This window comes from Lycorma delicatula, chromosome 1, assembly GCF_047948215.1.
Source record: "Lycorma delicatula isolate Av1 chromosome 1, ASM4794821v1, whole genome shotgun sequence".
Lineage (NCBI taxonomy): Eukaryota > Metazoa > Arthropoda > Insecta > Hemiptera > Fulgoridae > Lycorma > Lycorma delicatula.
In genome coordinates, this window is record NC_134455.1 from 310,251,310 (window position 1) to 310,323,398 (window position 72,089).

The 72,089-nt window shown below is 31.8% G+C and overlaps 2 protein-coding genes across 5 annotated transcripts in view; both read left to right on the top strand.

Annotated features, from left to right (window-relative positions):
- Positions 1 to 9,510: 9,510 nt before the first annotated feature.
- On the top strand, positions 9,511 to 48,646 carry LOC142333871 (putative elongation factor 1-delta). 4 transcript variants are annotated; one of them, XM_075381451.1, is made up of 10 exons: positions 9,511 to 9,634; positions 10,676 to 10,787; positions 12,772 to 13,074; positions 20,445 to 20,531; positions 32,525 to 32,618; positions 39,494 to 39,693; positions 41,101 to 41,170; positions 42,962 to 43,087; positions 46,699 to 46,814; positions 48,339 to 48,646. In XM_075381451.1, exons 2-10 carry the CDS (start codon positions 10,698 to 10,700, stop codon positions 48,375 to 48,377), a joined length of 1,125 nt encoding a protein of 374 aa, XP_075237566.1. In that variant the 5' UTR covers positions 9,511 to 9,634; positions 10,676 to 10,697; the 3' UTR covers positions 48,378 to 48,646. The 4 variants fall into 4 exon arrangements, with proteins under 4 accessions (XP_075237566.1, XP_075237582.1, XP_075237575.1 ...); XM_075381460.1 differs by having other exon boundaries at positions 9,606 to 9,675; XM_075381467.1 differs by lacking the exon at positions 12,772 to 13,074.
- A 9,745-nt stretch (positions 48,647 to 58,391) lies between these two features.
- Sf3b6 (splicing factor 3b subunit 6) overlaps positions 58,392 to 72,089 on the top strand; it is an 18,831-nt gene continuing 5,133 nt past the window's right edge. The window contains exons 1-3 of the mRNA XM_075381487.1: positions 58,392 to 58,545; positions 64,018 to 64,136; positions 69,239 to 69,368. Of these exons, the coding sequence (XP_075237602.1) occupies positions 58,519 to 58,545; positions 64,018 to 64,136; positions 69,239 to 69,368 (276 nt within the window). The 5' untranslated portion in view covers positions 58,392 to 58,518. The remainder of the gene's footprint in view (positions 58,546 to 64,017; positions 64,137 to 69,238; positions 69,369 to 72,089) is intronic.

Sequence of the window (72,089 nt, forward strand, 5' to 3'; positions counted from 1 at the left end):
ACACACCAGTAATGATTCTCCCAAGAAATCGGAGGGTCCGATTTCTTGGGACAGCTCCCAAGATCCGGTCCGATTTCTTGGGATGCTTAAAACTGACTATGTCAGTTTTAAGCGTCTCTGGAAGGATCATAAGAACTCTTGTGAACAGCAAAGATTGTGGTTGTTATCAGAGATCTGTTGTCATGTTTACTAATTCAATCTCGTTAGATGGTTAAAATTGGTAATTTAAATGTATAGGATGCTTACATTGTTCAGATTGAGCTAGGTGAGATTGTCGTGCATAGAAGATTAGATGTTTTTCTGTTTAGCATCCATACATTATTTCTGGCGAACTGCCAGGTTTTCCTTGTTGTATTACTGCTCTTGTATTTTTACTAAGTTTGGATACTTTGAAAAGTGACCACAAAGGTGAAAATTTAATCAAGTTCTGTACTGAAGTAGCTCTTAAAGCGTGAAGTACAACAGGTAACAATTGTTGAAAATTTCCTACTAAAATGATAATCTTTCCATCAAATGGCACTAAGTACCCATTTTATCTTTCAATAGGCGATTTATGCACATCAAAGAATTCTTATTTGCCATGGGTGCTTCATCCCTGGTGATCAAACTTAGCGGAATGAATAACATCATATTCTTTACTGATTACCTTTAAACTTCACACAGAATGTTCATGTAAATTTCATGTATTTTGAAGCAACTACGAACTATACAACCATGAGGAAACAAGATTGCAGCTATTCCAGTACACGCTAAAGAAACACTGTTTTAACTGAATCTAGTTGTGGATTAAATACTGATAAACAAATGTTTTTCTGTATCACCAGGACCATCTGTAAAGTACTCATTGCTAACACTTGTATCATTTTGTGAATAAAGTTGAGAATTTCATGATTATGGCTTCTTGTTCTGGAATTGCATTAGTCATCATCTGCATTAGATCCACAGTTTGAATTTCTTCTCTATTCTCAATATTCATAATTTGAGGTAATGATCCACATGTATAGGTAAATCAAAAAATCTGATGTGGACACTACATGACTTCCTTGTACAACTATTAAATTACATACACACATTTTTGCTGCAGTGAAATACGATCCTCCAATTCTTTAATAAAAGTGGACAGTTTTTTTTTTGCTAAGATATTAGTTTTTATTAACATCAAATATTTATATAATTATTAATATATCGGTTCAAATCTGACTGATGTATTTATACTTTTTTTAGCTATTATCTTAATTTAAATATATTGATTTATTAATAATTATTAACCTATAATTGTAAACATTTTTAATTAAAATGAAAAGTACATAAAATTTTATTTCACTAATAGTTTTTGATTTTTGTTTTAATATTTTCTTTAATTCCTTGTTTTTGTATTTTTTTTTTGAGGTTTTTAGGGGCATCGACTAGTTTGGTCATTAGCCCCGTCCCATTTAAATAAAAAAAAGGTTCATAATTTCAGATTTCCATTTCACTTTCGAATCCTAATTTTTAACGCCTAGGCGTTCCTTTCGGCCATCCTTTCTTGCACCGTTTTTCCATTTTTCTTACGGCCTCAACTTCTGATAGTGTGTCTGAGGCCTCGGACTTGGCATCTTCTTCTCTTTCTGTTGCCAATGACGTTCTCCGACTTCCATCAGGTGATGAAACCTTCGTTGGTGCAGTTAGCATCGTTGCTATTGATCTAAACTAGCAAGCGATGCATTTTTGGCGGCTGATGAAAACAACTCCTCTAGATGTGTTAAGAATGCTATGCGGTTGCACAGAAACCGCAAGTTCACTGATCTTCTTCAATGCCTGGACTTTTTGGCTTTGACTGTTTTTGATAGTTTCGACGTGCAATCCATTAAAAGTCTTCCGGATTTCCTGGACAGGACCACCAGCACAATTAGCTATCTCTCTAGCGATTAAGAATGGACTAACCTTTTGGAAGTTACCATTCTTCTTCGTAATAATTAAAAATCTTTGGGAACATTATTTCTACACAAAGTTTTTCAAATCTCTACTGATTCTATCAGCATCTTTTCTAATCCTATCCGTCTACTTACCCTTTTTCCTCTTCGCTTGTGGCGAATCGGCGGTTTCTAAACGAGGGTGTTTACGTGCACCCTCTGCCACGTTTGATTGTTCAAGAACATTCATGTGCGTTGATCCCTTCTGTAGCAAGGCTAGCCGCCGGGGTACACTCCCACTCCAGAGCTACTAACCTTAGAGGTTCGAGCCGGTACTCCGGTGGAACCGGCATATGTCCTGGCAGAGAGCGGATGCTCAATCTCTGCACTAACTCCAGGCTCCTACTCACCGAAGCTTTCAGAGCTCCGATGCACCGACATACATGGACACCATTGCTACATGCTTGCCATCGCAGGGGGCATGTGGACAAAGGAAGGGTCTCCGTTACACCTGCAATAACATTGACCCTGGCCGCCACATCACCAGCTCTAAATACGGTATGAGTCCATTTCCAAATCGTTTAGTTGTGCATGACCTGCAGGTGCAAATAAATCCAGTCCGTCTGGTGACCTGAAGGTGGAAACAGGTCAAAAAGAGTAACATATCCGAGGAATTTACTCGGAGCCCCGTTAGCCAGCTATATGTATTGTACATAAGTACACCTGTTTCCTCCCTAGACGTGGAATGTAGATGTTATGTTCCGGACGTGGAAATTATCTACCTCAGGGCATTATTATTATTCTCTTGGGCAAGCCCAGTAAGAAGCATCCTGGCCGGCCCAAAGGCAAGACGCAGGAGCTGTAACTATTGTTCTGACATGCTTTGTGTATGGGAACGTGAACTATTGAATACTATCGGTGAGATATATGAATGAAAGACAAAATACCAGACATGAAAATTTATGTACTGCCAGATGTTAACGGCCATTGTCTCCCGTCTGCAGCTTTACCTGATCGTCCCCCCAATAACAGGCGTTATCTTATCGCTCGAGCTTGTGACGTACCGACGAACGAAGCGGCATGTATCCAGCAACACAGCATTCTGCATTGGTCAGAATAGATTTGCTGGTACTCCAATGGTTCTTAATGAATCATGCAGAGAACGTGGAATCTCTCCCATCGCGCCCAAAACCACCGGAACTACCATTACGCTCTCCTGGTCCCAAATCTCCTTGACTTGATCTGCAAGATCCCTATACTTCACTATTTTTTCCGTGTACTTCCTCACTATGTTGGTGAACAATGGGATTGTGACATCAATCAGGAAGGTGATCTTCTCCTGCTTCTTGGTCAGAACGATGTCTGGCCTATTATGCTCCACTGTCCTGTCCGTCAGAACAGTACGATTGTAGTACAGTCTAAACTGATCGTCTTCTAATACAGACTGAGGAGTATACTTAAAATACGGGACTGAAACGGCAAGGAGACCTAGGTCAAAAGCGAGCCTCTGGTGAAGCATCTTTGCCACGTTGTTATGTCGGACTGTATATTCCCTTGGAGCTAAAAACTGACACCCGCTAACGATATGTTCGATGGACTCGTTGGTCGATTCTCAATGACGGCACAGGTCAATGGTTACAGCAGGATCCTTAACGACATGCTTTCTGTAGCTGAGTGTGCTGACGACCCTGTCCTGAATAACAAATACAAGGCCCTCCGTCTCAGCAAACAACTCGGCATACTCCAGCCAGGCTACAAACGCATCCCGATCAACTGCTTCATCCATAAGCGCCGCATAGTACCTCCCATGCATCTCCCTCGAACGCCACCTATCCATCACACTGATCTCGGAGAAGGTATCTTGAAGGAGATGGAATTTCTCATCACTAAGGCGTAGTGGGATTAGTTAGATTATTGTTACTTTTTACTATAATCCCGTGGAGCAAGCTGGACTGGCTTTTCTCTAGAAAGTATTTCCAGAGATTCAGCAGCGTTTTGCATGAACCTCCCGCAAATCCACAACGCCTCTTCCTCCTCTATTCTTGGACAGGTGAAACCGCTCGACGGAGCTGCGCGGGTGATGGGAGCGGTGTCACGTGAACGATACACGCATCATTCTATTAAGCCCTTCAAGGTCTGTTAGCGTCCAATTTATCACGCCAAAGCTAAAGGAAATCAACGGAACGGCAAATATGTTAATAGCCTTTACCTTATTAGAACCACTCAACTGGGAACGGCTCATGACGGCTCTTACTCTACTCTTGAAGCCAGATATAAGGGCCTCTTTCGCTCGACTATGGCTAATTCCAATATTCTGCAGGAAACCAAGGTATATGTCTCACCACACTGCATTGCGTTCATGAGTGCAGGAGCATCCATCTGCGGCACATCACACGCCTCAATTTGCGACCATTTTCCTCTCTTCATGGCATTGACCCTACACTTGTCAAGACCAAAACTAATGCATATGTCGACACTGAATCTCTCGACTAATTTGACAAGTTGCCGGACCCCTTTTTCAGTGTCAGAAATAAGCTTAATATCATCCATATACATGAGGTGGCTAAAACTGTACTGCACAAGAGAAAAACCCTTCTTGGACTCTTAAGATGGAAAGACAGAGGGTTCAACGCTAAGCAAAACCATAGAGCGATCAAGGAATCGCCCTGAAAAATGCCTTGGTTGATCTGTGTTACTCCGATCTTAATGGGGTTCTTATCTGGAATAGTCAACAAAAGATTTGTACACCACTTACCCATAACGACACTTAGGCACTCAACGACAACGGGATCGACTTTGTACAGACGGAAGACCTCTATCATCCAGGAGTGCTGAACCGAGTCAAAGGCCTTCCTGTAGTCTATATAACCAGTATATAGGCTGCTCCGACTCTTCTTTGCCGTTACAGAGATAACGCTATCAATCACTAGCTGCTCTTTGCAGCCCTTACTACCTTGACGACACCCTTTCTGCTCCTCAGCTAAGATCTGATGTCTCTCAAGATGCTTATTGATTTTTGCAGTGAGGACAGAAGTAAAAATCTTATATATTGTAGGGAAACAGGTAATAGGTCTGCCGTCGCAGGAGAAGATTTCGGGATCAGATAGGTCATCCCCTGGGTGAAAAAGGTTAGACTTGCATCTTGCAAGATGGCGTAGTAAAATTCTGCAAGATACTTGTGAACAGAAGAAAAGCGCTTGTACCAAAACTCATGCACTCAATCAATACCAGGCGCCTTCCAATTATGGGGTTTCTTAACCGCCTCCTGTACATCTTCTCTAGTGATTAAATGATTGTCTGGACTCTATCAACTCTTTTTCGTTCTTCACGGATCCACGTTGCCCCACTGTTATGCTGTGAGGAATATGACCAAAGCGGGCCCCAATAACCCAAGACCTCAACACTACTAGGGACGCATTCGCCTGAGGTTGTTGCTGAGGTGAAACTTGCTACTGCTTATACAGCTCCTTTTGATTGGTACGGAATAAGTGAGCTTGTTCCCGGTGCATGTTACTCTGCCGATATTGCCGTAGCCGACATGACAGTACCATCAATCGTGTCTTTAACAAATCCAGGACTTCATAGCCGGTGGTGTTTTCCGGGTTCTCATACGTTCGGATTATCGACTCCGCCGCCGATTGGATCCTTCCACTGGGGTTAGCAGATGTTAAAAAACTGGACAAACGACCAATCTCTTTCCTCAGCTTATTATCGACTTTCCTACACAGTCTCTCCTCCCAAGGTGGACTCTTACGCATTGCAGGAGCGACGATTCGCTGGCTATTCGCTTTGACTGCCATGATCGCACCGATGTACACTAACTCATGGAGCTCAATTATGGAACGTACTAATCTTACTTTTTCTTCAAGAATCTCATTAATAAGGCCCACTATATTTCTCGTGCCGCCATTAACTCTCAGCCTTGGTATACGCTGTCTGGCCGAGGATCCATACCACCATACAGCATCTCGCTCTCCGCAAATTGATCGGAGAGGGGATTGTTGGCTCTTATCGCTTCTTCTACAGCACTTTCATCTGAAGATGAGCTGGACAACAACCCTAAGTCCATAGAAACATCAGCTCGGATTAACGCCACTACATCCGCAGGAACCCTATTAGACTTAAAAAGGGATCTGCGCTGATCCAAGATGTTTTGGACAGACTTACATCGTAGCTCAAGGAACTTCTCAACCATTGCTTGGTGCAGCGGAACACTATACGGTTTCATGTCCGATTCCATTTTTGTTATAGTTAGGTAGGTATGGTAAAGGAAGGCATTATGTTCATCTATCCATTTAAACCGCTTCCTATCCTGGGATTCTACAGCACTGGGTGACTGAACTTCAGCCACAACAGAAGCCACAGAAGTCGTTACTTGTACCTTTAGGTGAGGCGCCGATATATATTCACATCGTTGTACTCCATTAATTTTCAAAACAAGTGGGTAACAGGATAAGCTCCTGCGGGCAAGGCTCCGACACCTCTAGAAATGTCCGTCCCTGACATGGAAAACAGATGCCGACCAAACGCTGCCCAATCTGGAACAGACGCATTGGATTTAAAGTACCTGTTATGGTCCGCGGGTGGGCCTTTGAAGAACACCACCTACCCTGTATATCTACAGGATAGAGCCTTCCTCATGCCCAGGATCTCCCCCTGGGTTATTATTATTATTTACTGTTACAATTTTTTTACAATCAGAAGTTAATAAATCGATATATTTAAATTAAAAAAAAGTTAAAAAGAAATATGTGTATATGAAATCGATTCGAACCAATCAATCCTTCCCCTTTTAAGATCCAAATATTTCATTAATTAAAATTTTATCTGGCTATAACTCTGGAGCAAATGAAAATAAGTACCACTTATGGAATATTGTTGAAAAGCTCTAAACGAGAACTTGTTACTGCAGTTAAGAAAAAGTCCAAAATATAAATGTTTCAAAATTGAAACCCCACTTATTTAGAGGTCTGGCTATATACACATTTTTGGTCCAGTCAATTGTAAGCAAAATGTGAGGTGCCTAACTAGATGTTACAACAGTTCTAAATACAAAATTTCAAAATTCTACAGCTAATCATTTTTGAGTTATGCGAGATTTGGCATGATGTCTGTACATACATATAAACATCATACCAAAACTAGTCAAAATGGATTCAAGGATGGTCAATATGGATATTTTCGTCAAAATTTGAAAACTGAAATTTTTACGATTACAATACTTCCTTTACTTTGTATAAGGAAGTAAAAATGTAATTAATTTATTTTTGTTCAAGCTTGTGATTTATTATTTCTATAATTTATGTAACTTATTTCTGGATGGAGGTGAAAACCCACTGACATCCTATATGGACATTGTGTAACATACCAAATCAGTGGAAAAGTCATATCAAAGTGTAAACATACAATTGAAAGAAATTATTACAAATATTGATTCCTACAGAAAAGGAATGTAATTTTGATATCCTGCCATACCCTAATTTGCCTTCGTCTGGTAATAAAGAGGATTATTTGATTTTCATTTCCTTCTTCTTGCATTTTTCAACGTTGAATGCTGAAAGGGGTGGAATAGTTGGGCTTACCTTAACTCTGTGCCTCTAATATTTCTTTCTTTCATTCAAAAAGTGAGAGCAATGTCTTTGTTTAACACACATATTCCTACAATCTCTTTCTTTCAGTTTTTGTGTTCAAAAATTAATTTTTATAAATTTTTCATTTTTATTATTAACTATTTTCACAAAGTTATTGTTTTATCAGATTTTCTAAAAGAATTACATAATTTGTTACACTGTTAACAACCTTTATTTTACAACTATTATTTTAACAAATTTAATTAAAAGAAAAAAATATTTCATTCTTCATTATCATCATCATCAAGAAGAATTTCAGTTTCTTTCATTTTATAACTGTTTTAATTTTATATAACACTGTTTCACACAGAAAAGGGTAACATTAACCTTTTGCTTTACACTGCTTATCCTAGGATATAAAGATAGTAAAATCCATCTGAGGTATAAGAGGCACCAATCAGATTTACTAAGAATAATGGCATTCACTATACAACCGTCCCTGTGGTGAAGAAAATGAATGTCACCAGCATTTCAGTGAGCTTAACACACTGATACGCAATCATATGTTTGGCTCAGTTAAATTCCTTAATTCCTCCTCATATTCCTGAGTAACCCTGGCATGGAATGCCTGTCTGTTATTCCTCATTTTTGGATGTGATGAGTGGTCACCTTCAACTATTACAGTTGTGGGACTTAACTCAATTATGTACATCTTCACTACTGAATGTTAAATAATTTTTCAGTTTGTTACTCAGATTACCTTATGTGGCAGTGTAACAGGTTAAGTACCATAAATTTAATGATTGCACATGACAATTGTAACTGACACATTATATGACAGTTACATAGCACTATTATTAACATAAGCTTATAACATCTTTGAAGATGTCATGTCATCTCAAGGTATGTAGAGACCAGCTATATATTTAACAACATTACCCTCAGAAAAAGAAAGAGGCAACCTTTTGTACCACAGATGAAAGGGATTTCACTGAGCCAAATACATAATTGCACACCAGTGAGTCAATTGTCCCTGATGTGCTATGATAATCTCTTGTGACACTCTAAAATATACATTTTTGTGATTTTTAATGCTGTAGCAGTTTGTTTTAACACTTGATTAAATGGAATCACTGGTAAGTGTTTTTTTGAAAATAAAACCACTTCTTTTTCGAAAATATGTATAACTGCTTCAGTTATTTCTCTTGCCAGTGTAAACATGGTTATGACGGGTTATATGTCATGGTTCATGAACTTTCTCTCTTATTATAATACTAACAGATCTTTTGCTTACTCTATTCCCAAATACGAGTATTTTGCACCTCAGTGAGTAGTTGAAATTTCCATGAATTGTTCTGAATGCAAATGTAGATTTCTTGTAATCCAAAACTAGCATCTTGTTTTAGCAAAATCTGTTGTATTTTATGTAATTTAAATTGATGATAAAGAAAAATATTGTACAAAGTTTTGAAAATATTTACTCAAAATGGGACGAGTATACATAACATAAAATTTTATTTTCTCTCATTGCCAATATAATATTTGGTTCAATTAATTCAGGATAATCATAGATAAATTACCTCAACATTCAATGAACGCTCGTTAACTCTCGTTAGTAAAAATACAGCAATCTCAATTATTATACTTAAAAAGATTCAAGATTCACCTTGCCAAAGAGATAAAGATGCTAAAAATTGAAAAAAAAAGAAATATAGAATATTGGAAGTTTACTGTGAAAGATAAAGTTAGAAAAAATGCTATTGTAAAAACAATGAAAACATGACATGACTAGTGTTACGATGTATCTACGTAAGAAATAAATTAAAATAAACAGTTTTTAATAATGTATGGAGGAAAATATCTATTGATCAGGTAATTTCGAAACTGGCTATAATAATCATTAGTATGATGTTTCATCTACTTTGATCGAAAGCCAAGATGAATATCCGTTTTTTTTTTATATTACAGGTTTACGAAACATAGTTTTATTCCAATGATTTTTACCTTGATATAATAGTTTGTTGTCAAGTTCATGTGTCTATTGCAAAAAATTCACAATGTTGCAGTTGGTGGCATTGTAGAATCAATGTATTTGATGACATAAATTTTGAAAGTTCTCCTTTCATCCGGCAGAGGTGTGCTGTTGACGTAAATTTTATTGGTGTTAAATTGGTAATCAATATTTAATTTTATAAATACATTTATATTGTTAAGTAAGAATATTTAATAATTTTTTATTAAATCTATTTTATGATTCTGTTTTTTTATTATGAATTACTACTGTTTTTGTGTATTATATCTGTGATTTGTATTTTAACACGTGTTGTTGACATTATTTAACCTATTGCCGTAAAATTTGTAGGGGTTTTGTTGTCCACCGTATTTATGCGTAATTAATATTCGCATATAAATGGTATTGAGCTTTTGTGTGTTATTAAATTTAATCTGATTGTATACCACCATTAACGAGTGAGGACGTGGTAGTTAAATGACAGGTTTGTGCAGGTTAGCCTGTAAGCACGTTTCTCCTTTAATTCATTCAGAGTTTTTAAACTAGATTCCATTTATGAAAAAGTGTTGCACAAAGTCTGATTTACAGTCGGTACAGTTTATGTTCCATACCTAGTCATGTCCGAGATGATCCTGCCGGTTTTATTCAGTAGTTCTTGGAAAGATTGTTTCTGATTGACTATTTTATCTTCTTTTTTGTTAACTTGTATGAATAGAATAATTATATATATTGAAATCGGTGTATATTCTGAGGGAACAAATATTGATAATGATGTTATAAAATTTATATTGCCATATTAACTCTATTTGAACTCTTTGAGGAGCTTGATCCATAGAAATTCAAAATTTGGTAAAATTTATTTTTTATATATAGCCAATTATAGATTGCCCATTGCTATGAGGTATTTCATGCTTGCCACCTTTTTTTACATTTTTTAACCATATTTCACATAAATTAAATTAGTTTTTAATTTTCTACTATTATTTTAATTATTAATATTTTAGTTAGAGTTGTGTATTTTACAAAATCAATATTTATTAAGTAATGACGAGTGTACATTTGCCAAAATTTTTATTGATTAATTTTGCCCTTTGCCAGTTATGACTGAAAACTATTATTAATTTATACTGTAAGGTTTATTATGTAATATATATTGATTATTGACAAAGGTGAAACTGAATTGTAGTTATTTCATTTTACAGTTCTCTCTTTCATCTTTTGAATATGACATCACCATTAGTCCATGAGAAAGTTTGGTTTAATAAGTACAAGTACGACGAAGCTGAGCGACAGTATTTTGAAAATTTAGCTAAGGTGAGTTCCCTTGTATTTAAAGGAGATATACTCAACCTTTGTTTTAATTAAAAGATTATTGATACTTAGATACAGTAAATAAAGTGAAGGAAGGAAGGGGTTCTGTTAATAAGGAACATTTATTTAGAAGAAATTAGTATTAGCTGAGATGTGAAGTAACAATGTACCTTTTATTTTTACCAGATCCTTTCTGTGAAAAAAATATATTTTAGTTATAATCAGTTTCACTTGTATACTTCAACATTGCATTACATTTTCTGTAAGTTTTCTTACAAGAATGTGCCTAATCTGAGGGTTTGTTTATATTGTATTAAAATTTGTTAATTAAAAAATACTTTAAGCAAACCTGTACACCTAGAAATGGGTACAATTCTGTACTGAATTGTAAATATCATGTCATGGCTTAAGAATTATCTCTGCCACAATTAAATATTCCTATTTAAAGTTATTTACCCAAAAAACTATAGGTGATACCAGGAAAAATAATCAAATATAATTAGTAGGTTCCATGAGCATTTCAGGTTTAATTTCCAAATTTCTTACATGCAGGTGTTCAAAATTTCCTAGTGCTAATTTTTTACAAACTGGATTTATTATAAAAATCTATTTATAATAAAATTAATTTTAATTGTAAAAAATTTATATAAAAATAACTTATCAACATGTAAATATTTTTGATGGTCCAAAAATTTGACGTCTTTATTTCAAATTTTAATATTTCTAGAGTTCAAATTACAGTAAGTTTTGTAAAAATGTTGATGCTTATGATTTTTTATTTATAATGAGGGGAAGGAATAGCATCATGATCTTTTTCTCTAGGTAAATAACTAAAAAATCTTCAGGTTCCTGAGTTACAATACGAAAAAAATAACTTTTAAAAATAATTAATGCATAAATATTTGTTATTAACTAATATTAAATAAAAACGCTATTAAAAATCAATAAATATGAGAATAATAGTAATATAGGAAAATATAATAGTAATATAAAAAAACTCACTACCATAATTTTAAATTTTAACATAGATGCTTAAAATTATTAATTTAACCTGCCGGGTTAGCCTAGTGGTTAAACTCGTCATCACAAAATCAGCTGATTTTCGAAGTCGGGTGTTCTAAGATTTGAATCCTTGTAAAGGCAGTTACTTTTATATGGATTTTAGTAGTAGACTGGATACTGGTGATTGGGTTTCAATTAACCACATTGGGAAGGGAATGGCAAACCACCTGTAAAACCTGCCAGTAAAATTCCAAGGAATTGGAATCGCCGAGGATCAGACATGACTATGTCTAAATTTATTATTATAAACAAAAAATCAAAATGACATCACACAATGGCAAAATTGTCAGCTGTGATGGTTACTTTACGAAAACATCACAAATTAAAAACTTACCCAAAAATGTAAATATTTCATAGTAAAGTTAAAATTAATAATTTTCAGACATTTTAATGTTAAGAAATGTAGTACTTATTTTAAAATGAGATATTTACTCAGTTTTTAAAAATCCAGTGTATTGGTCATGCAGTTAGAGGAATAAGACTGCATTAAACTGATCGTATTAACATAATCCTTTGGTATTAAACTGATGCCAATAAAACCAATGTAGATCTACCATAGTAAGAATATGTTAAGTTAAATAGAAAAAGAGTAAGTTGCTAGAATAACCTTTTGACGCAGAAGATTGAGGAAACTTTATACTGCTTGAATTATATTTGTATATCTTTACCTTGTATACTTATTTTTTTTTTTCATTTTTACTAAATTTAATTTCAGTACTATTCTTTTTATTGTTTCTATTATTATTTACTTTAAAATAAACATTTTTTATATAAAATCATTTGTGGTCTGTATATTACAATTAGTGTTAATTTGGTAGATTGTGGTTTATTATAGATTAAAATGGTGTAAGTAATTATTGTATTTAACTGCCCTTATCCCATTTACTCTTTCTAAAATTTATAATGTAATATTTGTCTTTGCAAGCTGCTTGTTGATAATGGAGTACCTATATCAGTGAAACAGACTGCTCCTGCACCACCTGTTAATGAAATAACATTAATTACACCGCCTCCTTCTCCTCCAGCTGAACCTACACCAGTAGCCTTTCCTTCAGCTCCTCTTCCACTTCCTGAAACAAAAACTATCCTCATAACAACATCTGATGATAAGCAAATTCAAAATAATAATTTGAAAGATAAAGAAAAGGATAAACGCTTTAAAGTTAAAGAATCAAAACGAAACAAACAGAATAAAAAAATGGTGCAGAAAAAGAATGAAGAAAATAAGGTAAGTTCACTTTTTAAGTGTTTAAGAATATTCTGGTATCTTAATTATTTTATTTGTTGTTTTTGTAAGTTTTATTATTATTCTGTTATAAATATGATTGTAGTGCATAGTTATTAATTCACTTTTTCTTCATTTTTTTTTTCGTTATATAAACAGAAATCAGGAAATCAAAGAAAAGAACATTAAGATAAATATGGTTCAAATTTTATCACATATGTACTATACTTTTCAGCATCCAAACAGTAATTATTAATACCATGTAAGTGCATGAACTAGTACTATACATATCGAAAGCAGATTACTATTCATTACCTGTAGCATAAAAAAAAGCATGTCCGTATGATCGAGTTAAAAGGGATTGTAGGAGGTTTTACCCAGTCAAGGCATTTTCTACTGCTACCAGAAATAAGAGTATCTACATAGGTTCTTAAGTTGAGTCAACTGCACGATAACAACCATGAAGAGATTTTTACTGTCTATTTGGTTTATGCTAAAGAATCAGTGGATATCTAGTCAAATTCATGGAACTGATGAAAATAAAAATGGGTTAATCTACCCGCAGAGATGCAACAAGTGAGACATACTCTGAAATCAAGAAAACTGATTCAAATTACCTTCAGATAGTAGAGTCTGCTGATCCTTCCTACAATTTCTTAGAAATTGTGATCTTTTTCTCTGGATAGGAGCAGTATGAGTATTAATAAGCAATTCTTCTTTCAAGCTCAAATATGATTCAACAGATCGATGCTCCTCCAGCTTTTAAAGAACCATGTACAAACAGGCTTAGCTTTCCTTTAAATAAATTCTTACCCATCCAGAATAGCCTTTGGAGTGTATTGATATACAGTCCATTCAATCACATCCTAATTAAAATGGAGGTACTGTTATGAAGTTTAAAAAGATGTGAATTATAAATAAGATTTATTTTCAGACATTTATAAAATTTTCTACTCTTTAAAAGTTGCAAATTAAGAGTTTAGGATTAATGATCTTGAGAAATTCATTACCATTGATTACACTGAAAAACATAATTTTTGTTTCCTAACATACAGTACATGATTTTAATCTGTTTTTTTTTTGTGCTGAAAACTAATATGAAATCAGAATCTTTCTATCGCCCACCATTTTTGAAAAATTTTTTTACTTTAAAATAATTTTTCAACTGTAGTTAGCATTTTAAGCTCCTATATTGTGTTTTGTTAGCTCATTTTTTATTGTTTAACTTTGTTAACATAATTTGTAAGCTATAAATAAACAATAATAGATCAAGAATTAAATCATATCATAGTGTCATATTATGATATCATATCTAATACTGAAAAGTGAGCCTTCATGGACAAGATTAATCGTGTCTGTGCAGGTCAAAACATGTAGCTGGAAACACAGCTGTGTTGTTTGTATTATGCACTGGATATAGGAATGAATTAAGTTTGTTCAGTCTTATTGCTGTCTTAAGTCTGTTAATAGTGCAGTGTCATAATGCCTTGAAGTTGTGAAAATAATGTGGATGCCTTTTGTTATGTATGTGGCGAGTTTACCGTAAAATCAAGTAGAAAAAAACATTACACTCTTAATTAACAAAACATATCATTTGTACTTGCAATGTAAAATTGGTGATCAGGATAAGACGTGGGCTCCTCATATAGTATTCATTAATTGTTCTGTATATTTAAGAGGATTACTGAAAGATACACAGAAGGCTTGCCATTTGGTGTACCTATGGTTTGGCGTGAACCAAAGAATCATGTAACAACTGATTGTTACTTTTGTTTAACAAGTGTGTCTGGAATTTCTAAATCTAAACATACTGTAAAATATCCATTGCAATCTGCAATCAGGCCTGTACCTCGCAGTGAAATTATTCCAGTTCCTGAGCCGTGTGTGAATGTATGTTTTAAAAGCAGCAATGAAGAATCAGGCAGTACTGAAGAAGACAACAATGACTTGATTTTGAATTATCTTCCAGTAAGCCACATCTTATATTACAAGGTCAATTAAATGACTTGGTTAGGGATTTAAATTTATCAAAAAAATAAGTTAAACTGTTAGGATCAAGACTGCAAAGTTGAAATTTACTTTAAAAATATACAAAAATTTCAGGCTTTCAAAGCCGACAGAAAGAACTTTATCAGGTGAAAATAATTTGGTTTATTGCACAAATATTGATGACCTTATGTTGAACTTAGGACAAGTTCATAAATAGAGAGCAGGCACCTTTTCATAGATTCGTCCGAGTATAGTTTAAAAGTGGTTCTACTACACAATGGCAACAAATATCCTTCGATACCAATCTCTTATGGTATTAATTTGGAAGAAACATGCGAAATGATGAAAGACGTTCTTGAAAAAATAAATAATAAAAAACATAGCTGGAACATATGTGGTGATTTGAAAGTTATACCTATTTTGTTAGGTATGCAGTTAGGCTGTACAAAGTACATGTGTTTTCTTTGCAATTGGGACAGCTGAGCTAGAGATAAACATTGTGTTACCAAAGGGTGGAAGAAATGAGACGCCTTAACTCCAAATGGGAAAAATATTGGTCATGAGCCCTTAGTTGTACCCAAAAAAATATTTTTACCCCCTCTCCATATCAAGCTAGGACTGATGAAAAATTTTGTAAAAGCAGTGAAGACGAATAGTCCTGGGTTTTTGTACATCAGGCAGAAATTTCCGAATGTAAGTGAAGGAAAAATTAAAGAAGGATTATTTGTTGGTCCTCAAATAAGAGAATTGGTCAAAAATGATGTATTTAACTCAGTGTTAAATAATGTAGAAAGTGCAACTTGGGCTTCATTTAAAGACATTTGCAAAATTTTTCTCGGCAAACAAAAATCCGACAATTACCACAATATTGTTAATCAACTTTTTACTTCATATAGAGCTATGGTATGTAATATGTCTGAAAATAAATTTCCTCCACTTGCATCTGGACAACCTTTGAGACGTAAGTGAAACATGGTATTTCCACAAAGATATTTTGGTGATGGAAAGCTGCTTTAAAGGGAAATGGAATACTAACATGCTTGCCAATTATTGTTGGACATTAATTTGGGATGTGCCTGAGGCTATTTATAAAAGAAAAGTATCAGCAAAATCATTCTAACAGGTATGCGCCATGAAAAATTACAAATTTTACAGATTTTAACTAACTATATTTTTCCTTAGTTTTTTTTAAAAGTATAATTTATTTAAAACTAAGGGCGATAGAAAAATTGTATTTACAGATCTTTAATGTACGCAAAAAAAGCAATTCAAGAAATGGTATCACACTTGGAGAAACATTAAAAAAGTTTTTTTTTGTCTATCAGTATTATTTATGTTGGAGAATGTTTATTTTGTAATTAATTTTTATAACTGGTATGATTTTGTGATTATATTACTGTTGCAAATGTTTAACTTCAACCATTTTATGTAGTTTGTAGGGCTTGAATAAGTAATATTAATATTCTACATGTGCCTACTTTTAACGTTTAGATTGCAATTACCATTTGTTTTATCTTAAAAAAAAAATCTATAGTAATTTTATAGCTGTTATGTATGAGTGTGGCATGTATTAGAAGTTGATATTATTTTTTCGCTTAAGTTCAGTTTATAGTTGCTTAAAATACATTATAAAATCATAATGAAAACATCTTTTTTCTTTTATACCTAAATTAAGATAGTTAATAAAACATTTGGTGTGTAATGTATAATTAATTAGTTTGACCTAATACATCTTTAGAAAATGTCATAATTAAATCTCTAAATCTGGAGTCATAACTTTTAAAATAAAAGATACTTCATTAATATTGTAATTTTAGATTATTGTCTTCCTTGGATTTTGTTTCTTTCTTTAAAGAATCAAATCTCTATACATAAAACCTTAGTGAATTTAGTATGTCTATAAAAGTTTCTGAACTAAAAATGTTTTGGAAGTGCATAGTTTTTTATTTGGTGGTGGTACATTAGGTATGTTTTGGTTATGGTGGGTTGTATAGTATTTTTGGTGAAGGACTGCTGGTTTGGCATATTACTCATATCATTTTTTCTAAACATTTTCATTTTGAGTAATTAATTTTAATTTCTATTAATTAAATAGTTTCGTTCAGGGTGGTTTTACAGACCATTTTTGATTTCTTTTTTATTAGCGCTACTTCTATAAATTCTAAATTTTATATTTCTGGTATACAATTGATTTACATTCTTGCAAAAAATTGTTTATTAATTTTATCAAATATTATGCAACATAAAATAAAGATTATGTCGATTTAGTTATGTAGGTAACTGATACAGAAGATATCTATTAGTAATAATAATTATATCATTAAATTGTGTTAAATTAGTGGCAGTGAACTACTTGTGAAAATAAAAACTAAAAATATATGAATTTACATATTTGCTGCTACAATGAAACTCTATTTGCAATATAGGTCACATACAATGAGTATATGCTGCATTCATTGGCAGTTTATTGTTTTTTTTTTCTGATGAGTACTAAGAATCAATTTGAAGTTGGAAGTATTTTAATGTAGAACACATTTCTACAGTTAAAGCAGATGCATTTTTTATTGCAGATAGGCTTGATACAACATACCTTTTTTAGTATAATGCAAACAGCGTACTATCATTTTATGTACAAAATAATAGCAATTTATTGAAAAATTAATATGAAACCAAATCAAAAGTAAAACATTAGAAATTATCTGTAAAAAAAAAAAATAAATAAAACTGAAAGATTAATAAATAGGTACCTATTTAGTTAGAAGTTAATGCTTCACATTATTCATTAAAACAAAGAAAAAATCTTTTAAGTGTTTAATTAGTAAACTTGTAAATTTTTGGATATTTTGGATAATTTTCTACTACTTCATAAATAAAAGTTTAGTTTGTATTTTGTCCTTTTCTTGTAATTTTAAAACTTTTTGGATATTCCAATCTAAATGAGATTTCAGCCATTTAAAACAGTTTTATCCAAACTGGTTTTAATGCAAATTACATCAACTTATATTATTGAAAGCAAAGTTGTGTTTAGTTTTAAAATTTCCTCATAAGTCTGCAGACCTTCCTTCCCTTGATAAAAAAATTTAAGAACATCTTATGAAACTAAAACAGATTTTGTAAAGGGCTTTTACGAATATTGGTAGTTCCTTCATTTCTGAAATGGATAAGAGAAAATTCTCTTTGCAAATTATATTTGTTTGTGAAAATGACTTATATTAAAAATAATATAAAAACCAATGTAATTGAAGAAACTTTTGTTTAAAATCATTTTTAAGAATTCAAACAGAGGCCAAAGTTAGATTTTTTTTTATAAGGAGGCTTACTCGTTTCAATGGAAAATTTATATTTTTACATCAAGCATGACAGATGATTGGATTTGAGTTGTGTGATAAATTATGACAGTAAAAGGATTAAATCTTTATATATTCATTTCATGTATTTTGTCACTTTATGAACTTATTCTGTTACTAAATTTTTTTTTATCTTAATGGTGTTTCTTTAGCTTTACAGTGACTTTAAAAGAGTGGTATAAAAACAAACTTAAAACTTATGAGTTCTGGCTAGAAAATGTTTACAAATTTTATTATGGTGGCGAGAAGTGGTTCTTTCTACTTACTACCTTTTTGTTTTAGTTAAAACCTGCAACTTGAGTTAATGGAAATACGAGGCATATTCATAAAGTAAGGGCTGTCGGCTTATATTTTAATATTAGCAGGTCTGAACACAGTTTCACGCATGCAGGCTCATCTATTGGCTATTTATGAAGCTACTGCAATTGTTTTGATTCAGTAGTCGTTCGCATGCTGGTAAATGCAGATTGCAATGTCTGTGACATCGTTTCTCCCGCTAGTTGTGAAGTGCACGCTGTAATTCAATTTTTTTGTGCTGTAGGATCTTCTGCTGAAATTCATCGTTGATTTGTGCCTAGTGTATGGACCTACAATAATGAGTGAAGGAAAGGTTAGCCAATGGTGTTGAGACTTTGAAAATGACTGCACAAATGAGCATGATGAAGAGCAGATTGGCAGGTCCAATATTCAGACCGACAAAGTTGTTGAACAAGTGAACCAAAAATTGCAATGTGATTGACGATTAGTGCTCTGATTAATGAATTTCCACATATCGGACGCACATCTATACACGATTGTCACAAAAAAGCCTGGATATCACAAATTGTGTGCAAGGTGAATACCGAAAGTGCTCACCGATGAACACAAAGAGCAAAAAATGTGCAGTGGGCAAGCGTTTTTGGTCTGCTATCAACAAGATTGAGATGATTTGTTTTTTGACATGCTTACGGGCAACAAGATCTATCCTACACCAACGCAGAATTGAAACAACAGTCAGTGCAGTGGTGCCATTCAAGTTCTCCAAAACTGGAAAAGTTTAAGCAATCTTTGTAGTCTATTCAAAAAATGTCTGTACTGTTTTTTGGGATGAAAAGGGCCTCATTTTGGTTGGTTTCATGGAACATGGATCAACAATTGTAGCTGATATGTATGTACTACAAAGTGCTCACCAAACTGAGACATGCAATCCAAAATCAACAACATGGGAAACTATCATCCAGTGTAATTCTCTTTCATGACAATATGCGTCCTCACACTGCTACCTTAACCAAGAAGAAGATCCAAGATTTTCATTCGGAACATTTTGACCACTCTTCATACAGTCCCAACCTTGCACCTAGTAATTAGTTCCTCTTCTTTCATTTGAAAAAGTGGCTTGGTGGACAACGACTAGGAACTCATGAATGCAGTTGTCAATTGGTTCAATTCCCAGTTGGCGAACTTTTATGCAAAGGGTTTAAAGAAACTGGTGCAGCGTTACAAAAAGTGCTTAGAACTGAATAGTGATTCTGTGGAAAAGTGCAGTAGATATGTAGTAAACTAAAACTAAGTAAAAACCTTTTCTCACAAGTTAATTTTTTTTACTGACCACATGGCCCTTACTTTATGAGTATGACTTATATAATTAATACTGTTAATAAAATGATGTTATTATTTTCATCGAATCATTAATAACTGAAAACTTCAAACAATAATATTTACTATTCTGCTGCAGTGAAAAAGGCACAGATTACACAGCATTTAGCAACAGTTGAAACTGGTTTCAAACGCTAGTAGCAAAAAAATTTCTGTTAATATTTTGAAGTGGTTTAAAATGGAAAAGTGAACATTTCAAAATATTAAAATATACTTGTTGTTTAATATAATATTAGTTTTTTTTTTTTTTTTTTTTTTTAACAAATTATACACATTACATTGAAAGTAAACATTGGTGCATGATTAAATGGTACAGTCGAAGGCTAATTTACTTATTTTAAATGGGTAAAAGAAATCTTAATTTAATTGCATGTTCATAATTTTGTTTTTCTTTGGTGTCAGGTTTCTTCTAACAATCCTATTATGAAAAACACACTGGCTGGAGAAGTGGCCAAGGCACGTCAACATATTCAGAGTTCACTTGAATGTGTGAGTAGTATCAATTATAATTGATTGCTTTATGCAGTGCCCTTGCCTTTATTTCCAATCAAAATTTTGCTTTTTTCTGCTAATCTTGATGTTTTTGGTTAATTTGCTATTATTACTTTATATAGTAAGAATCACAACTATGATTGTGGTATATGGTTATTCAAAATACAAGTCAGTTAACTTTGTACCTATAATGGCACACTTATTATTTAGTACTCGTAGAACTTAAATTGTTATCTAAACATGTTTCCCCTACTGTTTAGTGCTCTGTTTTAAACTGCATTTTTTTTAATTCACGTAAGATTTTTTGTTAATGATTTGTATGTTATCTGAAACGCAACAGAAGCTGAATAAAAATATATGATAAAATGGTTGAGTTGAAATTTTAATTAGGCATTTCTGATACTAGCCAAATCGGTTCATACATAATGATGCCTGCCTTGCCACTGTACTCTTATCTTTTTTTTATGGTGACTTGAGTCTTTGGCTTTAGGTTTTTCAGCTTGTAATTACACTTCTCTTATTTTTTAATGTGTTCAAAAGAATATCTTTAGAATGTGTACGAGGAGTGACAATAAACTAATGAGACTGATGTGAAAAAAATGTTGCTTCCGTTTTAGTCATGTTTAGTGTTGTTTCCTTCAAAGTAGTTTCCCTCTGATTGCACACACTTATTACAGCGCTTCTGCCATTGATGGTAACATTTCTGGAACTCATCATCTGTAATATCCTCCAAGATCCCGTCACAGCTTTTTGGACATCTTGTGTTGTTTAAAAATGATGTCCCTTGACCGCCATTTTGACTAAAAAGTCGCACAGAGCGATATCTGGCGAATAAGGTGGCTGTGGTAGTACTGAAATTTGTTATGAGGTTAAAAATTGCTGTACTGACAGAGCAGTATGGGATGGCGCATTATTGTGATGCAGAATCCAATTATCAGCAATGTTGGCACGGACACGAAGAACTCGTTTACGAAGTCTTTCTAAAATTTCTTTGTAGAAATATTGGTTAAATGTTTGTCCAGGAGGCACCCACTCTTTATGAACAATTCCCTTGGAATCGAAGAAGCACACAAACATGCATTTCACTTTTGACTTTGACATGCAAGCTTTTTTTGGTCTGAGTGTGGATCCCTTTGAGCACCATTGCGAACTTCGGCGTTTTGTCTCTGGATCATATTGAAAAAACCAACCTTCATCACCAGTGATAACACGGCTCAACAAATCTGGATTGATTTCCGTTTGCTCTAACAGATCGGCGGCCACATTTTTCCGTGTTTCTCGCTGTTGTGTGAGATTTTTGGGGACCATTTTTGCACAAATCTCTCATACCAAGATCTTCACTTAATATTAGACGAACCGTTTCTCGATTGATGTTGACTTCTTCTGCAATCATTTTCACGGATAATCTTTGATCAGATCGTACGATTTCACGCACCCTGGTCAAGTTGACAACTGTCCGTGAGGTTGATGGTCGTCCACTGCGGTCTTCATCTTCAACATTCGTTCTGCCTTCACTAAAAATTTTATGCCACCGAAAAACTTGAGCTCTTGACATTAACCTCCTCTCCAAAAACCTTCTGAAGCTTACCATAAGTTGTCGTTGCGTTTTCACCCAATTTAATGCAAAAAGAAATGGCATACTGTTGCGCAATATTTTGCGGTTTCATTTCTTTGGTGAGAGACACAAACACGTGTTCACTTATTACAGCACAACTCATGACTGAGCAGTTGCATCAATGTGCCGCTTGGACTAGAAGTAGCTTATAGACCAAGGTCAAAGATGATGTGCCTACACAAGCTGCAGGGTTGCCACATCTTGCAAATAAAAATCAGTCTCATTACTTTATTGTCGCACCTCGTATATTCTAAAAAAACATATTTTATTCAAAATATTTTTTATCTTTGTGTGTTGTAATATATATAACTTTTTGTATCTACTTTTATTAAATATACCATTGAAGGATAAGTAATAAATAAAATATGCGTTATGAAAACTGCTGAAAATAAAGAAAAATAATTTTTTAAACAACTAGAATTGTAATCTAATTTCATTATTACATCTCAGTTACATTATAGGAGAACTCCGAGCTGCAAACAGATTCTTACCTTGTATTAATCGAATACTTTAGCTACCAGTTTTTTCTTTTTTTCTATTGAAATATAAATATATGAACATTTTTGAGCAATTACAATTAATGATTAAGTAGTATTTTAATTGTACTGTAATTTGTTTCACTTGAATATCCATAAAGATATTAAATTTTTTTTTAGTTTTGCTATGTAAAATCATAACATAATGATATCTTTTCTATTATTTGAGAAAATATTTTGTTTAAAATATGTTTTTACTGTTAAGAAAAAAGATTATGTTCAGTTTATTGTAATTCTAAGAAGGAAAAAATGTATAAAATGGAGTTAGAATAAAGTTAATTTTTTTCTTTACCATGTTTTATATTAAATTATTAATATTAGTTTTAGAGATCAGCTCTTCAAAAATTGTTTTACATTTTTCAATAAAAATCAGTGTGTCAGAAATTTGTGAAATCTGAATCCAGTTATAATTTCACTTTCTTCCTATAGCAATAAGGTTGTGTTAGGAATAATGTTAGTATTATGGTTCATGGATTCTATAATCGTGAACAGTTTGTATTAGCATAAAGCTGCTATTGTAAATTCATGTAGCATGCTGATTATACTACTGGCAAATTTACATTTATTTCTAAACTTAACAGATAGATAGAATCATTTTATTTTAAATAGTTGGTAGACAAGAATTTTATTGATAAATAGTTTATCTATTAAGTTTACAGTGTGAATTTGTGTAGTTTTCTACTGAAACATTAATTTTCCAGCACCAGACAATAAATTTTTGCACTATGCAATGAAGATTTTATGCTATATTATTAACTTAGAATGCCCAAAAAAAAATCAGTATATTATCTTTTTTTATGATTGAAGTTGTGCCTATAGATTTTTATTTTTTTTAGTTTTTTCATAATGTTGGTTTTATATGCATATTTAACAGAAAATATATATGACAAGTTTTGTCCTTAAATTTACATTTTAAACTGAGTGTTTAAAAAGATTTAATTTAAAAAAAATTCTGATCGATTTAATGCGGTAAAGATGTTAGTTTTATATTTAACAAATACAGTGTTTCAAAATCATTATCAGGGTTTAAAAGTTATTAATATTTATTAAGTTTTACTTATATTGATAAATTGTACAAGAAATGAAAGAACAAGTCAAATTGTTTTTCTTATAAGTGTTCAAGCTGATAAGAGAGCTTCCCATACTTCAATCAGCAAGTCTGGAGTAACTTACATGACAGCTAATTTAGTCCTATATCTCAAGTCAGGTATATCAGTGGTAATGGGGTAAATACACATAAGGCTGCGACAAACAAGCCCTGTCATCTGGTCCCCAGTGACCAATCCAGCGATCGAGAATTTCATTCAACTAATAATGTACATCATTATGCCAGTAAGGAGTCATACCATCTTCTTGCCAAATAAAGTACTGTGGTTTGTATAGTATATGAGGAAAGAGCCATAGTTGTAGCATATCAAGATAGTTCATTCCAGACACACTTGCTTCCATAAAAAAGAGCGGCCTTTAAACTTGCCATCAGGATACGGCACAAAAACCGTTCAGTTTTTGGGGGTATCGTTCACACTGCCATACTTCATGAGGATTTTCGGATCTCCAAATATGCTCATTAAGAGTGTTCAGTGATGAATCAACATTTCACGTTAATGAAAAATACAACATGATAAAGTCTTCATCCTCACGGTACTGTTTTGGGGTTCTTTGTTACTTACACTTTCAAGGGGAAGGTACTGGAAACAGTTTGCACACAACCAAAACTGTGTGAGTTGCTCTTTCATTTCATGTGTAATTTATCATTGTATGTGTAACTTTAGAAACATTACATAGCATTAAAACTCTGATATTCGTTTTGAAACATGGTATAATTGTTCGCTGGTATATTATATATGACTTGTAAAACCGAGGGGTTGGCTATTTACTGTTATGTTGAGAATCATGTTCAATTACATTCTAAATTATTAACATGTTATAAAATTATTGCAATTTTTCATAATATTTTAATAATCTGTTAAAAGAACACGTGTACAAATAATTTATTAAATTTGAACTGACGTAGTAACAGAGAATAAATAAATAAGACGTAAAATTAAACAGTGTTTAAAGAGCATAAGGTAATAATAATGAATGAACTAATCAGTAGGACTAAATTAGTGTTACAACAAACTTGCTTCAAGAACACCATTTAAAAAATGTACAAAAAACAACACAATAGAATAGAACAGTAGCAATCTAGGCAGTACATTAATGACAAACTATTTCATTCATGCCATAAGACCACTGTGTGTTTAACAAATTTGTGTTGATTGATAATAAACTGACATTAAAGTAAAAATAATAAAACATTAAATGTTATTGATTTTAATGATCAAAGAATAGCAATGCGATAAATGGACATTAAATCTTAATTATAATATTTCAAAGAAGCCAGTTCTTCATGAGTTGAAGAAAGCATGAAGTTGAGATCTTATTTACAGGTTTTAGTTAGCTTTACCAATCCAACATTAGCTTTAACAGTCCACTATGTACTGGTTTAAAAGTTGTTTTTAATTTTACACTAAATTAATCTCCTTAACAGTAACCTTTTCTTATTCATACTGTTTAAGATGGTTGAACTGATTTTATTAAAAAATTTAAGATATATTTGTGTCAATTTTATTAATGTAAATTTATATCAATTAAAATAAAATTGCTCACCCTACACCCTAAAAGTTGTAACAAAGAAAATAATTACCTTGTTTAACTACATCAATGAAAAAAAGCACTTGCATTACAAAAGTTTGGAGAATGTTATGAGTGGGATCATTTTTTTTTTTTCTTTAAGGTAAACACTAAACACATATAGGGTGTTATAAAAATCATTTCAATAATTCAGGGGATGGTGTCCCCCACAATGAGGTGTAAAAACTCTCAACAGATGTTTGGAAATGTTTAGTTTTACAGGCTATCCATCATTTTGTATTTCTAACAGAAATATTTATTTCATAGGATTGGTTAATCGTATTGAACTGAAATCTCATATTCTGCTAGAGTACCTAGAGGTTTACTCGAATGAAAATAATGAACCTTATCTCTCAATCCATTTCAAAATGGCGGCCATGTAAAGTTTTTAAACCCAACTTTTTAATATCTTTGCAATTGCTGGTTTAAAAATGTTAGGCATTTTATGACAAAGAAAATTATAAAATTATTCCAGTTGAGATTGTGTCAAGTTATTTAATTTTATTTGGGAGGAACTGAAAACAGGTTTTTTTGATTTAGTGACTTGCTTTAAGAATTTTTGTCGTAACTTGGTTATTTATGAATGGATTTGAATAAATAAGGCGTCATTTTCTTTGTCACAAAATGCTGATTTTTTTCTATTAATAACATTTAGATAAACCAGTGGTTGCAAAGATATTAACAATTAAAAAGTTTCATAGCTGCCATTTTGAGTTTGATTAAGAGTTCAGGTTCATTATTTTTATACAAGTAAATCTGTAGGTACCCTAGCAGAATACAGAAGTTCAGTTTGATATGGATTAACTGTTCTGAAAAATAATTTTTTTTTTTAAATTCAAAATGATAAAATAAGCATCTCCAGAAATAAGTTAATTTAAAGTTTTTTATTTATTTTGATTTTTTTACCAGCCCTTGAGTTCTTGAAACAGTTTTTATAAACACTGTATGCATACATACAAATTAATAATCCATATATAGATTTAATAAAAAGTAACTTTATTTAGAAAGAAAATATACTTGGTATAATTTTTTAATATCTATTAATTAACATGTTCTCCTTTATTTTTTAATCACTTCACGTACACAATGTGGCATCGATTCAACAAATGTACTACACATTTTTTGTTTTCTTCATGTAACCATACCGATATTATTGCTTTAATGAGGTCAGTTTTTGTGGAACAATGCACTGAGTCATTTTTTGACTACTGCCCAAAGATTTTAAGGGTCCTGGGAAGTTGCATGATCATGGGAGCACTTAATGTTTCATTTTTCAAAAGATTTTTCCACTTTTTGTCAGTATTGCATGACACCAGATCTTATTGGAACACTCTGTTATCTTGTGGGAATTTGTTTTTAAGTTGTGTCATAACTCTTTCCTTCAGAAACTTGTAATATCCATCACTTTCAAACTAATGTCTACTGGAAGTAATGAACAAGGGCCTTCAAATGTGAATCGACCCCAAAACATCTTTTCTGGGTATGTTTAACTGATTGTTGGATATGAGCCTGTGTTGCATTTTCATCTGATGCTTTTCTAACATATGGAACCCTTTGCCCCTGAATATAAAAATGTGACTCATCAGAAAATATGAAATTTTTGTGGTCTTCTTTGATCCAGTTAACATTTACTTTGGTCCACAAAAGCTTTTTTTTTTTTAACATTTCTGGTGTTAAAAGCTGTTTTTAAGCTTGTAAACAAGGTTTTCATCCAGTTGCAAGAAGTTGGCGTCCAACAGTTGTCATGTATAGATCTCTACACTGGCTGCTATTATTTGATTTACCGCAGATAATTTTGGATCAAGTTTACTTTTTCCTACTAGTAACCAATCCTGTGTTGGAGTAAATTTTCTTTTATGGTCATATTTGCCCTTCCCTTGAATTGAGAAGAACCAGTTTCTTTAAATTGTTTTAAAATAGCATTCTCTGTCCCTAGTCCAACACCACACTCCCCAGAAGCTGTTTTTCTTGTCATATTTGTATCTTCAGATAGAGAAATAATTTTTGAATGCTTTCTTGGGATTATGTCCTTTATTATATATTCAAGACAAAACAAAAAATATGAATTTGTAATAAAAAATGAAATAAACTTTAACAAAACACAATTTATAACATGAAAATAGCTAAATACCCAAAGAACAATAACCTCATATTTCACAAACAACTTAAAGAATGGGTGTAGTCAAGCAGTGTAGACACAACATAGAAATAAGCACAAAATTCCCTGTGTTCGGATTAATTTTCACGCTTCTGTATATACGAGGTGTGTTCAAAAAGTAACAAGAATTTTGAAATTTCATGGGTTGTATTATTCTGATTCTCAGGATTTTTTTCGTTGTTGTATTGGTAAACATGTCTGAAAAGTATCTGTACATTTTTAGCTATACTGGATGTTTAGTATGTTATCAGCTGTCAAAAGGATAACATGTATTTTGATATAATCAGTGATTTTTTATTTGTATAAATAATGGATCAGAGAATTTGTATTAAATTTTGCTGTAAGAATGGAATAAAGTCTAGCAGTGGTTTATAAATGTTAAATATTGCTTTTGGTGAGTCTACTATGAGTAAAGCAAGATTTACAAGTGGTATAAGTGTTTCCAAGAAGGTCGTGAAGACATTGAAGATGACGAGTGCCCAGGATGCTCCAGCACATCACCAACTGATGAAAATGTGGAAAAAGTGAAACAGAGGATTATGAATGATCGCTGAATCACAATCAGAGAAGTCGCTGATGTTGGGTGTCAATTGGCTCATGCCATGAAATTTTTTCAGATATTTTTTGTATGAAACGTGTGACAGTACATCCATTTCTCATATATTTTAAGAAAAGAAGGAAAATGCCAAAGCTACTGTGTGATTAGTGAGTACTTGAAGCAAAATACTACATCATTCTTCTGCTTCCAAAAGCACGCTATAAATAAAGTAAAAACACTGTTACCACAAATTAAACAATTTTTTTATTCTGCTTGCTCCTCAGCCCAGTATAAAACAAAAAAAAAATTCATAAATTTGTCCTACCATCAAGAAGATTTTGAAATCGCAACTGAATGGCATTTTTTTGCCTCATACCATGGAAAAGGACCATGTAATTGTATTGGTGAAACTGTAAAAAGGACTGTGACTAAAGCAAGCCTTCAAAGGACAGTCAACAATCAAATTGTTACACCTTCGGAAATGTACAATTATTACAAAGACAATATTAGAATATAACATTTATTTTCTGCTCTAATAAAGATGTTGAAGAGACTAAAGATGTTCAAGAACCTCAATTCTTGTTATCAAGTAATCAACTGTTATCAAGTAATGCAACTGAATGGCATTTTTTTGCCTCATACCATGGAAAAGGACCATGTAATTGTATTGGTGAAACTGTAAAAAGGACTGTGACTAAAGCAAGCCTTCAAAGGACAGTCAACAATCAAATTGTTACACCTTCGGAAATGTACAATTATTACAAAGACAATATTAGAATATAACATTTATTTTCTGCTCTAATAAAGATGTTGAAGAGACTAAAGATGTTCAAGAACCTCAATTCTTGTTATCAAGTAATCACAACAGTCCCAGGAACAAGAACCTTTCACATTTATGTACCAACAAGTCAGAAATTTATTCTGAAAGTCCGAGCGACCTCTGAATCAGAAATGTTATTTACGTTACTAATGAACTTGTGTACAGATACTAATATTTCTGATCGCTTTATCCGTTTACCTAAGCCAAAATGTAAAAATTATGTTTGTTGCGTATACTATGGCAAGTGTTGGTTAGGCGAAGTCATTGAAGTCAAAATACATGAAAATGAAGAGGAATATAGAATACACTTTTTCCATCCGCAGGGCCCTGGTACTTCATTCAAGAAGTCATTGAGGGATAGTCAAACACGGTGTCAACTGGAAAATATTTTAAAGATTCTCATGCCTTCAGAGCTTTTTCTATAAACTACTGGAAGAGGACACAACATTATACCAAATAAGAATGAGGACTTAACAGTTCTGCTCAATAAAAAAAATGGCAGGAGCACCAAGTTATGTTAGTTAAGTTTGTTATCAAAAAGTGCAAGATTTATTCATAACTTCCATTAGCAGGAGTAAAATAAGGTAAAAGTGAATTGAACAACTTGTTAATGTGTTTGAATTGTTTATCATTTTGTAATTGTTATTTATTATTCTGTAATTGACTATTTATAATTTTGTAACTGATTATTTATTAATTATCAATTTATTCATTCTAATGAGTTTAGTTGTCATTTTTATAATTTGAATAAAATACATAACATCAGTATTTTTGAATACATTTACGATTAGAAGGAAAGGTGTTTTTAGTGGTTTTGTTCGATTCATTACTCATCAGCCCCTTTGATAACAAAAAATAAATTGATAAAATAAATTTTATATGGTTTTAAAGTACTTACTGCTGTAAACATTTTAGATTTTTGCCACCTGTCCCACTTGTGGTTTTTGGGCCCCCAAAATGGGACATTTTCAAAATCATACGATATGGCAGCCATTTTTTTAAGCACACTGTTACAGTCCAATTTTTTTTTATAAGTACTACTAGTACCTAAGAGTTGAAAAGGAAAAGGGTAAAAAAAACAGGCCTGTTACCTTAAGCCCTTCATTATTTATTTTGGGCTCAAAATTTGAAAAAACAATTTGTAAACGTAACTTCAATAAACATTACACGATTTGGTTATGAAACAAAATGAATTTTGAGTACACTAAGATAAAGTTCTATTTCTATTCTTTCCAAAAAGCTCTTTTTGACCCTCTGTACGATGTAAAATAAGAATGCTACAGCTCATGGAAAAAGTGAGGAAAATGGCTGTTTTTATTTGTTGGCAAGTTAGAAAATAGTATTACTCAAGAAAAACATTTTTTTTAAACATAAAAAAAATATTTTTTGGCCACTACAAGGTGTGTAGTTATCATATACCAAGTATCATCAAAATCAAAAATAGTGATGCACTGATCATTTATTGAATTAAAACAGAATACCCAATTAGAGATGTAATTTTTTGATATGATGAGGCGACTTGTTTGTCTACTGGGAGATTCAGGCTGTGGAATTCCAGCTGTTCAATATTCACATCCTGTTGAAATATCACCACAAATGTGAAGAAATAAATTTTAATTTAATGTACTCCAAGGAAAGAGTTATGTGTTAATAGAAAAATCTGTTAGGCAGCTAAAACAATGGTCCCGATCCTTGCCCATTGTGTTAGGTATCATTCATTGTTCAAAAGTCATTCTTCCCTCTGCTGTAATACATGTCCAATATTGCCAAACATCTAAATGATTGTATAGCTGATTGAGAATGCAAAATTCCTGTTGAGAAAGATAGAAAGATGAAAGTGTTATTGTCGTTAAAAATGAAGTGAGAAAAATTTAAGAACAAAATTGGCAGGAGATATAGCTTTTGACAAATTAAAACATACATAAGAAATGTACAGTACGTTTAACAAATGGTGCTGTATATTTCTATGTAAATAAACAGTATTAAATTTAAAAACAAGAAAAAAATTATTATATACTAAATTTCTATAAGGGTAATGCTCTAGAAAAGTGATGCTTTTATGACCCTTGTATTTATTTTGATTAGATCTTTTGATCTCTTCACTCAATGGTAATATTTTAAGGAGCTTATTATACATGATTTTTTTTTTTTTATTCTGTTAGTTGGATATCTTACTACAAATTTTGGTAATTAGCAACATATAATATTAATATATATTAGTTTGTTTTTTTTGTAATCTCTCCCTGGGTTGTGTCTATCATGACACTGTAATTCAATATCTTTAACATTTTTTTTTGGATGTTTTGATGAATTTACACTAATAGACAGTATATGTATTGAAATTTTATACGTTCGACATACTTATATTTATATTAAATAAAGAAGAGTATTATCATGTATAATGTTAAATATTGTTCTGGTTTTTTTCCATAATTGGGAAGGGAAGACATTTATTCAATTAAGAAAAATATACTCATTGGAATTGAGAATTGTTAAGTAAATTTGATTTTGTCAGAATAAATTTTTTTTTACTTCTTTCAGCAGTACCTTTTTCTTTGTCAAACTATATCTATAGTAACAGAATTCTTTGAAGCTGAGGAATAATTATATTTTTAACACTTTCAAAATAAAAAAGTTTTATCAAGACTTCCTTGGCTTGTCAGTGTCAGTCTTTATTACAAGCATATCATCAGTCTTCTTCGTCAGAATAGTTCTGTTCCTCATACTGATGAGTACTAACTAGTGGCCACACTACCAGCGACTTAGCAAAAAACAGGATTATCTTCTTCTTTTAATAGCGCTTGAAAATCATTTTCTCAACATTTCAGCTTTTAAGAAGTTTATTTTCCATTAAATTAGTCAATTTTCTTTTTCATTGTATTTATGTTGCTTAGCATTTTCAACATTTGAGAAGTTCTTACTGCATTCTCAAAGGATGTCAGTATTGCTCAGTAATTTTTCCATTGCTTGCTTTTTACCATTTAAAATACCAACCAGTCTAGTCATCAGTAAAATAAGTTTCTATTTTGACCTCTTCTTCGGTGAACTTTGACATTTTAAGGACTTTTAACTGTTACACAAACTGTTAAAGAGTATCTGCAATGAATATAACTAGAATACACAATTGGTGTGTATCTCGTAAGACCACCTGACATGGAAACATCTAAAATAAGTTTCTACTTAGCCCGAGTTACTTTCACTATTCCGAATAAAGTTCACATGAAATTAATACTTTTGATAAGGAAGATCTTTTTCTTCGACTGGTTTAGAGAAAACACTTTAATAACTATTTGGTACTCTAATGAAGTTATTTGGTATTATTCTCTTATCTCTTTTTTTTTTTTGTTAAAAATATACTTTAGTTAATTTTAAAGCAAATTTTTTTTTATTAATCAACTGATTCTTTAATATTTTTCACTATTATTTTAATAAAATTATTTATTTTATAATAATTTTTTCAGTTGTAAGATTGTAACTTTTTAAGTTGTAAGATTGTTTACTAAAAATTTTATTACTTTTAATAAATATTATTCAACATAATTGTGAATGGTATTTAATATTTAATAAAACAGCTAATTTAAATTTAAAATATCTAATCATTTAAAACTGAATTTTAAATAAAATTGTCTTTACATATTTATTTATAGATGGATGGAATTGCTGCTCTTGCCAGTAATCCAAGCGTAGAAGTAAATAAGAGATTGACAAACTTGGAAAAACAAAATCAAAGTCTTCAAGAAGGTATTATTTTTATAAAATTATTGAATAGTTTAAGGAAGTTATTATGATCGCGAAAAATTTCAGTGTTCAGAAATCAAGAGAAATATCCATTTTTACCTTCCCTGAATCCATTTTCACTAGTTTCGACGTGACGTCTGTACATACGCATGTATGTGTGTGTGTGTGTGTGTGTATATATGTATGTATATATATATGTACATACATATGTATCTTGCATAACTCAAAAACAACTAGCTGTAGGATGTTGAAATTTTGGATTTAGGACTGTGTAACATTTAGTTGTGCACCTGCCTTTTTGATTGCAATCGATTAAACCAAAAGTGTCCAAAAAAGCCCAAAATCCAAAAATATTTGGATTTTGGACTTTTTCTTAACTGCAGTAATAAGCCTTCATTGAGAGATTTTCAATGATATATCATAAGTGATACGTATTTTCATTAGTTCCAGAATTATAGCCAAATGAAATTTTAATTAATGAATTATTTAGTCTTTCAAGGGGAAGGCACATCTGTTCGAATCAAACTTTTCTCCTTTCTTTTAATTTTAATATATTGATTTATTGATAATTATTAACCTCCGATTGTAAAAAAAAAAATATGTTAAATAATAATTCAAAAATAACAATAAAAAAAATAATCAAGTTATTAATGAAATAAAATCTTATGTACTTTTTATTTAAAAAAAAAAGTGTATATGTAATTTAATAGACATACAAGGAAGTCATATGGTGTCCACATCAGATTTTTTTTATGTGAAATATATTTTATAAAAAATAAACTACTACAAATTAATATTCTTGAATATTTATCTGTTCTAAATTTACATATATTAATTTAAAAGTTTTTTTTTAATCTTGTTAGTGAGTAATATCTGTTGTTTTAAACAACTCATTTCATTTCCACTTTTCATTATAGTTTTCAGTAGCACTATGGCTTATAGACAACAAAAAGTGTCATACTACTTGTTCATCAGATAATTCTTTATTATATTAGGTTTTAAGTATTGTAAAAGTAGGGGCTGATTTTTATTACAATGGACAAGTGAAATGATGCAATGATAAACAGGTAAAAAATTTAAGAAAACAGAGAAGATATACGTAGTGGTCATGATGGTCTGTAATTGAAATCCAATTTTTATGTTTGTCAGAAAAAAGAAAAAGAAAATTGCTAAAATAAATAATTTATGGAAAGAATAATAAAATGTTATTCTTATTTAATTCCAATCATGAAATAAATTATCTTCAATACTTATTACATTAATGTAAAGAGTGAAAATAATAAATGATATAGAGTGTAAATGAGTGATAATACAAATGTGAAAATGGTTAGAACTATATTTCCTGTGATTGCTCTTAGACATTGGATTTGTTTTTTAAAATGTGTAAAAAACACTTTGCCCTTAAAAATATTTCATTAGATTTTGTCAACTGTATTATTTAATTAATAATAATTTTTTTTAAATACATTTTGATTTAATAATATAATGATGAACTTGTAAGGAAGAAACTGAATTACAGATAATTATTATTCTTAAAAGAGTATCATCAATACAAATAAAATATGCACTAAAAGGGAGAAAATAATGTTTTTCTTTTTTAATACTAAGTGAATATGAAGTATTGAGTGTTGGTTACTCATTTATTCATATTTATTTTAAGTATGTTATACAACATTCATAAATTGTAATGTAAAGAATCCTAGACAGATGTAAAACATTTTATCAGTATGTTAATTGATAACTCAAATTATAACTTAAATTCCATTAATACCATAAATAATAAAACCGTGTGGGCGCCCTGATAATAAAATCTAATATTTCATGGATGCCTTTCATTTTATTATTTGTAATATAAAATTGTAATTGGAATTGAAATTATAATTTTAGTTACCATTAAATATAGTTGATACATGTTTTATGCATGTGTAGGATTCATTATGTTACAATTTATCAGTGCTGCGTAACTTACTTCAAATAAATGTGAATAAAAGGATAACGAACATTCAGTACTTCAAACTTTGCTTTTATTAATAAAAAAAAAATTTATTGCTTATTTTATTTGTGTCATTTATACTTTTCTAAGTTTAAATATTTTTTTATTTAATTTTATTTTTTCCTTTATAAGTTCATTATTTATATTGTATTTAAAAAAAAAAATTTATTTATTGTGTACATTTTAGTGAGAGATAAATGTAAAGTCGAATGTTTTTAAAAAATTGATTTTTTGACAAAATAATTATTCATGTAGTTATTTTTCATAGTACTTGTTAACAATGTCCTCATGAAAAAATATATGTATTTCCAATTATTGATCTAAAATTAAATAAATAATACACTAACACAATTCATACATTTTTTTTTGTCTTCAGTCATGACTGGTTTGATGCAGCTCTCCAAGATTCCCTATCTAGTGCTAGTCGTTCATTTCAGTATACCCTCTACATCCTACATCCCTAACAATTTGTTTTACATATTCCAAACGTTTTACATATGCCTACACAATTTTTCCCTTCTACCTGTCCTTCCAATATTAAAGCGACTATTCCAGGATGTCTTAGTATGTGGCCTATAAGTCTGTCTCTTCTTTTAACTATATTTTTCCAAATGCTTCTTTCTTCATCTATTTGCCGCTCTTATATACCTCTTCATTTGTCACTTTATCCACCCATCTGATTTTTAACATTCTCCTATAGCACCACATTTCAAAAGCTTCTAATCTTTTCTTCTCAGATACTCCAATTGTCCAAGTTTCACTTCCATATAAAGCGACACTCCAAACATACACTTTCAAAAATTTTTTTTTTCTGACATTTAAATTAATTTTTGATATAAACAAATTATATTTCTTACTGAAGGCTCGTTTAGCTTGTGCTATTCGGCATTTTATATCGCTCCTGCTTCGTCCATCTTTAGTAATTCCACTTCCCAAATAACAAAATTCTTCTACCTCCATAATCTTTTCTCCTCCTATTTTCACATTTAGTGGTCCATCTTTGTTTTATCTACTACATTTCATTACAACCAAGTCTGCCTCCTTCCTCTAATTCAACCTGCAGTCTAGCGGCCAGCATCCTCTCAAACGGCTTAACCAAACTGTTTTAAGAGGCATATCAGTTGATTCACAGAAGGATCCTCCTTCAGCCTTCCCTCCTTTTTAAGCAGCACCATTTTCCCAGCCTTCCACTCCTTAGGAATAATTCTCCGTAAAAGGATGGTGTTAAACGCCTCCAAGACTGCGTGAGGTACCTTCTCAGGCACAATCTTAATAACTTCTTGTGGTACTCTATCTGGACCTGGACTTTTGCTCGATGCAATCTTCTTGATTGCATCAATCAACTCCCTATCCAAGACAGGAGGGATATCTACCGTCGCAATCTCCTTATCAGTAACAGACAGACCCACTGATGACAGAGTGGAGACCTCCCCCCTCTAAACTTCAGGGCTCAACATCAGTAGTCATACAATGTGATGGCTCTATTAGGAGATTAATGTCCTCAGACATCATCTTAAGACGGGGTGATGGAGAAGTTCCTATGTTTTAGAGGGGGTGAATTTTTTTCATATACAGATGTTACCTTTGTGAAACAACAGTGGAAGATTAGGGTCACTGAATGGGAAGTTTTGGAGGATGTAACACTGAGTGATCATAGAGCCATTGCTTTTTATGGTGGATGTTGGACCAGGTCAGGGTATCAATTGGAGATCAAGGCCGATGATGACTGACGGTCATGGGATATTTCTAACAGAAGATCACGAGGCGGTGTACCAAAGAGGATCATGTGACACCTGAAATATTGTCTGACATCGTGAATGAGTTGTACCATGAGGAGGTGAAGGCTACCAAACATAGTCGCCAGGGGCGTCCAGTTTTCTGGTGGATGAGTAACATAGCTCAGGTGAGGAAGCTTTGTTGGAAAGCTAGGAGGGCCTTCCAGAGATGTGGGGATTCCATTATGAGGGCTGTTTTGTACGCAAAGTACTTGGCAGCAAAGAAATGTCTGAAGGAGGAGATCAAAGGATCAAATCGGAAGAAATGGAGAGACCTATGTAGTGAACTGGATGAAGATGCTTGCAGTGATTTGTATAAAATTGTGACTAAGTGTTTGGGAAGGAGACTACCGGTGTTGAGCCCTGAAGTTTTGAGGAGGGTGGTCTCCACTCTGTGTCCAGTGGGTCTATCTGTGTGATGAGGAGATTGCGATGATAGAAATACCTCCTGTCTTGGATAGGGAGTTGATTGATGCAATCATGAAGATTACATTGGGTAAAAGTCCGTGTCCAGATGGAGTACCACAAGAGATTGTGTCTGAGAAGGTACTTCGGGCAGTCTAACACCATCCTTTTCCCTAAGGATGGGAAAGCTGAGAGGATGGTGTTGCTAAAGAATGGGGGGAAACCGCAGGAGGATCCTTCTGTGAATTAGTCGATATGGCTCTTAAAACAGTTTGGCTAAGTTCTTTGAGAGGATGCTGGCCGCTAGACTGCATGTTGAATTAGAGGAAGGAGGCAGACTCAATTGTAATCAACTCGCCTTCAGGGTAGGTTTCTCTGCTGAGGATGCAATAGGAAAGGTCATTGCTGCATGCACTAGTCAGTACAAGAGACTGATCCCGGTGGTTTTGTTTATAGATGTTAAGAGTGCATTCAACTCTTTGAGCTGGCACATTATTAGAGATGAGTTGAAGAGGAGAGGGATCAGTCTGTATCTGCTAAGGCTAATCTATGACCACCTCTCAGAGAGGTCAGTTGTCAACGAAGGTGCAGAAGGAGAGTTTGAGATACAGGTTACAAAAAGAGTGCCCCAGAGATCAGTTCTTGGGCCCCTGTTGTGAAATGTTGCCTATGATGGGTGTCAAAATAATGTTGAATGCTTTCATGTAACAATACAACTTGTTTTAAAGTGCAAAATATGAAAATCTTCATCATTTAATCAAACTTACAAGTATTGCTAAAAAATAAATAATATATGTTTAGAAGTTGTGATGTATAAATGAATAGCAAAAATATGAAAAGGAATGAGTACTTATTAGTGGTATAGTTTAAAGTCATATTTATGAATAGTGTAGTAGTGAATTATTTAATTTTAGACAAATAATTGGAAATACATATATTTTTTTATGAGCGCATTGTTCTCAAGTATTAACCTATAATACGATGCGGGAAATGTTCACCCAGCTGATCAAACCGAATAGCAAAGTTAAAGTTCTGCCAAATTTGGTGGACCGTACTACCCCAGTACAATACGTCATTAAGACTAGTAAAGAAACAACCCAAAACGTTAAAAAATACAAACACTGAAAGCTTTCACTCAAACTCGCACATACCACTATAGTTCGATCATTTACCACAACGAATTAATAAAAATTACTTACAAATAAATTGAAAATGCAGTGTAAAACCATGAAAAACAAGGAGTGAACCAGTCACTTCTGAATGCTTCAACCATCAACTTAACACTCCATCTTGCAGGTAGGGCTACAAACATTACTGGGAAAATGTACAATTTTCTCTTAACTCACAGTCAAAAATGTGTTTTTTGTGACGAGTTATTTGTAATTATGCATATTTTATTCTGTTAAATACATACTTTATTTTTTTCTCACAACAGGACTTTTTTTCTTTTAACAGGACTGTTGTTGATTTCCAAGTACATAGATTACAACAAGAAGTCCTATTCTCTTATTGAATATTTTAGGCTTGCTAATATAAATTAACTAATTTGAATAATTAAAATTACTATTTATTATAATAAAATGCAGTTATTCACAGTAAAACATAACCCTTATAAATGTTTATTTTTAGTGCAAAATAGGAGAGAAAAGAATGTATATCAACTGGTACAAGATAATTTAGTTGAGAATAGAAAGGGGCATGAATCATAAGACTGATGCCTTTTCACAAACAAAATAATTTAGAAAATTTTACATAAAAATTAATTCTCTATGGAATTTTTTTGCGCCAGATTGCATTGTTATTAAGAATGAATGTGGATGCAAAATTTGAGCTCGCTAACATTTACATATGTAAAATAAGAGTAGACATTCATAATCAAGTTACAGAGTAAAACATTATGTTATTTTGGCAAGCTTACATTGCTTTCATAGTAGCAACAGTGGGTGCTGTTGAATGGACCATAGTTTATAATTATATAAGCAAACAAGAAAAATGGTGTCCAGAAAGTGCTACTATTTTCCTTGGTGTGCCTCTGTAGGTTTCAACAGATTTAGATGAAGATTAGCCTTTACTAAGGGTGTATTAGCTGAAATTGTTAAAATTTTGTTTGCATTTCTTTTATTATCTTTGTGTTCATAAAAAAATGTTAATTTTGTTCATAAAATTAATATTAATAACTTGATAATTCGTTATTATTAATTTTAAAAACACAAACCTAGTTGCAGTAGTACTATAACTGAGTTTAACAGACAATCTTTGATTATTTGTGTGTGTGTGTATATGAATAAATCCATATGTATTTTCACGTTCTCAACCATCTAAATATTTGGAGACATGATTTTTTTCAACATAATATTTAAATAAAAATGTTGTTTTCATTATACAAACTTCTCTAATTATAGATATATGCTTTATTAAACTGTTTATCTTTGATATATAAAATTTTCTACCAGAAAATGTTTCTGAAATTTTATTTTTGCAGCAGTAAGAAAATGAAGATACTGTGTGCTTTAAATTTACATTTCATTGTGGATATGAAAAAAATGTAAGAGAAGTTAATCAAAAAGATTAACAGTGAATATTTTATATCCTTCCTTTTTTTTTTACATTTTTAGTTAAATACTTTTTTTTATTTTCCACAGATTAGAGAATTTTAGATGATAAATGTGTGAACCCTTATGTAATCACTTTAAATTTTTTTTTAGAAATAAAACTTTTGAAAGATTTGGTTCAGAAACTTACTTTGGAAGTTAGTAACTGTCGAAAAGAATTTGCCAATTCGTCAGCAGCGGGAAAAGCAGTTGCACCTACTTCTAGCAAACCTGCTCAACAGCCACCACCAAAGAAACAGGTACCTGATGATGACGACGATGATGGAGTTGACCTTTTTGGTTCAGATTCTGAGGTAAATTTCTATTTTCACTGATTATTAAATTTATAATTTTATTTCTAATGCTAATATATTGGGTTGTGTAGTACTTTACCTCAAATTCTACTCAGGGAAATTTTTATAAATTATTTAGTAAAAATAAAGTTTTTATGCTAGTGACAGCTCTTCCTGTACAATTAGCATAAAAAGAAACAGAAATTATACTCAAAACATATTGGTGTAAATTTAATACAAATTATTGGATTTAATTTTGGTTTTATTATACATAAGAAGTAACTAGTGTATTCTATTATAAGACCCAGTTATTCTTTGGTCCGAACATTTAAAAAAAATCTTTAAGAATAACATGCCTTCAGAACCACTGTGCAACTCCTTTATCATTGATTTTACAGTTGGTGCAGTTGTTAATAGTATTTCTTGTAGTGATTAGAAATTTCTTTATTGTGTATTCATGTAGATATATTGTAAAATTAGATTGAGAGTTTCTGGCTTTGTTTTATATATAAAAACTACGTGTCATATTTATATTTTTGTATCTAAGTCTAATCTCTGAGACAATTTTCAAAGGGTGATTTTTGTATTTGTTTGTTTTCTTTTGAACATGTGCTGAGGAGTATCATTAGTTCCTAATCATTAGTTCTCAATCATTTAGTTCTTTTCAGTTCTTAATCATTTTATATATATTTTATTTATGATTTTGAAAGCTCCACTAAATAATTCCTGTAATTGTTGCCAATTTTGTATAAATGTTTTTTTTTTTTTTTTTTTAATTTAAAATGTGTTTTATTCTTAAATGTGTCTCTGAAATTTAGAAACGTGTCTTGTGTGGATGTAGCCATTAAGTAAGTGATTGTGTCAGGAGTCATCATTTTGGTTGTAGCAAGTGTTGTGGGTGTATATTAGTAATATGTGAAGAAATTGTATGTTAATCCTATGTGGATTAGTCAATATGTATTGTGAATAATTGTTTCAGTTGTGGTGAGCCTTCATTATATTTTAAACAGCAGGCTTATTGTTTACATTTTATATGTTGATATCTAGGAACTCTGCATTGTTTACTATTCGTAAACTGTGAAATGATGTGATTGAGAAATACTGCATTGTCTTGTGATGCTTTCGTAACACGAATATTATATTATAAACATCTATGACAGTTTAATATTTTGTCTCGTTCCCCCCTTTTTTTTAAAGTGGGGTTTATAAAATTATTTTGGCTAGAAAAGCTTGAAACAGATGACCTGTTAGATGTGGTTGAAAGTATTATTTGTTGTGAGTGAAATAGTTTTTCTCTGATAAAGGTTGTGGTGTTAATCATGATTTCAGTGACATGTTCTGTGATGTATTAATGTTTTTTTGTTAGTTTATTTTTTTTTAGATTAACAACTCTTGTATACTATTGTGAGTTTTATTTCATGTTTCCAGGAAGAAGATGAAGAGGCCAAGAAAATCAGAGAACAACGATTGGCTGAATATGCAAGTCGTAAATCAAAGAGTACGTTTGATATTAGACATGCATTCATTTTTTTGAGCTTCATTTCTTAGCCTATTATTTTATGAAGAATTTACTAACGTATTGTATTTTACATAATTATTTTATTGTTCAGTAAATTTTGCAAAAAAGTACATTATGAACTCTCTGATAATTACGTATTTATTTAACATGTGTGTGCTAACAGTTCCTTGATACTGCTCACCATTCTTTTTTTGGATTTTAATTGACAAAATACTCTGGCCTAGTTTTAGAAACATTTTCAAAAATTGGTAGTAAAAGCTGACAATTAGATTCAAAGCCCTTGCATAACAGTATGATCGGAGCTAGCATAGTAAAACACATTTAAAAACAATTGCTCAGGATTAGCAAAATGTTTGATAATAAGTATTGGATGAATTGGAAAAACCACAGCCACAGATAGCAGTTATAACTAAGGTTTTTTATGCAAATTGTTAGAACAAAATACCTTGTTATGTGTTCTTTCCTTGACATCTGAAGAACTAGATTTTTTTTTATTCCTTACCATCTAAAATAAATTACATAGGCTGTGAAATTAAATATTTTTCTGCTATATAAAGTTCCAAAAGTTGTCTACGCATAATTTTAGTGTGCTGAATTCTAATATTCTTACCAATCTTTTTTATAAAAAAGATTTTATAGAAAGTGGGAATGTTTATGCACATGCATGTGTGTATGTGTGCGTTCTACTTATAGAAATTTTTGCAATATTGATGTTATTAATTGTCCTATTTCCCAATAGTAAAGCTGAGATTTGGCATAATTATTACCAGTGATTGGAAAGCTACCTAGGAAAATATTTTTTCAATTACACAAAGAATTTAATTAAGTAGAATTTTATAGAGGGTGCGTAGATTAAATTAAAGGATTCACATGGCAAGTTTGTTCTCTTACATCTACAGGGATAAAATTATACAACAAAATAATCTATACATTTAAATGGCAAATCCTTTTTCACTGAAACACTTTTAATGCTTCCTTTTCCTGATTGGAGCTGAAGTTAAGTTCATTATTACCATTCCAATGTAGTGATCAGAGACTAGTTCCTTCTCTTTCATCTGTAGAGCTGTTAATTCAAATCCCGGTCAAGGTTTAGTATTTTCACACACTACAAAGTATATATACCATAAAGTGACTGTATTTGGAGGTAAGTTTATTGTTGTTTTGAGTATTAATAAATATTATTTCAAACAAATTTTTAGAATGAATAAAAAATTAGGTTATTTTAATTAACAATTTAATTTAAGTTAATGGAAAGGTTGCTGAGATCAAAATAAATCAATAACCTACACATATTAAAATATTTAATTACAGCCAGTAGATAACTTGTAGTGTTTAATTATCCAATTTGAAACTCCTCTATCTCTATCTGCGATAGCTTACTGGTATTAGCTGGTGTAGTACATTCCTCACTGAGAGTTAAATTGCTGATGATTTTATCTGGGAAGTAGTTTCCTTCCAAAAGCTACATAGAAATTTAAACTACTAGCTGAGGTTCTTACTGATTGAAGCCAGGTTTCCTTATCTATTGGTCTTTTATGATCTAATGGAACTGATAAAACTGGTAGTCTCTTTATGGCATTTGAAAATAAGTTTTAGGCATTTGTCACCATAAGTTGGTTGGAGTAAGTTGTTTTCAACTTACCCATATGATCAATGTGCACAGTCAAAATTCAATTTATTGTTTGGATTGAGTTTCAAAAAATTTTTAAATATAGATTATTTACTTTTATATTTTATTAATAAAGTATTAATGTTTTTCGTTTCTTACAGAACCAGTCTTGATTGCAAAATCTTCTATTATACTGGATGTAAAGCCATGGTCAGATGAAACAAATATGAAGGAGTTGGAATCAGCTGTCCGCAAAATTGAAACAGATGGCTTAATTTGGGGTGCATGTAAGTTTACGTTAAGATTTCATTTTCATAAGAATTTGCAAATGTAATTGTGAATCTTCATGATGGATTTTTTATATTTCTTATTTTCCAAATCAATTTAATATAATGTATTTAAATCTATTATTCATTTTTAATTATATTTATGTTCATTAGTATAGTTAATGACATGCATTATTACAGTGTATTATTTTTATTTTTTTAGAATTTTTATTAATTTGATAAATACACAATTATACTTTATATTCTGAGCTAGTTTCTTAGTTTCAACATAACTCCTATGTTTTACATCATCAGTTATTTGTTTCATATATTCCAAACTTTTGTCTTTACAGTATTTATTTTCTTCACTTCGAGATCCAGATTCACGACCATATAGAGATGCTAACTGTTTTATATATTTCCATAATTTATCAGATTTGTTATATATATAATGGAGCTGCAAATAAATAGCCTTCTTTTATTATGGACAATACAAGTTCCATTAATGTATATAGTAAACTGCTTAAAGGAAAGACAAACAAAATTTTTAAAAATCAGCTAGCTCCTTGTTACACAAACGTATATTTCATCCTGAGTGTTTGCTTGAGGGGGGAATCAATCACTAGTCAAAAAATGGTTAGAAAGTTTCAGATTTTAAAGGAATGATCATACAGTAACCCAGTTAAAGTTGGAAGTAATATTGAGTGAAGTGAATGTAGTAGGATATTAAGCAGTTACTTGGATCTGTATGTCTTGTAGGTGAGGTAAGATTTAGTGTAACTTTTGACCTTGGTGGATGGGGGCAGTAGTCATTGATTCTCCCTACTGTTTGAGCATGAGTTGTCCTAGTGATATTACATTGTCCTTTTTCAAGTTGAGAATTGTGGTGGAATGTAATGGAATTTATCTTAAAATCTCTTCATTCTGTACTCTCAACAATCTCCTGTAACACTGTTCTGAAAAATCTATGTTCTTTGGTTTCATTTTATTCATAAAGCATATATTGAATTTAAAAATGTTGTAAAGAATTTCTTTCCAATTCCTATATCAATTTTTTGTTATCAGTAGATCTCTTTTATTAGTGTAAATGCTTTCCTGTCTTGTGCCAATATAGATTTTATATCTTCAGTAGTTAAACCATCCTTAGCGGTTTAAGTAACTCTTTTTATTCTATTTCTTTTTGCATTTCATTATCCTTTTTTACTCTTCCTTTCCCTTTGTTAAAATTCAATTTCTTCCCCTGCAAATACTCCATGCACATACATTATGTCTTCTAATTCATTTTTAGTTTCAGACAAAATTACAATATTATCAGGGAATATTAGTGTTCCTGGATTGTTATTTGGTTCTCCTTGTAGCTCTTTCATTGTCTTCTATATTTAAAGTAAAAAGCTAAAGGAGATAGGTGTTTTTTTTCTTTCACTTCTGCAAATTCCTCTTTCTTTTTTTTTTTACTATTTTGTAGTACCTGTTTTTTCTTTTTTAGATTTTAAATAAACTTTTCTTTTCTGTACTTTAATCCTAATAATGTTACAAATTTCAGTTATATTTTATTAATAAATATCAAATATACTTTAAAAATCTGCTGTTGCTCTGTAAGAATTGTTTAGTTTTGCTTCAAAAAAAAAAAATTATAGATTCTGTTGGGGATAGATAGGTAGTCAATGCCCATAATACTAGATTAATTGCCAAATGAATTTTTTAAAAGATTCTCTTAGATATTCTGTTATGATGATGTTACCCAAAAGTAATAATGACAATTGCACAAGCCAATGATGGTTGTGTTTTTTAGTTTTTGATAATTGATTCTTATGTATTTTTAAGTACTGAATCCTAAAATAACCTTCATTTTTTCCATTACTTGAGGAAAAGTCTATGTACATCAGTGCAGAAGATTAATTCTCCACTGAAGATTTATTCGGAAAAATATAGAAGACAATCCTTTACTCTGTACCTGAACCAAGAAAATGATGGCCAGCTGCTAGCAGGGTCTTTTCTTTAAGCCTCGAACCAAGCAATTCTGAATTTTCTTTGGTCAGAAGTATGTCTCAAACCAATTTGTTTAGTTCAGGCTGTGAATAAAGCTCTGGTGCACAGCTACCTCCAGGTTCATTTTCCTTGATGTTATATTCATTTAAATCACTTGTAGAATCATCTATTTAAGGTAAATTTTCTGGTGGAATTGGTACTGTTACGTCTGGACCATGAGGAACTAATCATAAAGTAGATGGCATATTTGGATAGATGATTCTTTTTTTATTTTTCAGATTGAAACCATGAACACCAGTTGAACAAAAGTAACAATCATTGGTGTGATTTCATGGCTTTCGCCACACCATTGGAACTCCAATCTGAACACTTCTTGTTTTCACCTTTTGACTGCTGCCTAAGTCCTTCATCACATGTATAGCAAATGTAGTGGGGTGCCCAAGTTTTGTCTTGATCTTCTATTTTCACTCTGAAAATGTGTGGTACACTTGTCGAACAAAACGTGTTATATTCTTTTTTACCTTTCCACCATTAACTCGCCATAAATGTAACAAAAAGAATTTGCAGAATTTTTTGCAGTCTCTTCATGGTATTTTAAAAATGGAAAGTTTGCTTTATGGCTTGAAAATATATGTTCCATTGACAAAAATGATCATAGAGAATGGAAGAAACTCAATTTACGCATACTGATGGTTAAAACAGCACAGGTAATAGTTGCACAGTGCATGAGTGGTGTGGATAGCTGCCAATAAACATTTTACATGTTGTTAAGTTTTGTCATAATCTGTCAGCCAGCCAAGCTGTCGACTTCATGTATTCACCAAGCAATGGAGAGCCACTCTCCCACCATCTCCGTCATCTTCAACCCAAACCCCCCCTCCACCCACCTCTTCAGCCACTCAACTGTTTAGCTATAAAAATGCGTAGTATAAGCCAAAAAAGTTAATATATTTTATTAATTTATTATAAAAAAAACCTGTGTATTTTATTGTAACACATTTTACTGTTTTTCAACTTTTTACAAATTTTGAAATTTGCAATTTGCGGAAAATCCTGATCCGATTCTAAAAAAGTAAAAGTTGTTTTTGGATTTAGCACTAAAACATACATAGGAATCAATTTTCAAAAGTTGAAAAACATTCCACAACCCAAATTTTGCAGGCTTGTCTTGTTCTTTTATTGGTAAAGTTGTCTTTTTTCTGTTTCATATATTAATTGATGCATACCAATATTTATAAAATTAGAAAAATTGATTAGGTTTGCAATTTTTATTTAATGCACAAAGGTACTTTGTGTCATGTTGACAGATGTGGTACTGGAAATGTATCCTTTTGGGTGACCTTATAGCTACAGAAGATACGCCTGTTTTCAAGTATGTTTTTACACCTCACAGATTTTGGAAATTTGTCTACGTAATTAAAATATTGAATTTTTTCATAAAAAAATATTCATTAAACGAGGATCTCTTCCTACAGTCTAAATCAATGTCAGTGAGATTTCCAAGAACTCAACTTGCCTTCCAGTATTACCAGTCTCCAGTAACAGTTGATTTTCACTATGTAAAATGTAAATACATATCAATAAAAATTATTACTTTTATTATTTGAACAGTGTGTTATAAAAATGTAAAAACTTTTTTTTAGCAAAACTGGTTCCATTGGCTTACGGAATCCACAAACTTCAGATTTCATGTGTTGTAGAAGATGATAAAGTATCAGTGGATTGGCTACAGGAAACTATACAAGAAATAGAAGATTATGTGAGTATAAATCTAGAATTTATAAAAAAATATCCAAAATTTTTTAATTTTCCATGCTATATAAGTTGAATTGTCACAATTTTTTTTGTTGTTGATATACTTATCCTTGACGTATTGGTAACTAATACATTAACCTAACATATTGGATGTTTATTGTACTGTGGACTTCTGAAAAGGCTACACATGTTTTCATATGGTAAGCAATTTTTAATTTGTGGAAGAAATGAAACAAAGAATTTTCATTAAATTTTGCTCTAAAGTTCAGCGCTGCCTCTGAAATATTGATTGTTGCTTTTAGAAGTTCTTCTGTGAATAAAATAAAATGTTTACAAGTGGTACAAATATTTCTAGGAGGGCCATGAAGACATTGAAGATGATGGGCGCCTGGAACTCCCAGTTCATCAACAACTGATGACAGTGTCAAAAAAGTGAAGAAAATGATATGGACAATCGCTGAATCACTATCAGAGAGATTGCTGTTGATGTTAGTATATCATTTGGCTCATCCCAAGCAATTTTTTCAAATGTTTTAGGTAAAAATGTATGGCTTCAAAATTGTTGAAATTTCAACCAAAAGCAGTGTCGAATGAACATTTACTCAGGAGTTGCTAAATGAAATGAATGATGATCCAGAACTGCTGAAAATAGTTTGGAATATGTAAAACAACTAGTTAAGGATGTAGGAGGTATACCGAAATGAAATGAAATGACTGGCACTAGATAGGGAATCTTTGAGAGCTGCATCAATCAATCAAGTGACTGAAACACAAAAAAAAATGTACTTTTATCAGGTATTACATGGATTGTTTATAAAGTAATGCAACCTATGTTTAAAACTATTAATTTATTGATAAAAGACCAGTTTAATTGCCCAGTACAATAAACTTCAGTATTTAAAATTTTAAGTATAAGGAACATTAGTAATTTACGAGATCAGTGCAAAGTTTATCAAGTTTGGGATATGAAGCAATACAGTATCTTCAAAAACATCCCTTTTTTCACATTTTAAACAAAACTCTTTTAATGATCACAATAAATTATAAATTGACCTGTACTCTTTGTTCATTCAGTTTTTCTTATCATTACTTTATAAAAGCAGTATTTTCTTTTAAGTCTTACCGTAGCATTTTTTTTTATTGTAGATTTAAAAATAATTGACCTTGTAAAAAAATATATGTATTGTGATTGTATAAAGGTAAATACCACATTGTTTTTAATTTTTACTGCCCATAAATTCCACTTAGAGTGATGTACTGTTAAACTGAGTGATAAACTAAGAAGTCTCTTAAATTCGTTGCATTATTATATGTAAATTAATTATGATTTAATTAAATTTAAATAAACAGTGGTGTATAGGAGAATAATGATAATAATGATTATCAATACAAGAGTTTTTTTCTGTAAAATATCTTGCTTCAAAGTCTTGTTTCACACAAAATTAATTTTGTTTTTTCATATGTTCTTTTGAAAGTTTATGGAAAGGATTATTCTTAACCTATCATTTTGGTTTTTAATTTTTTTCAGGTCCAGAGTGTTGATATTGCAGCTTTCAACAAAGTTTAATGCTTATTTTCATTTAAGTATTAAGGCCGTCTGTCACGTAACACCGAAACAAATTACTTTAGGAAGATTAAAGTGCAATGATGATGTAACTTCATATTAAATTATTCAATCATTCAGTTATAACGTGCTACTGTCTATTACCCATATTTTGTGCTATGTTAATCATTACATTAATATACTTCATTAATATTATTATTAATGAATTATACTGCTTGTTGAGCAACTTACCTTTGTAAAAAACAATAAACTAAGATTATTATGTGGTGTAATTTATTTGTGATTTATTTTTTTATTTCTATATTTAAATTAAAAAAAAAAATGTATACATGTACGAGGGTTATTCATTAAAGATAGAAATTGCTTTGCAGCTAAAGCATCAATGACATTTTTTTTGCTTTTCAACATAATGTCCAACAACATTACACATTTTTCCCACCTCTGAATCAGCTTATTTATGCCTGCTGCAAAGAATCTTTGTTTTGATCAATTCAGCACATTTTCTTTTCCATTAAATTTATTACCATTTAGCACCTACAAGTGGATCAAACAAGTAGAAATCCGACGGGGCCAAGTTAGGACTGTTTGGAGGTGAGCTAGTACTTCCTAAAGCAATTTAAACACAGATCAGGTTTCTCAAATTACCTGACCTGTGTGACACCAGGTGTTATCATGAAATAGCATGATGCCTTTACGCTGAGATCTGGGTGTTTTTTTAATACTCTTTGCTTCATTTTGTTCAAGGATGTCACAGTAGTATGCACTGTGTATTGTTAGCTGATATTTTAGAGAATCTGCAAAAACCAAGCCTTTTGCATTCCAAAAGATTGTAATTATGATTTTTCCTGTGGATGGTTAAAAAACAAATTTTCTCTTGATAGGTGAACTCGTGCGCTTCCACTCTAAGCTCTTGTCTTGTTGATTCTAGATCATATTGTTAAATCTGTGACTCATGACATGTAAGAATACTATGCAAAAGCATCTCATTTCTCTTACTACCAGTGCATATTGCGAAGTCTTGTCTCTTTATGGGTGTCAACTCTTTGAACCCATCTTGTACTGGTTTTACAATACTTGAGGTTGGTGGTAATTTCACTTATACCCATAGTAACAAAAAGAAATAAAATAAATGAACAATCAATGAAGTACCTTGTTATTCAAAGAATATCATCCTAATAATGTCATGATTTGCACCAACACTTGTAATTTTTCAACTATAATTCATCAGTCTTCTTGGTTGAGAGGGTCTATGTGAGTTTCAAGTGTTGGAATTGAAACTTAAATGGGCATCCAGACGATGCTCGTTAGTCACTAATGTTTGAACAATTTTCAGTTTTTCTGTCTACTTGTAAAACTTTCTGCGGTTCGTACTACTTTGCTTGTTTAATTTGGTCATATGAGAGTAAACTGGTTTTTCACCTTCAGACGGAAAAAAAAATCGCTGCACGCTGTTCAGTTAATTTGCAAACCTCAAGAGCACTCACCATCATAAAATAAGATTTTGAGGTTATAAACAAAACAGCTGGTTACATCTAAACAGCTGATGAGAATCATCTTAGGGGTTACCAATTTAATGCATCTGAAAGTATTATCACAGCCCTCTTACCAATCGTTTTGCCCCCACAGCTATTTGTCTTTAATTAGTGAATGCCTACTGTATGTTTGTTTTTATTGAAAAACAGATTTTACATTTGATCTGATGACCTTAATCCTACTCAAAAGAAATATGAATAAAAAAATATCTTTGTTATATGCATTAACAGAATCAAAGAAAACAAACTGTAAATTAAAAGAAAAATTGATTCAATAAAGTTTACAGGAAAAACATTATACACAATTACCTAACAAATATAATACCCTGTATTCTATAAAATAAATAATATATAGTATTTTATATATTTATAATATAATATTTTTCTCATAAAAAATATTCCTGTTTAAAAGGAATAAAATAAATAATGATTTTCTTTCAAACTTATAAGGGAAATGTATTTTCTTTTACAGAAAAACTTCTCCTTCATGAAGATTAGTTTGTTTTAAAAATATTATCAAAACTTTGTAGAACAATGTTGTTCAAATTAAGTAATCTGTTAAAAAAAGTCAACTAATTTTTCTTTAATTAAGGTGGTGTGTATTGTAATGTAAAGTTTGTTTTACAAAAATACTTTGTTTTTTAGTGAAACAGGAATATTTGAAATACTTTCTTGAATATTACAGATGTAATTTAAACTTTTTATTACAAAATAATTTACTAAAATTATGTATAATTTTTATTAAAAAAATTTTCATAATTATTGTGGAGTAATAAATTAAAAAACCACCTTTCAAAGAAATAATGTATATTAATAAATTTACGTGAAATTACCTTTGGAATTGAATTCTTATTTATGAAAAAATATTTTATTATGATCATAATAAAAAAATCTTTTACGAAAAATATTTATTAAAGATAACTACTAAAAACAGCTTTTTTTACTTTACCTTCTATTGTTATAGTAGAACTGTAGCTATAGAAGGTAAAGTATTGTAATCTGTCCAATTTGGGCATATGCAGTTCTCTCACGTTTTGACACCTAAGGAACCCAAAAACCAATATACTGGATTGAAATTTTCCAGATTTTCATATCTGTGTGCGCATATGTGCATGTATGCATGCGTGTTGTGTTTGGGGTATTGGTTTTTAAATCACCTTATTTCTCCAGTACTACTTGATCGATTTTGATCAAACTTGGTCACATTATTTCTAAATATGGGACATTGATACCATTGAATTTTCAAATTAATAGGTTAAAGGGGTGAGGCTGTAGAGCAAGGTCACCCTCATAATCTCAAGATTTCACCTAATAAGTGGCTCCCGAGATACTGAGACCCTTGGAGATAATAAGACCACCATTTCTAGTGGTATAAATTAAATAATATTTTATATATTTATATTATATAATATAATATTTTTCTCATAAAAACTTTCCCTGTTTTAAAGGAATAAAATAAATAATGATTTTCTTTTAAACACATTTGTTAACAGTTATAAAGAGAACTAAATTAATAATTAAAAAAGAATGATATTTTTTCCTAATTAAATCTATGAATTTTATAATAAATATTTAATAAAAAGATTTCTTTTTATAAATTATGTTACTATGGGATTGCCAAATATTTGGAAAGATCACACCCCATCCCAAAAAATTGCTCAAAATAAACTAGTGACTAAGTGGGTACAGAGTGTTATCAGTATCCCATCAAACCACAAGGAGCGCTGGTATAGCACTGACGTACAGCTGCTGTAGTCTTTCTCTTTTGTTTAGCCTTTGGCACCAGCTGTGTTGTAATTTACATAAAAATATAATATAAAGAATGTACTTCTTAACGAGAAAAAAAATGTTATTTTGTAGAAAGGTTTCCTTTAGAATTTATTATCCAACGATTGAACGTATTTTCATGAAAATCTTACCAAATTACTTAACATGTTTTAAATTATAATTACACAAATATAAAAAAAAGGTATATCTTTTATAAAGTGAAGTATATGAAAAAACCAAATATGTGTCTTAATGAACATTTTTAATTCTCAGAAAATTATTTCTAAATTTTTCATCACATAAAAATTGTATTAAATAATTTGTTTTAATGAGTTATGGGAAAAAATTGAATTATATAGATCACACTGGGGGAAAAAAAAGAATTATTTTTTTGTCGCAGGAAGATATGTGATTCTGATAGCATTTTTTCTCCTGAATTTAAATATGATATTGGTGTTTCCCCATCATGCAAGGTTTCCAAGAGACAGGCATTTATAATTTCAAACATTTTAATACTTTCTGCATTCTTAACTACACAATATTCAAACATTTGACTTGCCTAGAAAGTAAGAAATGATGATTTTCTGCTATATTTCGCCTGTGGGGCATCCCTCTTGATGGTCCAACAACAATCATCAGCATATTAGGATTCCATTTGCCTTGATACCTCTTTTCCATAGCTGAAATCTCCTGATGAAAGTGTTCATCGCTCACTCTGCTAAGATTTTCCAGAAAGAGATCTAGGTGCAAGTGCAGGAAGTATACTTTTAAGGACATATTGCAACCCAAATTTTTTATAAGATCATTGACAATTTCACGGTAATTTTCTGCCTTTTGAATTACCAAAAAACTCTTAGTAACATTTTTGAATGTTTGCCAAGCTGCTTTCTCCAGTGGATTCAATAGTTCCTCAAACTTTTCAACATGCATTAGTAATCATATTTGTGAACCCACAAATATTCCTTCTTTAATTTTTGCAGCACTAATTTTAGGACACTTCTGTTTTAAGTACATGAAACCAGGGGTATCGTTCATGGCCTTGATGAAATTCTTCATTAATCCTAGTTTAATGGTGTTCTCGTTGATGCGGAAGACAGAGTTGTCATTTGGTAAGTACTGGGCTGGTACTTACCGTCATTGTAGTATGCTCACCCTTGGTTGTTTATATCTTTATCTCTTACTCATTTCATAATTTATGTATTGAATAATATCACAATCACTTAAGAAATATCATTTTAATAATTTGTTTTTATATTACATTCATTGCAAATTACCTGAAAGAAAACTATCAGTATTCTGAGAAAAAGAAAATTTGTTAAAAAAAAGTGTGTAAGTTGAGCTCACCCTTGGTTGACGCTCACCTTTGATTATTTTATCCCTATATCTCTTACCATTTCATAACTTATACATTTAATATATCAAATCACGTTTTTGGAATATTACATTGATTGCAAATTTTCCTGAAACAAAACTGTTAGTATCCTGAAAAAAAGAAAATTTGTTTAAAAAAAAAAAGTCGACACTCAACCTTCATTATTCATCCACACATTTTGTGTTATTAATCAAACACACCGATGCGGCTATATGCACATTCATCATTAAACTGCAGATGACATTACTTCTACAACATGACCCAATAACACTCCGAGGATACTTCTGTGAGAGATACGACTGCCTAGTAGACAGTAGGGAGAGTGGCGGAGTGGCGATTTTCATGAAGAATGGGGTGTCGGCTACAAGAATTCAACTAACCACTCTCATTCCTGCTGTTGCATTTAAGGTCTCTATCCACTTCAAATTATATATCTGCAATCTGTATCTCTCACCGAACACTGAGTTCAGTGCTCTAGATGTCTCAAATCTCCTCGCGCAAATACTGTCTCCATTGTTAATAGTAGGAGTCTTCAATGCCCACCATATTTCCTGGGGCTTAACCTTCTGCTCCACTCGAAGAAATATGATAAACAGAATGAGACAAGACTTTGACCTTTGTCTTCTGAATAATGGATCACACACATTCATGTCTTGTCTCTGTATCATCATGTCTTGTCACATTCACAGTATCATCTGGTACTGTATCTAACATCGATCTCTCCATATGCTCACCAAATTTACCCCCTCATCTTAATTGGCCTGTTTCTAATGACTTTCACAGCAGTGATCACAGACCAATTATTATTGGTTTCAGTGTAGACCGCGTGGTTAAAAGAAGGCCACGGAGATGGATTGTTGAAAAGGCAGATTGGAATGGATATCATAAAGCCATCCAATCACAGTATGACGATGATGCGAACATCCTTGACCAATATACTCCTCTTTTACGTCCATGATACTTGAGAATGCCAACAGATATATCCCACAAACATCGGGTAATCCTGGACGTCCTTCCGTTTCATGGTGGAATAATGATTGCAGGTATGCTATTAGGAATCGACGGCAGGCACTACGCAAATTTAATCGTAGGACTACAGCTGAACATTTAAATTTATACCGCAGGGCTAGAGCGGTATGCCATCGGGTATTCTTGAACGCTAAGAGGAGTTCATGGACGAATTACGTGAACACTATCACACGCACTACTCCACATCTACCGTGTGGAAAAAAGCTTTGCAATTTTCGGGTCACCAAAACAATCTATTCTCGGTCTTATTGGTGAAGGAAAACTCCTTTCATCATTTTCGGCTGTGGAAAATATTTTAGCAAAATCTTTCCGCTCGGTGTCTCTCACTTCATCGTATAATAACGACTTTCAAAGGTACAAGATTCAGATTGAAGTATTATCATTAAACATTGGTGAATTAAACACCCCATTCGTATTTAAGGAATTGTTACATGCGCTTAAAAACTCACATGACACTTCCTCTGGCCGAACAATATTCACTTTGGTATGCTTTCACACCTTCCTAATTTGGCACTACAACATCTTTTGAATATTTACAATGGTTTATTCTCCAGACAAGTCTTCCCACCCGGCTGATCAGAAGCATTTATTATACCAGTACTAAAACCTGGTAAAGACAAAACCAACCCCTCAAACTACCGCCCTATTTCTTTAACAAGCGATTTGTGTAAAATAATGGAGAGAATGGTAAACTGCAGGCTTACATGGTACTTGGAGAAACATGGCTTTCTATCTTCAGAACAGTGTGGTTTCCGACAAGGATGATCTTCCATTGACCATTTAGTATCAATGGAAACAGCTATACAAAACGCTTTCTTAAACCGCCAGCACCTCGTTGCTATCTTTGATATAAAAAAAGGCCTACGACACAACCTGGCAACGTGGTATTCTTAACACCCTCAAGGAATGGGGAATCAACATGCTTCTCTATCCGCGGATTCTTATATCACTGAACGAATCATGTTCGTGTGGACGATTCGCTCTCAGATAGTGTCATCTTGGAGAATGGAGTGCCTCAAGGTAGTGTATTAAGTGCCACCTTATTTTCTATAGCCATAAACGGTATTACCAATTGTGTGCAGGCTCCTGTCTCATGTTCTCTATTTTGCTATTTACATTGCCAACATCCACAGCAAAGAGACTACTGAAGAACACTATATTTCACCTTGACGCTTGGTCCAGGATTTCTGGTTTCACATTTTCATCCGCAAAACCAAATGTGTAGTCTTTTCTCGGCTACAAAACCCTTCTATTGCGCAAGTTTTTCTGAACAGAGAGCTTATTGCTATCTCTCCTTACGTCAAGTTTTAAGGTTTGTTTTTTGATAGCCGTCTTACCTGGGTCAAACATATAAAAGAATTAAAAACAAAATGTTCCAAACTTTTAGATATGATGCAATTCCTTAGTAACACCAATTAGGGAGCCAATCGGTCATGTATAATATGTTTTTACTATTCCTTTGTTCGTTCCCGTTTAGATTATGGTTGTGTCGCCTACTCTTCAGCTCGTCAAACTGTGCTTAAAATGCTGGATGGTTTATATCATGCTTTCCTTCGGCTTGCCACAGGTAGGTTTAAGTTAAGCCCTGTGGCGAGCTTTCTTGTAGACTGTGGTGAACCATCACTTTGGGATAGACAAGACCAGCTTATATTATCTCAACCCATCGGGTTGGTCTAGTGGTTAACGCGTCTTCCCAAATCAGCTGATTTGGAAAGTCGAGAGTTACAGCGTTCAAGTCCTAGTAAAGCCAGTTATTTTTACACGGATTTGAATACTAGATCGTGGATACCAGTGTTCTTTGGCGGTTGGGTTTCAATTAACCACACATCTCAGGAATGGTCGAACTGAGAATGTACAAGACTACACTTCATTTACTCATACATATCATCCTCATTCATCCTCGGAAGAATTATCTAAACGGTAGTTACCGGAGGCTAAACAGGAAAAAGAGAGCTTATATTATCTCATTTTGCTTGCTAAAAGGACAGCCAAATCACTCGGCTTTTAACTCAGTCCTTAGAAATCCTAATTTAGGAAGGTGTGAGGACCGTCCACGTTGTATTGCACCTGTAGGTGTCCGTACCCGACGTCTGCTGCAGCATATAAATGTTGACACACCGTCATTCTTTCCATCGTATCCGTGCACATATCTTCTGTGGGGAATAAACCTTCTAAATTTTATTTTCGATCTTACGACATACAATAAACAATCAACACTACCTACTGTCTTCCAGCAAATGTTTCAGTGTGTTCTCTCCAAGATGAATCCAGACGCGGTGGTATATACTGATGGATCGAAACAAAACGATACAGTTGGTTGTGCGTTTGTTGTCAATAAAAGAACTTATATGTTTGGTCTATTCAGTATTACGAGTGTGTTTACCGCTGAACTATACGCTATAAATAAGGCTGTAAATATCATTAACCCTAAATATAGAAACATTCTTATTTGCAGGGACTCGTGTAGTGCTCTCCAAGCCTTAAAAAACTTTTATTCCAAACACCCTATCGTCGTTGAAATTTACAACGCAATCGCAACACAGAAGTAAGTTTTTGCTGGATCCCTAGCCACGTAGGGATTCCGAGTAATGAACATGCAGATTGCGCTGCCAAAGAAGCATGTAATCAGCCTCCTTTCACCACCCGAGTTGCTACTTCTGATTTTATTAACTATATAAAACAATCACTAAGAGCAAGGTGACTGGACAATTACCTTTGATAATAAACTCCGGCAGATTAAAGATTCTGTGTTGCCATGGTATTCCTCATGCAGAAAAACTCGGCGTGAGGAAGTAGTCCTCTGTCGATTGCGAATAGGACATACGAGGATCACACACGAGTACTACCTGATGTCAGGTAGACACGCGCGCGATGCAACTGCCGCATGACTGTGCACCACATACTCATAGACTGCATACGTTATGCGGCGTTGCGTCGTAAATTTAATCTACCCAGAAATATCCGTGGTGTCTTGTACAATGATAATGAAATTTTAAACCGCATGTTTCTATTTCTGCTTAGTACTGGGTTAATACAAAAAAATTATTATTGTCGAGTATATTTTTTATGTTAGATCTTTTTTAGTTTTCTTTTTAGTCTTTTTGTTATCCGAGAATGGGCCCTTTACACCCATCTCGGACTTTGTTAAATTCTATGCACTTTTGGTTTTATTTTAGTTTTTATCTGTGATATTAGTTGTAAGTTTTATTCATCTTTTAGAGTAGCTTTATTTTCTTTTATTTTTTAATTAAAAAAAACTCCAGGCGATGATAACCCGCAGGCGTTTTTCGCTCCCAAAAAAAAAACAATTGGATTTCAGAAGGGTTCCCGTATAATAAGTACCTGAAATAACATAGCGATTTGAGAGTCTATTGGCTGTCAGACCAATTTCCCAGCCGATATTAGTCACCAGGCTTATATTTTTATATTTTTTCATATTTCTACTACTATCTTGATGAGTAACGTCCTAAGCAAACGATACTAAAAATCGACTTTTGACAACTTCGAATGACTCATTTTCTAGTGAATATCGCATGCTAGACTGGAATGAAACATTATTTTATACCAAAAACAATGAGTATGTAAAAGTTCAGCATTAAATAAATACTTTCAACATGAAATTTTTACAAATCAAAGATCCTGCAAAGCTAATTCTAGCACGACATGAGGGACAGATTTTGCCAATTTATTAATAACACTATTATACAATTTATTGCCATACATTTTAACTGTTTAGTTAATGACTCGTATCGAATTTCCGTGTGAACAAGATATTTACAGGTTAGATTATAATTTAATTGAATTAAAGAAAATTTATTTTAATATTTTAAGGGCCTCGCACCAAATTTTTACAAGTAAGGATTTAATATACTGTTTAAAACTTTGGTAAGTTAAATTTTAGGACCCTAATAGAGATGAGGTACGTTACTAAGATGAATCGTTCAAGATTAAAGAAGTAAAGGAGTCTACAAAATAAAGAAATTATGACTTGATTTCATGCCTGAACAACTGGTAAAACAAGAAAATTTACTTGGTTCCAAAAAATAAGCAAATCACTTTTTTATAGCTATTTCCTATCTATATTTATTATTGTTATTTTTGTTTTCATACTCGACTTTGTCACAAAAAAAAGTAAAATTATTTTTTAAGGTGTTTTATTTTAGTGGAAAATCTAAAAAAATACAATCTGACCGTATATTTCTTACATTTAAAGGCAGAGGTATAAAACGCTGAATTTCTGTCAGAATACAAAATTATCGATACTTGGTAAGTCACGATACACAATGTGTACGAATGATCAGATATTACGTAAATCGATATCGGTAGAACAACGATACTCTAATTGCGAGTTGAGAAGTCGAGGTTACGTTGCGTTTGTGTCGTAAATTTGTTTAGTGTGTATATTATTCTGTTTTCTGTTTTGTGTGTTTTTTTACTTATCAAAATGGCTATGATGCAGAGAAGAGCAAACGTAAGTAGACAATTTGTATATCATTAAACTTTTTTTCAATATTTTTTTGGCAATACAGTAATTTACATACTTAGTGTAACAAAAAGGTTATGACATAATGTCAAATTTTATTTTTATCTATTTTTCTTATAACATTCCTTGTTACTGTATATAGAAAATAAGTAATGAATTTTCGTAGTGATTCTGAGCATTATAATGAAACTAAAAAACTTTTATAAACACATATTTCATATGTTGTAGACGCAGTTTCTGATTGATTGCTAAAAGTTCCCCCTACATTGCTAGAAAGTGTGAGAGGTGTAATGTAGATTATTTATTAGGCTTAACTTTAGAGGTGCCCCTCCAGTTTCAAACCTACAAAAAAGTACTTAAAACATTAAACATTTTAAGAAAAACACACTTTAAACATTAAAAAATGTTAGGTTACCTTTCACCTTCAGAACTTTGTTACTATTTGCAAGACGCAGAATGTTTCGATACTTGAGGAGCATGGTAGTCGTATAGCACGGCGAATTGGTGCATTGGATGTGATATTTCTGTGTTGAGCTTTACTGAATTGTATAAGAATAATGAAGAGGATCTATTGAATTTCTTTGAGGCACATGGATTACTAAATTTGAGAACACAGTGTAGAAAGTTTGGGAAAGAAGTGAAAATCAACAAGCATAGAGGAACTTATAATTTCTGTTGTAATGCAAGAGGAAAGGGTGGCATGAAAGAAAACATTTTTTGAAAAGTCAATGTTACCTGTGGAGAAAGTGTTGTTGTTTGTAGTGTCATGGTTTCTTCTTAAGTGAGACAAACAGGGGTTTATAGAGCATGAATTGAAGTTGTCCTTAGCAACAGTGGTTCATTGGAGTAATTATTAATTAGGAAAGTGTGTGTTGACTGGGTGATAAGAAAGTCAACGAACATCGGTGGTCCTGGAAAATTCATTGAAATAGACGAAGCTAAATTTGGGAAAAGGAAGTTCAATAGAGGCCAACGAGTGGATGATCAGTGGGTATTTGGTGGCGTGTAACATGGTCTGGAAGGAAAGTTTTTTGTGTTACCAGTACAGAGAAGAGACAAAAAAACGTTACTTAACATAACAAGGGATCAAATATTACTGGGAACCTCAATCATCTCAGACTGTTTAAAGTCGCATGACTCTCTCTCTCTCTTTTTCTGTTTAGCCTCCGGAACCACCGTAAGGTATTACTTCAGAGGATGAGTGAGGATGGTATGTATGAATGTAAATGAAATGTAATCTTGTACAGTCCCAGGTCGACTATTCCTGAGATATGTGGTATATTGAAACCCAGCCTTCTAAGAACACCGGTAACTGTGATCTAGTATTCAAATCCTTACAGAAGTAATTGCCTTTACTAGGATTTGAACCTGAGAACTCTTGACTTTGAAATCAGCTGATTTGCAAGTTTATACTGATGACAAGTTTAACCACTAGACCAACTCGGTGGGTTAAAGTCATACGACTGTCTCAATGATGAAGGTTTCAGGCACCTTCGAGTGAACCACAGTGTATAATTTGTATGCATGGAAGCTAGTGGAGAAGTACACGAGAAGAAATCAGGAGATTTTAGATGGGTAACCACTGTTCATCCACATCCCTGGCATTGAGAGCCTTTGGTGAATTATATGATATTATTGCATACCTGTGATGGAAAAAAAATCTGAACACTTCAAAGGTTATTTGGCAGAATTTTTGTTTAAAGAGAGGAGGCTATATAGTTCATGCATGATTTCCTCTGGGAAGTAGCGGAACTGTACAAGCTGAAGTTCTGAAGGCAAGTGAAAAGTAACCTAACCTAACATTTTTTTATGTTTTAAATGCATTTTTTAACAATTTTTAATTTTTTAAATGCTCTTTTGTAGGTTTGAACTGGAGGGGCACCTTTAAAGTTAAGCCATTTGTTATGTATAGCCCATATTAAAAAAAATCATTACTGTGACTTGAAACTTTAAAATTAAGTGCTCACTAGCTGGTAGTAATAATAATAATACTTTATGCTTATAATTGTTGCTGTAGCATAATACGCAACATTTTGAACGAGTTAGGGCCATACCAAAGTAACAAGCTAAAACTAAATTAGTTATAGTGTATAAGTTTTATATTTAAATTATAAAACTTTTTTTATTTTAGTATTTTTAAACTGTTTAATTTTAATGGATATAATAAGTGAACTATTTAAAATTCGTTCAAGTGGGAGAAAACATAAAGTAGTAGTATTTGTTTAGACCTATACTAACACATTATGCAGGCTAAGAATGCTAAACAGAAAAAGAGAGAACATTACTGAATGTTGTACAGTATTTTGTGATACTTATTTTTTTCATGAAAATAATAAAGATTCTGGTATTTGTAACATTATGATTGAACAATACTATTGTTAATTTTATATTTATTGCATTTGAATCTGCATTAACAACTTTACACAAACTGTTAGATTGTATGTGTAAAGTATCTTGTATATGTATTATTTATACAACATTTTCAAGAATTTTAAAATTAATTTAATGTCACTGCACATTTTTTATTGTCATTTTTCAATATATATGTTTATTAATACTGATAGAAATGAAATAATTTTACCAAATTTAGGTAGCTAATAACAAATTGTTCAAATGTTTTAATGCAAGATTTATTATAATTTCATTTTGCAATATCATTTGAAGTTCATTGATTTTTAGCAACTAGAATTTACAAATATATAAAGGATGAAGTCATCACTTTTATACTAGTACATAACATTCCTTGTTCCTTATTTTAGAAAATATGTAATGAATTTTTGATGTGACTTTGAGCATTAGAAATTATACCAAAAAAATCTTGTTTTACTGGGCTAAAAAATGGCCTTAACTTATATAAATAAAAATATTTGATTGTGTGGCCATAATTTCTGAACGGAACAAGGGATGAAAGTGCACTTCTTTCCCTTGTTCCATACATCTTGCTGACATCACATGGTTGCTACGTGGAGGAGAATGCATAATTTCCTGGAGTTGTTATTAATCACTTGTATACCACATATATGAGTAAACCTTTGCTGGCACTTATATATCTAACCCCTTTCCTGGCACTTTTTTTCATGTTTCATGTTGATGTAACAAAAACCATTTCTGTAAAAACAATTAAAAAACCTGCTCATTTCTTTTATTTTCAGTTAGGATAGATTTCAGTATATTTTCAGAAAATATTTGAAAATTAAACAACAAAAAATAACAATAAAATAAACATAACATGTTACTTATGTTAGTGAATGAAGAGAATTACAAAGCCATTTTAATGTTGCTACACCCGAAAAAGCAAAAGGAACTGTGAAAATTTACTCTTATTTTGTTGCAGTAAAATTATCTTGCTTAGGTACTATAAATGAAATTGTGAAAAATTTACGAAACAGGTTCCATCTCTCCAAAAAGAAACGGAAAATGTGGATGGAAAAAGAAAACCACACCTACAGAAGATAGATTACTAATAAGAAAAAGCAAAATTAATTCACAGTTGTCAGCTGTTGACCTTAATAGGAGCTTGAGAACCAGTGGGACTAATGTTTCTGATATGACAGTTTGTAGAAGATTGTTGGCAGTGGGAAGAATTGCTTGGAAACCTAAAAAGAAGCAGTTACTGACTGATACAGGTTATGAAGACAAAAAAATACTTCAATGGGCAAAGGAACATAAAGAATGGACTATTAAGATGTAGAAAAAGTTTTTTTTTCAGATGGGACTCATTTCTTTGTGCAAGGGGAGAGAGTAGCCTACATTCATAAGTCAGCAGATGAGAGGACTACTATGCCAGTACACCTGCAACAAGCTCCAAATACAGCCAAAAAAATTTTTTGGGGATGTTTTACACATGAAGGGCCAGGAGCACTTATGCCCGTGGATGAGATGATGAAATCAGACTAATACATTAACGTATGTCAAAGAAAAGTAGTCCCACTTATGCAGAAGAACCCAGAACTCATTTTCCAACAGGACCTTGCACTATGTTACATGTCAAAGAAAGGAAAAGAGTTCTTTAAAAACCAAAAATTTTGACTGTTCTCGTGGGCAGGGAACTCCCCCTGACCTGAACCCCATAGAAAATTTATGGGCCGTACTAAAAAGAAGACTTGGGAAAATGAATTGTAGCACAAAAACTCACTTTATTAGTTTTGTGATACAGGTTTGATTTCGAGATGAAGAAATCAAAAATCATTATTCTACCTTAGTGGAATCAATGCTAGAGAGGATTAATGAGATAATCAAAAACAAAGGAGGACACATAAACTATTAAATTTGAGTAAGTTTGACTATTAAACATTTTTTCTTTTAAAAATAAAATTTGTTAAAGATACTGTGTTTGAATTAATTTGTTTGCCACTGTATTTATGTTTTTGACTGAATACAGTACAAAGAATGTCTCTAGAATAATTAATAGTTAAATGTTTTTCCTGCTATCAAACCAAGCCTGCAATTGTTGATGTAGACTGGTAAGATACTGCTGTTGAGAAACAGTTTGATCATTGAAAGTGTGGAAACCTCTCTTTTTAAACTTCCTGGATGTTTTGAAAAAACAGTTTTATCATTTCTAAATTTTCAAGACAAATCTTGACAAGTCTATGCTTATTCTTCCCCATTCTACCAACATAATCAGTTATATTCTAGTCTAAAATCCATCTGACCAGGATAATTTCATTTGTTAAATTCTTTATGGCTGCAATATTCTCAGTGGGTCAATTACTCAGGTATCCCTGACTCCACTGAAAGATCTTGTAATGCTTACAAGATCTTTCCTACCGCTCTATAACATTGTGTATAGTGTTTTCAGACAGGCTTGCAGGTTAAGGCAGGGGGTCAAGATTGTTTTCTTAAGATCAATGATTTCATCCTGTAGTTGTTCAGTAATTCCTTTCATATTGTGAATAAGTATGTGTTGAGTAGAAATGTCATCACAGGCTGTGCAGAGAAATTTTATTCCGTTTGAGTTGGTTTGCAATAACAGTGTCCCATCTTGAAAAGTTTGTACATGAAATATGCCCAAAAAAGTTACTACAATCACAAATATGGCTATGCTTACCTCTATTGGTTTCTTTAACTTCCTTTTTACAGACTGCACAGTATGTAGACCTAGTAATCTGTTTAACAACACAATAATAATATAATAACAATGATACAGCAGAGTAATAATAATAATAATAATGTAATCAACAACACAAACATAACAGAACAGAACAAAATGACAAATAATTGATAAAGCGATAAGATAACGGCACACTTGATTGACTAATAAAAGCAGTAGTGATAAGATAAGACACTGCTGCTCACTTCAAACTCTGTACAGAGAATAAATATTTCAAATACTGACTTTTTCTGAAATAATAAACCATTATTTATGTCTTGAACTTTAAAATCCATTTTTCACACTCTTAAGGTATACCATGTTGTAAAACATGTAAAATTAATCTATCTTTGTTTTGTTTTTGGTAGGTAAGACTTCCACCTGAGGTTAATCGTGTTTTATATATACGTAATCTGCCTTATAAGATAACTGCTGAAGAGATGTACGATATATTTGGCAAATATGGGGCTATTAGACAGATTAGAGTGTAAGTTTGTAATTTAAATTATCTATTTTTATTTTTAATTTGAATATGTTTGCACATGTTATGATTAGTAGAGAGTTAATTAGTGTTAATAGCTGTCAACAAGGTAACAGAGTCTCATGTTATCCAAGAAGCTCATTATCTGAAATCCCTGCAAACACATGTATTAAAATTGCTTTATAATAATGAAAGTTATCATTAATAATGACTAACTTCATATGATGGTTAATTTAAATTTTAACGTCTTTAATTACAAACTGTAAAACTTCTTATCTTAGAACTGCATGTTCTTAAACATGTTCTTTTGTTTCTCTTTTTAAAAACTAAAATATTTAAAAATGTTTTACTTGTAATTTTTGTATTTATGCTTCATTTTAATGAAAATACAACAAAAATTGTTGACAGAAATCTTTGCAAGTGACCATGTTGAATAAAGATGAATCTTTAAAGATCTTTGGTAGTGAATGATATCTTGATACCTTAATTGATTGAATGATACCTTAATTTATAATTTTTACTGGGTATTATATATGCAATCGTGGTTATTTGAATAGTGCGCTCTCTTGTGAAAATTGTCAAATTGTTAAATTCTTTATGGATGCAATATTCTCAGTGGGCCAATTTCTCAGGTATCCCTGACCACAGAAAGTTTTAATTTAGTTTCAGTAGTAAACTCTTTCTCTTTTCTTGCTGATTGCATCTGACAAAAGTAAGACATCAATACTGCTGCTATAAGATATATATTTATGTTTGGTTATTGTGACTTGTTTTATGTTGCTTAACACCTAATAAATTTGACAAAGATGACTGCTATTTACGTGTCTTCTAAGACAATCATATATTTTTACCTAACTCATGTATCACTGATATTTTATAATGGAATTTATTAGGATATCTTGGAGAATCTTTTACTTTATAGTCGATAGGTTCACGTAATTATTAAAGACATATAAGTAAGGTAATGGCAATTTGATGGCAATGGAAGTCTTTGATGCTGAAATAGGAAAAGTTCAAGAAGAAAAAATAGTTTTACAGGAGTACTAGATAAGGAAATGAAAGAGAATCTAAGAATTTTGTACCAAATATGTACTAGTAATTGCCAATATCTTTTTTATAAAGTTACGAAAGAAGATGAATAAATGATGAGGCCAGAAATATAGGAAGGATTATGTAAGGAACTGTGTAATGGTTAGGCAGAGATTTAAAACTCAAATTGTGGACTGTAAAAGATATATGTAGGAACAGACAGTGACAGTAATAGAAATATAGCTAAAGTTAAAGAAATTCAAGAAAAAGCTGAGAACTGAATTTGATACAGCCAAACTTAAAGTAAATGTGATCAAAAATTGAAATCATAGTGAAACGTAGATTCAGTTTTAAGTTATAAAAAAAATATAATCTGTTTTTCTACTGATTTACTTATTTTTCTAATAAGAATATTTGAAAGAGCAGATAATTGAAGCAGGAAAGAAGTTACTTTTTTTTGATAAAAAAGTAACATTTAATAGAAAATCTTGGATAACAAGAAATAAAAATAATTAATGTATGAAGCTGCAAAATAATACTGAAGGATACTGGCAGACATATGAATTGGCATGTAACAAATAAAATTAATAGAAAAAGCAGAGTAATAAAGGAAGGCTGTTTAAAGAAAATACTTAATTTGGTAGAGATAAATATAATTACTAGAAAGATAGGAAAAGTAAGTGAAAACTTTGTGGAAATGAGGTCCAAATATGAGGCATATCTTTAAAGTAAGGTCTGTTTTGAAATAAAAACAAAACTGAAAAAGTATGAACAAACTTTATTACTTATACATAAAAATACATTTATTAACTACTTTTCTACATTTATAACTGTCAACTCATTTTTCATAGCACTTCACTAGCTTCATTTCTTCAAAAAATTCTGCTGCCAATGACTTATACCATGAAGTAATACTATTTTTTAATTTCTCATCATTGTCAAACTTTTTGTGATGCAATACACTGTTTAATGTGAAGAAAAAAGTATTCCTGGTAGCTAAGCCAGGGCTATAGGGTGAAGATTTTCCAACAAGATTTTTCCAGTTGTCTCACTATCTGATTTACTGTACATGGCAGGCATTGTCAAGGAAAAGCAAAATTCTACAGTTTACCATCCCACATTGTTAACTTTTTAATAGCTCTTCTAAGACGTTTTAATGTTTTTTAATACATATTGGGATTCTTTGACAAGGAAGACACCTTTTTTTTGTCTGAAAAAACAGTAGCCATAAGCTTCTTTATTGAACATTCTTTTGAATTTAAATTTCTTTGATCTAGGGAGTGATGATGATGAATGCCGCATTTGCATTGATTGCTGCTTTGTCTCTGTGTTTGAATGAGAAATGCAGGTTTCATCTCTGGTGAAAATGTGATCAAACAATTTCACCTTCATTTTCAGTATGCCACAAAAGTTCATGCGTTGTAACAAGATGTTTTTCGTTGTGTGTATTGGTTAATATCTTTGGCACCCATCTGGCACGCAATTTTTATAGCCTAATTTTTCAGTCAAAACTTCATAAATCAAAGATTGTGAAACATTAAACACAGTGTAGGTGGTTTTCTCAAATTTTTGTAGCACGTGTAGAATTGAATTTAGAAAGAAATATATATATTTTTTTTTTTTTTTTTTAACTGAATTTTTACGGGCATCGATTGCTAAGGTCATTAGTCCTTGTCACATTCTTTAAAAGAAATTATTATCTCCATCAGGATCGTCATATGTAAGGGTGTAAAGGGCCCTTTCATTTTATTTAAAAACACAAACTTCACAATAAACATTAAAAAATAAAAGACAAGGACAATCACAAACACTTACGGGGTGTAAAGGGCCCCAATATTAAAATTTGAGATAGGTTCTCAAAAGACCATGAAATTAAAATTAAAATTAAACTTATCAATACCATATCTTTCTTTCTTCTACGAAGTCTCATTTATAGTTTGTTTAAGCACCCTCGGGGCGACCAGAACTGCCGTTGAGCAGTATATCAGTCGTGCCAGGGTGCCGTGGCAGTTGAATCCTTCTTATATCAGGCCATAGGTATGCACGGCGTACACCCATAGCCTCGCGCCCTCAATCCACCCTTGAGGGTCCGCCATGCCATCATCGGACACACCCCGACTCACTGCTCTTGAATGCAGGTGAGCCAAAATGGCCTAGGCAAGAGGGCTACCTCCCGTCACTATACGTGCCACGCTTCGAGACTCCCTTATATGTATATATAAAACTATCGCTTAGAGTATCTTTTACCACAGCTTTAAACTTTCATTTTATAGACTTTTAAGAAGTCCACTGGCGTGTAAAAATGCAACTATATTTTCTTCATTTCCATTATCCAGATCAGCACTAATATTATTTGTAAGACGGAACCTCTTTCTGAGGTCCTCATATATGGTACACTCTTCTATTAGATGCTTGATTGTCAGTGTTTTATTACAAACACCGCACATTGGTCTCACTTCGCCGGTTAACAAATATAAATTTGTTAATCGCGTGTGACCGATTCTAAGTCTGGTCACCGCTACTTGTTCACGGCGAGTCAACTTAAAGTCGCTTTTCCATTTATAAGGAGAAGTTTAACTGAGTTTAATTTTGTATATAAACTCCTCCATTCAGCGTTCCACTTGTTTCTTACTATGTTTGTTAGACGGTTTTTAACATCTGCCACTCTTACAGGAAATGCATCCAAGTCATCGCAGACTGTTGCCTTTCTGGCAGCTTCGTCTGCGATTTCATTACCTGTAATACCAGCATGCCCTGGAGTCCATACAAATACACATTGCTGTCCTCGTTGTTTTAGTACGTATAAAATGGACAGGATGTTTGCAATTAGGACATCCTTAATGTTCTTGTTCCGAATTGCGACGAGTGCACTTAATGAATCGGAACATATTAGCACTCTCTCTTCGCAATAGTGTTCAGTGTAGCGAAGAGGTTGCTGAATTGCAGTGAGTTCTGCCGTGTAGACACTGGCCACATCTGGCAGTCTCCAAAAGTGGGTTTCTTCATTTACATATATTGAGCATCCAACACCATGTTCGGTTTTAGAACCGTCAGTATAAATTCTAATATGTTCTTCGTAACTACTGACGGTTGCTAAAAATTCCTGCTGGATGATCACTGCTGGTTTCTTTTTTATTTCTCCTTGAGAGAGATCCAAACTTGTATTTACCGCTGGTAAGAAATATAAAACATTCTTAACTTATATGTCCATCCAAACTCAGTAAAATGTATAGTTGTGTTTTTTCTTAATGGTAATAAATATTATTTTTTTAAATTAGTTATAATGCTTTAACGTAGGTTTAAAAAAATTATCAAGAAATAAATACTCAAATGATATTTACTGTAAAAGTTAGGATTTCCTGTTTTACAAAAAAAAAAAAAAAAAGAATGTTTGTTGCTATATTGCAAAATTGGAGAAGATATAAGAACTGCAGATATTTATATGCATATTAAGGCAACCAGGGTTAATGAATTTGGTTCTAGAAAAAATTGTAAAAAGTATACATAGTAAAGAAAATCAAAGATTTTAATTAATGAAAATAATTGAAAATTTAATATGCCTTAGGCTATATTGCCTAATAGACCTATATTGAGGACAAGAAATGATAGAATAAAAGAAATGAAAACGCGAATCTGGCCAGAAAAAAAAAAGATTTTAAAGAAAAATTTCTCACAAAAGTATAATTTTATGTTTTATAACATAAATATTTTATTTTAAAAATATAATTGAGTGTAATCATTATCAACTTTGTTTACACTTTGTACTAAGTTTGTGTTGTTTCCGTACTTTAGAATAGTAGTTCTCTACTTTTTTTGTGAAATTGAGAAAGTGTGGCTTGCAACAGTTAAGATTTTTTGACAGAATGAGTAGATCATAAATTCATGATGTAGTCTGTAGCATTTCACCTATAAGCAGCAACATGATTGCGATCTAAATAAAATTTGGTACTCCTAATGTCATATTCAAATCCAATTCATGAGTGAAGTTGTTTTTTGAACTTAAATAGTTGTAATTCATCGAAATTAATAATGAATCTTGTAAAATTAATTATTTATTTATTGTGTCATATTTGCTTCAGAGGGAATACACCAGATACAAGAGGTACTGCCTTTGTTGTTTATGAAGATATTTTTGATGCAAAAAATGCATGTGACCATTTGTCTGGCTTTAATGTTTGCAATAGATATTTGGTTGTGTTATATTATCAGGTGAGTTATTTGTGTCTTAGTGCATAATTTGATTAATAGTTTATTTTTAAACAAAAGTTTTTAAAAATCCTTATGTAAATAAATATTCATTGAATCCAATTTTAACACTAAGTTTTGTTTTTTATAAGTTAAACATTACTTTATTTAGTAGGTTCAAGAAATATTGGCTATTGTCAATAAGTATTTAAATACGATAATATTTATATAAAGCAATCACTGATTTGTTACATATTAGATTTATGAATTAACAAAAATTGATTATAGTTTTTACTTTATATTTTTGTTGCTTTAGTTTATTTCAGTTTTCATGAAATGATAAAGCAACTAAATATTACTTTTAACATTTAAATATGAAAACTGACCAAGTATTTTAGGCACTCTGACTTGTGACATAATCAACTTCAGAAATGTTCAAATAACCAGGTATTGATAGATAACTAGTGAGAGTCATGCTCAAGAACATCCTTACTTGATTTGTAAGGAAAGTGAGGTGGTCTCGGATCACCTTATTTGTTGATTTAAATTTACTTTTATATCAGTTTGTCAAGTTCACTGAAATGAAAAAACAGCTCACTGAAAAATGAAAGCTCAGACTATATGCGGTTGTGTTGTGAAAATAATTTTTCTTAGAGAAACCAATATTGATTAGTGTGTTTTTGTCTTGTGTTTCAACTGTTTTACATGTATTATGGCCATAAGAAAGACATATATATATATATATATATATATACATAATATAATGACAAGCATCAAATAGATGTGTATCTACTATTAAGGCAGGTTTGGTCTGTTATGTTGGCAGTTTGGCCAGTAAAAATAAAAAGAAACTTCATTTTGAAATGGTATAGCTAACTTCTAAAACCATTCTTTTTATCTACCAAATTAGCTTTTTAATTAAGAAATCACTTAATTGTAATGAGACCTATAGTAAACAGGAGCTTAAAACTATAGAATGCTCAATGCAACAGACAATTTTATCATTCCTACTCTCTTGGGTTGTGCTTTTTTAATTAAAAAAAAAAAAAAACCCTGCAGCAAAACTGTAGAGGGTTTGCAAGGACAAAAATAATAAATATTGTTCTGTAATAACACTGACCATTATTTCATTATTTATATGGTAGGTCTTATTTCAGTGAAGATGTTATATGTATGTTAAATAAAGAGTATGCTAACCACACACCTACATATTAGAATGAGTTTTATGAATAAATCTTAGCTTCTGAAATAAATTTAAAAAATAAAAACTGCACAGATGGGGTTATTTTATGAGAAATGACTAAATTCATATGCGATTTTATTATGCAGTGCGTTTAAAAAGTTGCTGTACGCTGAAATCATTGAACTGTAATGATGAAACTTTCTTAATTATTATTTATTTTTTTTATTTCATTATTTTATAGAAATGGATATTATAATTAAAATAGTTTATAAAACATTTTAAAATTACCTCCTCCAACATCAATACAACACTGAACATTTTTCAGTGTTTGTTTTCAAACACTTTAACCAGCTGATGTACTGGAATGTCTTGTACATGTGCCGTTATTGCGGTTTTTAGTTCATTAAATCTGTTCGGATACACTGCTTGTTTCACTGTCCTCTATAGAAAGTAATCTGGCAGAATCAGATCAGATGAATGTGCAGGCCACAAATCCCTCGTGATTTATTTACCAAATTAAAAACATTATTGACCTGTTAGCCGTGTGCACTATGGCACCATCTTCTTGTTACCAACTGTGATTGATTTCCACTTCTGTGTACTGATTAATGAAGTTTGTTAAAACAACACAGAACAATTATGATTAACGGTACTTTCAAAAAAAAGATTGAACCTACAATGCAAATTCTACTTGCACCAACCCAGAAAATGTTTGCTTTGTGTAAAGATTTTTCGTGTAATTCATGGTGATTAGTTATCAACCATAGTCATGTATTTTGTGAATTAATATACCATCCCAGATGAAACTACGCTAAAATGTAATGTCAAGATACCTACAGAATTTTGGTCAATAAAATATTTAAACCATTGGTAATAGTTTAGTCTTTTGGCATGATCTGTAGGTTTTAGTTCTAGAACACACATTACTTTGTAAGGGAAAAGTTCCAATTCTTTTCTTGCAGCTTTATATGCGGTAGCAAGTTTGATATCTTGTTGCTGTGCTAATGAACCCATTGCCTTTGATGGATTTTTGGCCATAGCATCCAAAATATCAAGCAGCTTCTGTTCATTTGGTTTAGTTGGTCTCCCATTTCGATCAACTTCTTCAACAGAGCCTGTTACCTGAAATTTTTGAACTGCATTGTTGTGAGAAACAGGAGTATTTGGAAACATTCCAGAAAACTTGTGCTTCACTAGATCAGTATACTTGTCACCTTCACAAAATACATGTTCTATGACAAACTTGTGTTTCTCAAACAAAAGAACCATTATGTTTCTCTTGATTGAGTCCAGTAATTGAAACAATATGAAAAAAAAAATGAAGCATGTTTAACCACAATTCCACAACTGATATCTTGGTTTATTACTGAGTAACAGCCAATGAACCCACAGGGCAACCAACCTAATGCTGAAAAAACAGAGTACACCACATAGTTCTAATGAATACTGCACACTGACTTTCTGAACACTTTGTACAAGAAAGTAATCGTGCACATTGTAGCTACAACAAACTCTGTAACGAATTGAAAAAAGACAAACCTGATTTTCAGATTGCTTATTAT

Coding starts and splice junctions, on each gene's coding strand:
- LOC142333871 (XM_075381451.1), top strand. CDS start 10,698: ATGACATCACCATTAGTCCATGAGAAAGTTTGGTTTAATAAGTACAAG. Junction 32,619..39,493: donor AAATCAAAGTCTTCAAGAAG/GTATTATTTTTA, acceptor ATTTTTTTTTAG/AAATAAAACTTTTGAAAGAT. Junction 43,088..46,698: donor TGGCTTAATTTGGGGTGCAT/GTAAGTTTACGT, acceptor ACTTTTTTTTAG/CAAAACTGGTTCCATTGGCT.